At 37.4% G+C, this 71,624-nt stretch overlaps 1 protein-coding gene and 2 pseudogenes across 1 annotated transcript; 1 reads left to right on the top strand and 2 right to left on the bottom strand.

The window, feature by feature from the left end:
• Positions 1 to 16,684: 16,684 nt before the first annotated feature.
• On the top strand, positions 16,685 to 17,578 carry Cavporv1r620 (vomeronasal 1 receptor cavPorV1R620). The gene has a single exon (NM_001167404.1). It carries the CDS (start codon positions 16,685 to 16,687, stop codon positions 17,576 to 17,578), a length of 894 nt encoding a protein of 297 aa, NP_001160876.1.
• A 13,907-nt stretch (positions 17,579 to 31,485) lies between these two features.
• Positions 31,486 to 32,384, bottom strand: Cavporv1r-ps660 (vomeronasal 1 receptor cavPorV1R-ps660 pseudogene; annotated as a pseudogene).
• Positions 32,385 to 64,194: 31,810 nt separating this feature from the next.
• On the bottom strand, positions 64,195 to 64,946 carry Cavporv1r-ps661 (vomeronasal 1 receptor cavPorV1R-ps661 pseudogene; annotated as a pseudogene).
• Between the last annotated feature and the right edge of the window lie 6,678 nt (positions 64,947 to 71,624).

Below are 71,624 nucleotides of genomic sequence, written 5' to 3'. Positions count from 1 at the left end.
GGAGATAAATGGTGGAGTGCGTGGTGATCCATAGGTGAGACAGAGGTGAGAAGAGCTGGGTCTGGATTAGAGGCTGGGGGAATCACGAGCCCAGGGTAGTGTTTCAGGTGCAAGGCTATGAGGGGAGTTTGATTATTGAACGAGAACTGGTCCAGGCTGTGGAGAAAAGATAGCGATTGTATAATTGGGTTTATGCATGGTGATTGTGGGGAAATGTATACACCTGATGACTTAAGGAAAGTGTGTTTGATGGTGACAGACACAGAAGTCATTGGAAACAGAGATTAGAGAACAGCAGGCTATTTTAGGTGAGTCCAAAGAGAGGAGAAGATGAATTGTGAGGGGGACAATGACAGGCCATTGGCCTAACTGATAGTTCTAAAGTGGGCAGATAAGGTGAAGCAGAAGGCAGGCATTAAACTGGGTATAGGAAGGATGTAGAGGCCAACACTGAGGTCTTTAGGTGCCAGAAGATTCAGGGGGAAGGACTTGAGGAGGGGAGGATTCACAGGTGTGTAAGATGGAGGTCAGTAGGAGAGAAAAAAGATGATGGCAACCAGAACAGAGAAGGGATGGTGAGCAATTAGGACTTACTGGGGCTGATAAAATGTGCAGTCCCCTGTCATGCAATTCTATCTAACCACTCGGGTAATCTTTCTTAATATTCTTGTGACTTCCCTTGAACTTTTGTTCCCCTGTATAAATTTGAAAATCAAGTCAAGCATGGTGGTGCATGTCTTTAATTCAACTATGAGGAGGCAGAGACAAAAGAGTCACTGCAAGTTCAATGGCAAAGTGGCTAAACAGCCAAAACTGTCTCAAAAGAATGTAAAGAAAAGAGATAAAGACAGAAATTTAAACAACAGTTTGTGAATATTCATGATATAATTCGATGGAATTTTAAGAAAGTTGTAAAAGATTCTGTATGTCAGTCTGGGAAGAACTCTTTTGAAAATATGGAGTTTTCCTATCATTAAATTCTGAATATATCTGAAATTTTTAGATTTTCTTTGATTTCTCTAGTCATAATTTTGTAGTGTTCCTTGTTTTGACCTTGTGTGCTATGCTAGATTTATATGTGTGTATTTTATTTTTTCTAAAAATATTCTGAGTAATGGTTTCTGCATATTTAATGCTACACATTTTTTTTAATTGTGGGAGTCATTTTTCTCTAAATATTGATGTTCCTTTTCTCTTGGCTACCTTGTGACTTGAAGTCTGTTCTATCTTATTTAAACGCAAGCCCCTCTCTTTTTTTATTGTTTGCATGCAGCATCTTCTTCCACATCTCTAATTGCAATTAATGAGTGTTCTTAAGATAGATAAGAGCCAGGGATATAGCTCAGGGGCACAATGTCACCCAGGTAAGTATAAGTTCTGAGTTTGATTACTGGTGCAGAAAAAATGAGCCTTTAAACAGACACACATATCTGAATGCTATTTTTAATTTCCATTCAAGTAGTTTGTCTTTTGACTATTGATTTTATTCATTGATCAGGCAGTCACTCATAGGAAAGGAGTTACTCCTGTCATTTTGTTGAATTATTCTGATTATTTTGTGATCCTTTATTCTTTTCTTACTTTTTAAACTTTGAGACTTAATAACTTCTTTTCTGCTAAAATTGTATTTTTTCTCTATATTTGTGTACCTCATGATTATTTGATTTTTGAATACCATGTTGTTTATATTTCACATTTTATGCTAGGCTACTTTGCATGGATACGTATTTGTTATACACAAAGAATGGACACATTTCCCTCTCACCAATTTTTAAATCACTAACTTGAGCACCGTAAAGCCTTATTCAACCCAGAATGGCTCCAAAGACAATGCCTAGCAAGCATAGTGGTAAGAGAAAGTGCAGAGTGATAATGAAGGTGACAAGAATGTTCAGAACAATGATATAAAGCATAAACTTTTGAAGAAAATAATCAATGGAATGAACAAGGTTGTAGAAAAGCATATGTGTGGTATCCATGTGCCTTTTCAGATCTCAGAGTAGAAGGTGGCAAAACAACAATGTCAATTCTTTTGAAGAATAAAGGTAACTGAAGTGGCACAAGGAGTAATGATTCTGACTGAGCAGAGGACACAAGAGCTGGGGGAGGTGGAAAAGCTTTGGTTAGTGTGGTCAGGTGAGAAACAGCTGGCAGGTGATAGCAATAGTGAAGCCATGATCTGTGAAAGAGGCAGGCAATGCACCATGATTTGCTGAAAGGAAACAAAGTTCAACAAGTGTTGAATTAGAAGCCAGCAAAGATTTATTTGATGAATTCCACAAGAGAAGCAGGACTACAGTGTGATAAGACATGGTAAGGCTCCCTGTTCTCACAAAACTCTTCAAGAAGGTACTCATGGAATTACTAAAGACTGAAAGATAAATCATTCAGCAACTGTTTAACTGTGACAAAGCAGGGCTTTTCTGGAAGAAGATGCTGAGCATAACCTATATAACACAGGAGGAAATGGCAATACAGTGGTTCAAGCCAAAGAAAAACAGATTGACCCTTAGATTTTCCATGCAAGAAAAAGCTGATTTGAAGATTAAGAAACTACTGCCAGATTGCTCGTGGAATCAAGGTACAGAATGTGAACAAGGCCAGACTGCATGACATATGGAGGACCAGTGTGAAAGTACGAGTCACAAGTGGTTCATGGAATGGTTGTAAGAGGTGTCTGTCTCCACCATTAAGGCATGTCTTTCGGACAGCCAATTGCCTGAAAGGTATTTTTTGTGATAAACAATGCTCCAGCATTCACCCTAGCCTTAGTGGATGATATGGATGCAGAGTATCTGTTGACAAATGTTAATCCTTCTGTTTGCATAACAGGATATCTATTCTGCAATCCACCAACCAAGAAATGCCACTTCAAAAATCTATACACAAAGGCACAATACATCAGGCATTTGAACGTCATTGAATAGATGTCCTTCACTCTTAAAAAGTTCTGGGAGGAATATTTCAAGCATCAATCTCATTGACAAAGCCTGAATCTTTAATTCATCATGGTGGAAACTGTGGGAGAGATGTGTAGCTGCAGGTAACTTTAAAGGATGTGATGTACAGGTAATGGAATGGACGTGAGTCTCTGAAATAAAAGATCCTGCTGATTATAAGGACTTTAACACTTGGTTTATGCATTGAGAGGTTGAATAATGAAGGTTAAGGAACTAGCAATTAATTGTAGTGAAATAAAAATTTGACATGAGGTCATATATTATATTTATTAAATGATTATTGAAGAAACCAGTGTGAGTTATAAATTACTGAGAAAAACACAAGTGTCCACTACAGTGGCAAGCAGCAGGCAAGGCTCCTGAATTGAGCAAGGCCTCCACTCTGAAGAACTTACTCTGAAGATGATGAGTCCTATTGCTTTTATGTTTGCACATCTCATACCACCCAACCTAAGGTCACCTTTTCTACTTATACATCTTGTCTTCACTGATGTACAAAATAAAGAAATTACATGTTCCTTCAACTTTATTTCCTTTTCTTTTTTATTTTAAAGATATTAAAACAAAAGAAAACAGAACAAAGCAGATTAAAACACAACATAGCACTTCAAACATGACAATGAGATATTAACAATAGCTATGATAATGTCTCTTTCTTTGAAATGGTTGAGCATAGATTCACATACAATAGTATCAAACATAAATAAATAGTTTAAAACATTTCAGGAGAATCAAAGTAATACAGGGCATTCAGAAACAAGTAACAGCAAATAAACAATGGCTACTATATTATCTCATTTTCCATAGAAAATTTGTTTCTACTACCAATCATATTAAAATCCAATAAGACACAACATGATAGAACCAGTAGAAACAGAAGAACAAAAGCCTGGTAGGACTTCAAAGCAAGTTGCTTATTAAATCAGCAATGGCTGCCATAATGCCTTATTTTCTTTAAAATAGCTGTTGATACCATCATACTTAATAAAATCAAATAAAACAATAAAACCATTCCAACTCATGAATTAAAACATTATAAGTCTTCAAAGCAATGTAATGTGGAATCTTAATTACCATAAAATCTTATGTACACTTACCATTCCTTACACTAGGGAAATTATACAGTACTTATATATGTGAGTTTGATTTATTTTGCTTATGAGGATGGCCTCAAGTTGCATCCTTTTATTTATAAATATCGCAAAATGAATATTCTTTATATCTGAGTAGTAATCCATGGCATAAAAATGCCAAAAATTTTTCATCCATTCCTCAGTTGATGGACACTTAGGTTGTTTCCAAGGTCTGGCTATTACAAATTGTGCTGCTATAAACATGCATGCACATATATCACTGTGGTATGATGTTTTCAGTTCTTCTGGGAATATGCCTAGAAGTGGAATAGCTGGAACAAATGAAACTTCCAATCCCAGCTTTTTGAGGAATCTCTAGACTGACCTCCACAGTGGTTGCACCAGGCTACCCTCCAAGCAACAGTGTAGAAGAGTTCAATTTTCCCCACAGCCTCTCCAGCATTTGCTGTTGGTAGTTTTCTTGATCTTACATATTCATTCGGGAGTGAGATGGAATGTCAGTGTTGTTTTAATTTGCATTTCTCTAATGACTAATGATGATGAACATTTATTTATTCGCCATTTGTATTGCTTCATCTGAGAACTGTGTATTCATCTCAGATGCCCATTTTTGGATTTGGTCTTTGAATGCTGGAGGTTTAATTTTTCTAATTATTTATATGTTTTAGGCAGAAATCCTTTGTCTGAGGGACAGTTCACTAAGATTCTTTAACAATTTGTGAATTTTCTTTTCACTATGCTGGAGATTTCTTTTTTTTTAAATTTTATTTAAAAGGAAAAAGAAAAAACAAAACAAAACAAAGCAGTGTAAGGGTACAAGTAATACAGAACTACAAAAAAAAAAAAAAAACAGTAAGAAATCACCAGTTAATAGATTACATATTATCATCTTAGAGATAGTTGCTCAAATCACAGTATCAAAGCATACAAAGTGCACATTCAAACAGTGAGATTGCAAACACTTGTGTTCAATGATCCAATCAAAAACATTAATATGGTCAGCTATTTAACACCCCTAAACACACTTGCTGTTGTAGCCTTTAGAGCTCTTTTTTTCCCTCCATTTTTTACAACAAAATTTACACATTTTGGGTTTTATTACTTCTTAGTTCTTATTACTTTTTTTGGGGGGTGAGAATAAAGTCAAATATGGCAAAACAAAGCTGTCAGTCAAAACCAAGGATAGACATAGCACATGATGTAAAACAGAGTACAAGGTTATCAACAATGGTTATCAACGATGTCTCTTGTTTCCTTAAAAAGAATTGTCTATCTCATCAGATATTGTAAAGTTGAACAAAACAGTAGAGAACAAGACTGATAAAACTTAAGCACTGTAAACATTGCAGGACTTCCAAAGGAGACAATAGTCAAACCAGAATGGGCATCTTAGTGAATCTTATTGCCTTCAAAGTAGTTGCCAATACCCTCAAACTTGATACTATCATACAGAATGGAACAGAGTCTAATCAGTCAAAACAAGATCGTGGGAGTATTACAGGACTTCAAAACAAGTTAATAGGAAATCAAAAAGAGTTACTATTATATATCCTGCTAATTTTTTAAATTTTTCCCCTTAATTAAAACAAACATAAGGCATAACTAAATAATATTTTAAAGAATAAGGGAGAGATTGAGATAAAACAGGACATAACAATATAACAATACAGGTCAAAGCATGACGGTTTCAGCAACCTAGTGCTTCACCACCAAATAACCCGACTTAATAGTAGTTACCATAGTGTCTGTCTTTTTCCTTGAAATATTTGGATAAAACTTCATATACTATAGCTTCAAATATTTCCATATCAAGAAGCCCAGGATAAAGCCTTTCCAATTAATAAGTGAAAACTTTATAAGGCTTCAAGGCAACATAATGGGGAATCATGATTACCACATATTTTTATATATTTGAATTATTACTTAGATTAGGGAAACTATTCGGTATTCACACATGCGACATTGATTTATTTCAATTATGAGTATGGTCTCAAGCTGCACCCATTTATTGATAAATATCTCAATGTGATCCCTCTTTATAGTTGAATAATACTCCATTGTATAGAAATACCACAACTTTTTTATCCATTCCTCAGTTGATGGACACTTGGGTTGTTTCCAAGATCTGGCGATTACAAATTGTGCTGCTATAAACATAGGTGCACATATATCACTGTGGTATGATGCTTTCAATACTTCTGGGAATATTCCTAGAAGTCGAATAGCTGGAATAAATGGGATTTCCAATCCCAACTTTTTGAGAAATCTCCAGACAGACCTCCACAAAGGCTGCACCATTCTACACTCCCACCAACAGTGCAGGAGAGTTCCTTTTTCCCCACAGCCTCTCCAGCATTTGTTGTTGTTGGTTTTCTTGATCCTGGCCATTCTTTCAGGAGTGAGATAGTATCTCAGTGTGGTTTTAATTTGCATTTCTCTAATGACCAATGATGATGATCATTTTTTCATGTATTTATTTGCCATTTGCATTTCTTCATTTGAGAAGTGTATATTCATCGCAGATGCCCATTTTTGGATTGGATCTTTGAATTTTGGAGGTCTGAGTTTTTTTAATTCTTTATATGTTTTAGACAAGAGTCCCTTGTCTGAGAGAGAGTTCACTAAAATCTTTTCCCAGTTTGTGGGTTTTCTTTTCACTACTCTGGAGATTTCTTTTGACATGCAGAAACTTTGTAATAAGAAGTGGTCCCAGTTATTGATTCTGGGAAGTATTTCCTGTACGGTTTGAGTCCTGTTCATGAATTCTCTACCTACTCCTATGTCTTCAAGGTTTCTACCCAATTTGTCTTCCAATAGATTTAGTGTTTCTGTTTTAAGATTCAGATCTTTGACCCATTTAGATTTTAATTTACTACATGGTGATAGACATGGGTCTAGCTTTAGTTTTCGGCAAATGGAGAGCCAGTTTTTCCAGCACCATTTATTAAAGAGACTGTCGTTCTTCCAGTGAACCTGCTTGGCTCCTTTATCAAAGAGAAGGTGATTGAGTGTGTTTGTAGTTGTGGTTGTATCTTCTAATCTATTGCATTGATCTTCGGCTCTGTTTTGATTCCAATACCATGTTGATTTTACTACTGTTGCTTTGCAGTATAACTTCAAGTCAGGGATTGTGATGCCTCCTGCTTTGTCTTTGCTGCTTAGAATTGCCTTTGCTATTCTAGGCCTCTTCTGGTTCCAGATGAAATTTAGGAGTGATTTCTCTAGATCTATAAGGTATGTTGACGGTATTTTTATTGGGATTGCATTGAATCTGTATAACAGTTTTGGGAGAATGGCCATTTTCACAATGTTTGTTCTTCCTATCCATGAGCAAGGGATGTCTTTCCATTTTCTGAGATCATCTTCAATTTCTGTTTTCAGTGTATTATAATTTTCACTGTATAAGTCTTTCATTTCCTTCGTAAGAGTAATTCCTAAATATTTCATTTTTTTTGCTTGCTAATGTGAATAGTCCAGTTTCCCTTATTTCCCTCTCTGTGATTTTGTTGTTCGTGTATAGGAATGCTATTGATTTCTGAGTACTGATTTTGTATCCAGCCACATTACTGAATTTATTGTATGGAAGAATCTTTCAATGGAGTTTAGGTGGTCTTCTATATAGAGTATTATGTCATCTGCAAACAATGATAATTTAACTTCTTCTTTTCCTATCTTTACCCCTTTTATTTCTCTCTCTTGCCTAATTGCTCTGGCTAGTACTTCCAGTACTATATTAAATAGGAGTGGTGATAAAGGACATCCCTGTCTTGTGCCTGATTTTAAAGTAAAGGCTTTCAATTTTTGGCCATTTAATATGATGCTGGCTGTTGGTTTGTCATAAATGTCCTTTATTAGATCGAGGCTTGTTAATTTCAGTATCTATTGTGTCCTATATTTGAGGTGAATGGCATATATTTTCTTCTATATAGATTGTTCCTAGGGTTTCTTGAGATGGGCTGGAGGTTTGAGGTTGTAATTTGGTCTTTCGTTTTGTCATTTTCCTATATTTCTGTGTTTCAAGTGTTATTTGAAAGCTTCCTCAGGATCTGTTGGAAATCCCCTTCTATGTTTGCAGCTAATGAGACTCTGGCACCCTGTTACCCCAAGCCACTGGGCCTGCAGAACTAATGGCCCTCTTCTGCCTGCTCAGAACTCTGCAGTTCCAGACAAGCTGGGCCTCAGGGACACTGTGTACCCACCTGCCCGTTGGAAGCTCCACAGCTCTCCAATCGCAGCTGGGATGGGGAGGCGGATGTAGAGGCCTCAAACCCACTTCTCCACTTCACTGCACCCGGAAGCCTGTCGGGTCCCCAACAGTCTGGGATTTGGGCAGAGTGTGCTGAGCACTCACTGCAGGCCACGATGCCTCTGGAACCTGCGATCCCTCCCTGCTTGCTGAGATATCCACAGTCCTCCAGACACACAGGGAGGCCGATGCAGGTGCCCCAGATCCGCCCAGCCCCTCCTCTGCACACTGATGGCTAGGTGTGGCAGTCCCAAACAGGTTGGGCTCCTGGGATAGCGTGGGCCTGCCCACCCATTAAAAGCTCAGCAGTTCTTCAAGTGCAGCCGGGATGGGGAGTTGGATGTAAAGGCCTCAAATCCACTTCTCCACTTCACTGCACCCAGAAGCCTAGAGGTGCCCCAACAGTCTGGGATTTGGGCAGAGTGCACTGAGCACTCACTGCAGGCCGTGGTGCCTCCAGAATCTGCGATCCCTCCCTGCTTACTGAGATATCCACAGTCCTCCAGACACACGGGGAGGCTGATGCAGGCACCCCAAATCTGCCCACGTATTATGTTTCTTATATTGTTCATCCAGGGATTCTATCCTTTTGTCTAGTTCCTCCAAGTTTTAAACTGAGTCATCTTAGATATGTTCAGCATCTCGTTCATTTCTTTTATCATTTCTTCTTTTACCTGAGAGATTATTTCTAGTTTAAATTCTTTTTAGGCTTCCCAGAGTTGCTTGTTTATTTCAGTTACTATTATTTTAGGTATTTCAGTTATGTGGCATGTGTTTTCTTCTATGCCCAGGGCTCCTAGGCTTTCTTTGGATGGGCTGGATGTTTGAGATTGCATTTTGTTCTTTCGTTTTGTCATTTTCCTCTATTTTCGAGCTTCAGGTGTTGTTTCAAGTGGGGAGAGAGTTCCCCCAATCTAGGATGGGGAACCCTGCAGCAGCCCCCACTCACTAGACCTAGCAGGGAACCGGTCTGGTCCCCAGGCCACGAAGAGAGTTCCCCCAGGCTGGGCCGGGATTCTGCGCCACTGCTGCTCCACTCACTGTTCAGTCAGAGCCACATTTGTTTTCTTCCTCAATTGATGGCCATCTTAGTTGTTTCCAAGATTTAGCTATTACAAATTGTGCTGCTATGAACATGGGTGCATTGAAATAACTTTCTATGTACACTGTTGCATTAGTCAATGTAATCTTCCTGCACTCCACAGATACTTACCCACTAATCTCTCTCCGCATATGCCCAAATACCTGTGCAGGACAATCCAGCTTATCCACTCCTTACTTAACTGTTCCAACCCTTCCTGACTAAGGACTGTTGTCCCTGTGTGTATTAGTCAGGGTTTTACTAGATAGAACAGATATAATGCGAGATATACAGATGTATAAGAAACAACAAGAATGGCTTACAATCATCAGCCACAGATTCAGATGAGGATGCATGCAGAAGGTGCCCATGCACTGGAGGTCAAATGATTTAATCTATGGTCTGAAGTTTACCCTTGTTTCTTGTGCAATTCTACACTACTAGGGTGATGGGTCTGTGACAGAAGGTAGAAGGCTCTAAGATGACAGGCTGAAGTGTCTATGCCAGATAGCCAAAGAGTCTGCACTGGAAGGCAGGAGATAAACCGAAGGTGAAGATTGGAGCTACTCCCAAGATTGAAATGCATTTTTCCTTTCTACTTTCCTTTTATACCTTCAGGTGAATTTCACCTTAGGTTGGATCTTCTTCTACATCCTTTGTAGAAGGTTGTAGAGTTGCTAAACCCCTTTATTTAAGCTTCTAAATGTCTCAAGTTGACACAATTGATCAACCACTACACTGTTTCCATAAATGCTTCCACCTATAATACCACACACATTCTGGCACAATATGGACTCACAATAATCTTACTTATCATGCATATGTATAAGAGGAATGCAATAGCCTCCAGTAACCATGGTCATCCTATTCTCCTTGGGATTTTCCCTTCCCTGCTGTTATTCAAAAAGATAATGCACCAAACTAAACAGTTCAGGAATTACAACTTACCAGAAAAGTCTCCCTCATTACAAGGTTTCAATTATGTCTCTGGATGGCCCAATAACTATCACCTCTAAAACCTAACTTTTCATCCCCTTTGTGTAGAGCAAAATATATCCTCTGTGTCACTACTTGGGTACCTCCTTTCTTCCCAATGTAATTTCACACTAGTCATCCTAGCCTCCAGAGGTCATGTTAATCTTTGAATAACACAAACGCTCCCACTCAGTCAGCCCATTGGCTTCTAAGTCCTTCCACACATGGTCAGTGCTCCATTGCTTAACAAATACTCTGATCTCTGCATTGACCTTCATCTCCCATGCACGGATATGCATCCATGGATTGTCTGCTCTCAGACTCCTACCATCACTCAGTGTTTCCTTGTGCACACTTTCAATCATTCCTGAGCGGGGCTGATAATAGTCACCACGAGGTTTTTCTTCCACTAGAAAAGCCTAGCTTAGCAACTCCTCAAATTCCTCAAACCGGAGGGTCTTTTCACAGTCTAATGGAAGCTGTCTGTTGGGGCACATTAAACCTCTGAGACAAAACAGAAAACTTAAATATCTTTTTAGCATTCCTATTCAAAGAACCCAACCCAACCAACTTCTGTGGAACCTGAAACTGTGCCTTCTTATCAACTCAACCAGTACCTGTACACTAGGACTTCTTTGCCAAATCTAGAGGTAATCCCAGGAAACCAGAGCCTGCCCGTCATAATAAACCCTGTTCTGACAGTGCATAGTGATTCAGTTAATCCCTCTCTTTGCAGGCCTGGGAATCACTGCTGCAAGGGAAATAGGAATAACTGGCTTGTCTTACTCCAACTCCTGTGTCAAGACCTATGTCAAAATCTTAAAGAGATAACCAATTACAAATCCCAAGTTAACACTCTGGCACAGTAATTCTCCAAAAACAAAGAGGCTTAAACCCCTGAAGGTCTGATAAATGTGACCTCTGTCTTCCTAGCAGAAGAGTACTGCTCCAACAAAAACCATGTGGGCATATTATGGGTGTGGGAAGTATTCCAGGAACTCACATTAGCATACAAAGTGTGATCATGTGTAGACAAGGGGAAAGTTGAGATATGAGGAAAGGGCAATATTGTTATGTGCATAGGAGAAAGACAGACAAGTGAATCTGGCATCTCAGAAGGAGGCAGAATGGGTGTGAGAGAAGAGGCAGAATCAAAGTCAGGACCCAAAACTGCCATTGATGTAATAATTTCTATGAAAAGTGCAAAGAACTAAGATTCCAGGAGGGGATAGAAGATGAGAGAGATGTGATGAGGATATGAGACCCGCAGGTTATGGGAGGAGTATATCATGAGCATAACAGTAACCACTGCTACAACCACTCATAGGAAGACTGGCAAACTTAAGACAGTGGGATCGAGTCATGCAGGTAGGAGAGTAACTGGGCATAGACTTGGCTGTGTGGTACATAGAAATGCTGCAGAGAGTGCAGTAAATCAGACATAGAAACGTTTTTAGAGATTTTCGAAAAGTTGGAAAGAAGAGTGAAGAAATTTCTTACAATATAAAGTTTGTATCAAGTCCCATTTTGTATCAATATATGAGTTTTCTAAGAAACGTGTGATGTTTGATACATTGTGTCAATCTGGGATGTTTAGAACTTTAAATGTAGCATCTCAGCAGGGGCCAGGCTCCTCATTTTGTAAACATCCTGATCTTTTTTTTTGTTTGTCTTTTTTTTTCGTTTTTATCGGTACCAGGGATCGAACTCACGACTGCCTGCTTGCAAGGCAGGCGCTTATGCCACTGAGCTAAATCCCCAGCCCCTAAACATCCTGATCTTGTGAAAGAAGATGGATGAAATGCAGAACATGTGAGTGCTACAGATGGTAACATGCTTACAGGATGAGGGAGGAAAAAAGGTTTGGTCTCCCACCCAATTTGTGCTCTTCCTGCATTTTCTGTCTCCTGCCTTCTTAAGTATTGCCCCTGTGCCCTACCACCCTGCCTTGCAGCCAGCTGATTACGGACTGAAATTTCAAATACTGAGAACTACGTGAATCATTCCATCCTTCATTTTCGACATTGAGTATTTTGCGTCAGCAATGAGAGAAAAGTAGCTAAGACAGAGGGCAAAGCCAGGAACCCAGAGTTGGAGAGAACAACACTGAGAGAGGAGAGAAATTGTTGTGCTGTGCAGAGGATGGAAATTTGAGAAATTAAATACACAAGATCTGGAATGTGTTTGTATAGAATAAAACCCAGACAGGTGACAGATGGGGAGGAGAATTTAACCTTGAATGTAGAGCCATGGCAGTGATTCATGGCAAAATGTTGAAGGAGTAGAAGAGTATTCCTTCTAGTGGATTCATAAGAGGTGTCACAGAGCAGGAGATCATCCATATTCTGTATGAGGTGGGAATCAGACAGGTGAAAGGAGAGCAAATCACGGGCAAGGGCCTGACCAAAATAGCGAAGAATGAGCCATCCCAGGTTAACAGTAGGGATTGGCAAGTGTCAGAGTCCATTAGGGTAAAGGCGAAGAATGACAATGAGGAAGAATTGTTACTTTACACAGTGACCTAAAAAAGATCTCCTCATATCACCAGACACAAACATGCAAAACTGATCCAATCTTATTAATGTTAACTATTTTGTTCCAAGAACGATTAGAATTTGTATTAAATCATTTTAGCTATCTTAAATGTGTTTACACAAATTTAGATATTTTTCTATTCCTTCTTTTCCCCTTTGTTTTCCCTGAAATATTATTTTCCCCTTTGAGTGGATTCTTACTCTTTGACAGTATTTAGAGGTACTTATGTCTTATGTATGATTACCATTTCTTACACTTGGGAGACAATATGGTATTTACACATATGAGTTTGATTTATTTCCCTTATGAGTATGGTCTCAAGTAGCATCCAATTACCTATAAAAATCTCAATGTGTTCATTTTTTAGGAGATTAGTACTCCATTATATAAAAGTATAGCATCTTTTTTTTATCCATTCCTCAGCTGATGGGCATTCTGTTTATTTCCAAGATCTGCTTTTACAACTTGTGCTGCTATAAACATGTTTGCCCATACATCACTGTGGTATGAGGTTTTCGATGCTTCTGGGAATATTCCCAGAAGTGGAATAGTTGGGTCAAATGGAACTATGAATCCCAGCATTTTGATGAACATCCAGACTGACCTCCACAGTGGTTGCACTAGTTGACACTCCCATCCAAAGTGTAGAAGCATTCCTTTTTCTCCACGACCTCTCCAGAATTTGTTGTTGGTGTTTTTTTTTTTTATCCTGGCCATTCTTTCTAACCTCAACATACATGAAGGTATGGCCAGCTCTTTTGAAGAGAACAAGAGACTTTATGGTAGGCATTGTTGATTTTTCTATTGTCTGGATTTGGAGGTCTACAATGGTTTCATTATTTTGTTTTGATCAGTTTTATGCTATTCACTTTTGGATAAATTGATTGTGTGTGAAGATACAGACAACTATTTAGAAGAAAACAAAATACATTTTGGTAGCAAGTGTATATCTCTTTTCTTACTTTGAAATCTGTGTCATGTTGTTTTCTTCTGATCTTATCATGGTCTGCAGAATAATCAATACTGATAATAAACAAACTAACAGTGATGTCAGGAGATTTAAATGCTTTTGTGGGCACCTAATTAAAAGACAAATTTTATGGCATTTCACTAAAGATTGTGTTTTAGACCATGCCTGAATCACAGTGGGAAAGATATGCTCCTAGTGTTTCATGTGGCAATTTACACAGATACTGCATGCATAGCTGAATGTATGTGCTTAATAAGTTTCAGAATTCTTACATTCATTCAGTAATTTGGATTGAGCTCATTTATGGAGGAATGGGTAAATAAGAGCTCAGCCTACAGTAGGAAATTACATAAAGCTTTATCACACCCTTGGAAGGGCAGCATACATGGGAGCATCAATATTTATTTCAGTGCTGGGCATCCCCACATTCCTCTTAACTTTGGTTCTATCTCTATTGCTGTTCTTAATAATAAAATGGACTCATTCTGCTATGTATATTCATTTCATGTTTTCCTTTTCTTTTCATCCAGCAACAGCCACCCAATTTCGTTTTTTATCCTAGACATTGTGAAAAATGTGACAAGAATCATGGATGTGTGTTTATCATATTTCCACACTGACTTTATTTCCTGTAGTTGTACACTCAGAAGGCTTGAGTCTGTGAAGTACTCCTGGCTTTAATTTATTCAGGAGAATGTGATAGAATGATGAGTCAGGAGGGAAGGAAATTCCTGATGAAATTCTTTGTAATTATATAATTCCATCTGTATGTATTTTAAAGCAATATGCTATGAAAGTACTCACATATTTATATATATTTATGTATCAATATGAGCTGGGGAAAGCACACAGGCATCACTAAAGTTTATTCATCTTTCAGACACTGAAGTTTTCTCTTCTCCTCCATGAGACCACTGCACTGTGGCTTCTGGGGAAGGGCTCTCCAGAGCATTCAACTTCTTTCTGTGTGGAGATTCCCACAGAAACTTCTAATTGTGTCTGAGAATTGGGATGTGGAAAACTTAGTTGTTTCTTTACTTGTTCCTTACATTCAGTTCTCCTGCCTGAACATGCACTGTCATGCTAAGTACAGGTGCAGTGGTAATTGCATTTCAGGAGGAGTTGTGATCACATAACCAGGACCCATATTATGGATCCTGACATCTTCTCTTGTACACAAGCAGGAGGTTTCACCTCATCTGGCTGCTGCAAAAGCAGGTATGTGCTGTTTGCGTATTTTCTTTATTTTTTTTTGCTAGTCTGTGACATAGAGGCTGTGAGGTAAAGAGCTACCCAATGTCTGTGTTTTTGTGAGGGGTCATGTATGAAAAAGCAGTGCATCTGGGGTGACAGAGTCACACAGGGCAGGAGGATGATTCACAAGGCACAAGCTGAGATCTGGACAGAGACTGAAGTTATGAGACCCTTCCCCAGCTTCTAACTTCTCCCCACATGCTTTTAAATATCTAGCAGGAAAAATGGTTGTGGCAAATATTCCAAGAGAAATGTTACCTAGTATCACAGATTGATAAGATTTCAATCTTCAAATCCATCAGCTGTTCAGAGTGCTATGTAGAAATCATAGAGAAACTTGTATCATTTGCCATCTTGTTTCAGTAAAAGGTTTTGTTTGTCGTAATGGGTGTGCTGGAGAGACTCTGTATAAGTGATGTGCTCAAATGACAATTTTCTTGGTTTCATAGTGCTTTTTCTCTCATTTGGTTGAGGTAATAATTGGAGATGGCTTCTGAATCTCTGAAAACATTGTTAGTGTTGACTGTATTGAACAATTTTTTCCTTTCTTCTTTTGAGGTGATCTTCATGAAAAAGTTAACGTAATTCTTTGGTGATTTAAACTGGAGAGAAATTAAATATGTAAAACATGTTTTGTCATATTTGTCAGGTTTAAAAACTTCAGTGTCATTCTGTGACTCCATGTAATCATGAGGCATTATGATGTGTGTGGTCTGAAGACTCAAATTTCCATTTGTCACTCATAATGTACTTTAGCATTGTTCTCTAAAGACATTTTACTGTTTTGTCTTTCTCAATTCAGAAAAAATAACAAACTATCTAGTGATGGTTAATTCAGTTTCTAGGACTGAAATTTGACATCTACAGTATTACTTAAGAATAAAATCAAAATAATATGTGATTTCTACTTTAAGTGAACCAAAAATCTCTTGTTGCTATCAAAACATTGAAGATGTTTTTTGAACCCACATAGGTTATAGGAGGTTATTTAGTCTAACATTAATTTTAAGAAAAGTGCATGTTCTGTTAAAAGTGATTTTGTGGTATAAGTAAAACTTGCACACCAAATGGAGATTATCACTGTCAAATATTTCTACAGAAATATCTCAAATATAATAAATTTTATATGGAGAATCTAAAATCACCAGCATTCTGACTCTTTGAAAATGCAGCATAGAAATAAGCACAATGTCACTGAAGCCTGAGTCATAGGTCCAAATACCTTTTGCCATTTAGATGAGTCACATACCTACCCCCTGAAAACGTGTTATTCCTTAATGGTAGGTATTACTAGGTCTAAATCATTATGTCCTACATACACTGAATTTGCTAATGCCAGCATCAGAGATCCATGTATTTAAAATGATATATAATTAATAGGAGCATTTAAGGTTTAAAAACATTTTCAATACACAACATATAGAGGGGATATAAAATTTTAAGAAATATAAATGTGAAACATTTTGAATATATTTATATGAAATTTTCTCTGCACAATGTATGTTTCTCTGCAGAATTCTGTAATTTGGAATTTTGCTATGAATCCTGCACAGCTGTGGATTGACATACATGGATCTGAAATTAGTAATCCTCTTCCTTTTCCCAGTTGTGATTGGAAGCCTGGGGAATCTCTCACTTCTATGTCATTCTGTCTTCCTTTACTGCAGTGGACACAGGTCAAGATCCATAGATGTGATTGTCAGGCATCTGACTGTGGCTAACACCCTGTTCCTTCTCTCCAGAGGAATCCCACAGATCATGGCAGCATTTGGGAAGCAAGACTTCCTAAATAACGTTGGATGCAAACTAGTTTTCTATCTTCAGGTAACAGCAAAGGGTGTATCTGTCAGCACCACCTGCATGCTGAGTGTCTTCCAAGCCATCACCATTAGCCCGAGGAGTTGTGGGTGGGCAGAGCTGAAATTGAAAGCTGCAAAGCACATTGGGCGAAGTGTCATCATGTTCTGGGTCCTGCACATGCTGCTAAACATCAGAGTTCCTATTATTGTGAGTGACAAAAGGAACAATACAAACATTATGAACATCATAGATTTTCAGTATTGTTCTGTTATGATATCTAGCAAAGAAAAAACGACTACCTTTGTGGCACTGACTTTATCCCATGACATTTTGTGTTTGAAACTTATGATCTGGAGCAGCAGCTCCATGATTTTCATTCTGTACAGGCACAAGAAGCGAACACAGCATATTCATCATTCTAGCATCTCATCAAGAGCTTCCCCTGAGACCAGAGCCTCTCAAAGCATCCTCATCCTGGTCTGTACTTTTGTATCTTTCTATGCCCTGTCTTCCCTCATGTACGTTTGGTTTTCTCTTTATATCAAAGCTGCTTGGTGGCTGGTTAAAACTTCTGCCTTAACCAATGCTGGTTTCCCTACTGTTAGTCCATTCATTCTCATGACTCGTGAACAGTTTGTTTGTGAGTCCACGAGGAAGAAGTGAGCACATATATGACATCATCTGACATGGGAATCAGTCTGCTTTCCATGTCTTCAGTACTTCATGCACTCATCCATCATAATACCCAAAGCACAATTATGAGACAGGATTACTTTAGAGGTAAGAGTAAATATGAAAGCTAGAGATGTTTTCATACATGACAGCAATGTTCTAATAGAAAAACCTTTTAATAGTTACCATTAATATAATTTAATTGTGTAATTGAAAGTTTTTGACCTCAATATTCAATACCTTTCTTTCTGCCCTGTTTCTCCTTTTTATCCATCCATGGTTTTCTGAATGGAATAAATTTTGTTGCCAGTCTCAATTAACTATAAATTTTAATTTCCTTTTTCAAGTGTAGTACATGTTTATATAGATACGAACACAGACACATATACATCATTTTATATATTTAAGTAACTTTTAAATCTTAAATTCTTTTGCTCTTACCTCATTTCAATTTTATAATCCTACCATTTATTCTTGAATGTGAGATCTTGTATTTCAGCTTGATTTTATAATATAATGTCATTATTTTAGTGAGATGAATTTTAAAAAATGCATCATTTGCTTGGATATTTATTGACAGTTGTTTAATAACAAAATGTGGATTTTATGTAAATTTTTGGTCCACAATTTGGAGACATAAAAAAGTGATAGATTTTGGAATATCTAATGTTTTGATATCAAGTGTTGATATGAGAGAAATTCAAGGGCTCAGAAACAGAGTTGTTAACTTTTAAGCTACTAGACTGTTACATGATTAACATTCAAATTTGTATACATCATGATTTGCATCACTGAATATACTTGGAAATAAGTACATAGGGCACCATCTTGAAGTTAAGTGCCATTAAAATAGGAAACTATTTGCAATCTCTGTAATTTGGCAACTGGAGCACAATTTAGACTTATAGACAGAAGAGATATGCAATAAATTTCTACTTTAATAACAAATGTCTCCTGCAGTGTGTGTCTATTTAGTTTTCACAGTTCCAATCTATGAAAACCTGAAATTTTTTTGAAGTGTGTTATAAAAGATTATTGCCACATTCAGACATGGACTATCCTTACTGCTTCTATGTCTGCTCCCTCCACCTTCTATATGAAGATCTCATCTAAGTGTGTAATCCTCACATTGTTGGTAACAAAGAGCTTCTAAAACAGCAAAAGCTATGCTGAAAATTCCAAATCAACTCCAGTAGCACTTTCTTGAAATGTGTTCATCTTTTTTTTCTTGGCTTCACCTTTTTTTCTTCCTCTTGTGGCAATGTCATGTAGGATCTAGCATCATGTCAAACTTTACCTTACACAATGTGATGGTTCTGATCATATGTCACACAATATCCTACAGGAAGTATATAGGGTATCCTTCTCATCTTCAGTCCGTGACTCCTGTTTTTGTGACCTTTCATCTCCTAAAAACCAGTATTCTCTCCACACCTGTAGGTTTGATCACTATGTAATCTGCATATATAGGAAGTCAAACAATATTTAAAAAAATTTCCTGCTCTATTTTGCTCAACCTACTCATTTTGAACTATATTATGCCTTTGTCTGTAACAGCATTTGCTTGACATTTAAGGCTGGTTATTACTCAGGTCTACATGTCCAACACATTTTCCTTCTAATCTCTCCTAGATAGAACCCAAAGATGTCTTTTTTTGTATTCCTTACTGTGTATTATGTTGTTGATGAAATTAGAATAAGTGTATCTCTTTGAGACCCAAATTTTCATTACTTTATGTGTATATACACGAAGAGCTTGGAATGCGGGTCACATGGCTGCAGTCCTACTTTATTTTAGAGAAAATTGGTGGCTTGGAATTTAGCTCAGCCGAATAAGTGCCTTCTTGGAAAGCTCAATGTCATGAGTTTGATACATGCTACAAAAAGAAAGGAAGAAAGAAAAGACAGAAAGGAAGAAACAAACAAAGAAAGAAAGAAAGGAAAAGAAAAGAAAAGAGGGGGAAAAGAAAAGAGAAAAGAGAAAAGTCTCTGCAGTTTTTCATAGCTGCAAAACATCACATTGTCATTGTTTCTCTGCATGTGACTGGCTAAGAAAAGAACCAAAACTTCATGAAGACTATGGGTCCTGATCAACTGTTCACCATAGAAAGGCTGGGGAATCCCTGTTAGGGTGACTGTTGTCACTCTTCAGTGTTCTATGTGGTGCTCATGGCCTGCAACAGGGATTTTATTTTTTACTGATTCAAGAGCAGATTATGCATCCATGGGAGCAATCTGAGCCACAAATCCTCCCCTTAGTCCAAAGCCACCAAATCCCTCTTTACCTGCACACTTTGAAGTCCTTTTCCACTTTAAAATTCATCCTGTATGTCTTTTGAGTCACTTTAGTCAGCTAATTCAGGTAATCATTGGTGTCTCAGGAGGAAGTCTGCAGGTTCCTCATCCTTTTTGGCCCTCAAGTGTGGTGTCTCCTGTGTACAGATGTACACTGCCTGGGTCAGGGGAAGAACACCTCTAATTTTTGTCAGAAGGATGTGTATTGTATGTACATGTACAATAATTAGTTTTGTATTCACTTAACTCCACAAAACTATATGCACAATCAGAAAAGCTGCATTACACAAAAGTGTATCAGTTAATGTTTTGATTCATCTTTGGATATTTCACTGAATATATTCAAATATGGGTATTGAATAAGAAAAATTGGTCATTTTTCTCAAAATATTGTTAGATATTTTAAAACTAGAGTCACCAAAATATTAATTGTACTTCATAATACCTGCTTTATGTTTTTTATATAGGTTAACATCTTTTATAGCAATTTTCACATGATTCTTCATTTTGTTTTTCTGGAGAGTTGCACATTCCCTGTCTAATAGTTCCTCACACAGAACTCACAGCTCGTTTTTAACAGTATTTTCATAGGAAGAAATATAACACTTGTAACCTGTGAATTCCATTACATAAATCTATTTATCTTCTTTCCATGTAAAGAATTCTAACAAGGGGATAATGCTCGTGACTCAGCTGGAGATGACTTGGTAGCAGAATACACATCTTGGGTTTGATCCACAATGCCAAAAAAATTGTCCTGGATTGAATATACTTTTTAAAGTGTGAGGCAGTGTTTGTGACATGTGGATAGAATACCATTTACTCAGGATGTTGACGCAGTAGTGTGTAAATTTCAAGGCCAGTCTGAGTAATGTAGGTGGACCTCATCTCAACAAACAACAAGCAAACTATTTAAAGACACATGCACAGAACTTTACTAGATATCATCATTGTTAGGGCTTGGATATAAATGTCCACTAAGTCCTCATGTGGTCATAAATATGGGTTTTTTCAGATCTGACTGGATCTAGAGTGTGTGATACTGGGATTAAGTCTGTGATGCTGGCCTCAAGGGTGTGTTATTACTACCTTAGTCCACTATTTGGCATAGTTCTGTATGTGGGTAATGCGAAGCTGCATCCTGTGTGTGAATGTTACCTGCCCTATGTGTGTGTAGCGTGAGTAGACTAGAAGGGACAGAAAGAGAGTCACTGCATTGCTTTCTGCTGCATTCTTCCCGTGTTGCTGCCCTTATGCCTCCCGCCCACCATGAACACTTTATTCTCTGCAGTGACTCTGCCATCACCATCTGCCTTGGACCCAAGAGACAATGACCTCAAACTACTGCAGATGTTTAGTTAATAAAGCTTTCCTCCTTTAGCATTGAGAATCAAGCATCTTGATTCAGGAAGGAAAAAGCAACTAAGACAGCCATGAAAGCAAAACAAAAATATACATATTATTTACATGAAGTCTAACAAACCCTGGTCATTTTCAGCTCACTGGTGTCTCCTCATGCCCCTTCCCAGTCCCACTCCTAAGTGGGGATTGCTTTGCTGACCTCAGAGAACAGACAGAATTTCTTCCTCTTGTGTACTTTACTCAGCTATGAGCCACTAGGCAGATTTTATGTGACTTTCTATTTCTGTATGTTATTTTAAATTTGTCTGTTTTTGTGCATATTGTTTCAGATCCTATATAGCACTGAATTATGTTTTTCTCTTGTTTCTGCTATTCATTTACTAAAACAGTTTTAGGGGTGTATTGCACTGTTAGTACACCAGACAGATGGTCATTCTCCTGTTGATGCACTCAAGTTTTTGTACTGGTCATGTGGGTTACAAAATTTTAAAAATGTGTTAATGACCCATGTTCAATTTGCCTTGCGTGTGTAAATAGTGATGTGTTCTCTCCATTAGTCTTTGTATCTCTTCAACTTCAGGTGATACATCAAATAATTTTATAAAATATTTGTAAAAGTTTTACACTTTCTAGTAAATTACAAGATTTTAGTATATGTACATCCCTCTCAAGAATGTATTTTTACTTATTCTTGTTGTTGCTGTACATGGTTAAATGGTTTCATTTATCTGATTAATAAGGAAGTTGAGTTCATATTTACATGTATCTATCACATGTATCTACTGTGTTCTAGGAGGACTTTTATTTTCCCAATCAAGCCATGGTTATGTCTCATTTTTTCTTACTAGAATGATTACTGTGGGAGTAATTATTACTTAAGGAGGTTTTTTAATATAGCAGAAAAAATTCTTTCCTGCTTCATTAGTTGCCTTTGTCTTTTTTCCTTCTCTGTCTTTTAATCAGTAAACATTATTAATTAGTATTTCTTAACACTTCACTTTGTATTTTGAATGCATCTTGTTCCATTTCAAGAACATTTTCTGATTTCAAGGAAACAGAGATGTTTTTCTATGTATTTCTCCATGATTTTATGATATATATTTAAATTCTAGATGATCATCTCGTTCAGAAACAATTTGTGATATGGCTAGTGATTTAAAGTTTTTAAAACAAGAAAGTCAATTCAGTTTTTTCACAAAATATCTTACAGCTTATTCACATTGCCTGCCAATCATTATTTCCTTATCTGAATTAACCTGATCCAAATTCTAAAGTTGACTTTTCTATGAATAAATTATGTAATCTCATATCATCTTTTTGTTTCATTCAGTTTATTTCCATGTCATATAAGGAAATATTCAAATTTACACTATCATAAATGTTCCTCATCTTTCAAATGAAATGACAGTAACTCTTGTCCTAGAAGCTTGTGGAAGTTTAAGTTCAACTTTCATTCTCTTTTTCTTAAAATTTTATTTAAGGAGGAAAAAAAAGCAGAGAAAGGGTACAAGTTATACAGATTTACAGAAAAAAATTAACCAGTAGGAAATCACTAGTTAATGGATTACATATTGTCATCTTAGAAATAATTGTTCAAGTCACAAAATTAAAGCTTGTAAAGTGGACATTCCAACAATGATACTGCAAACAGTTCTGTTCAATGATCCAATAAAACTCAGTGATATCATTTTCTGTCTTATACACTTAAATATACATGGAGTTATATCATTTAGAGCACTTTCTTTTCCTCTCTTTTGTAGAATGACTATTACACATTTTGGGTTTTATTGCTCCCACGATTCTTATTACTTTTTTGGAAGAGAGTAAAACCAAATGTGACATAACAGAACAGAATCGGTCAAATAAAAAAGGTGGACATAATAGATAATGTAAAAGCATAATACAAGGTGATCAACAATGGTTACCATAATGCCTCCCGCTATCTCTAATAGAATTGCCTATATCATCAGTTGTAATAAAATTGAACAAAACAGTAAAGAACAAAACCGACAAAACCAAAACATTGGAGACATTGTAGGTCTTCAAAAGTAGGTAAAAGTCAACGAGAATGGGCATCATAATGAATCTCACTATCTTCACAGCTGTTGCCTAAACTTTTGAACCTGGTACTATCTAGCAAAACAGAATAGGGGAACATCAGTCAAAAACAAGATGGTGAGAGTAGTACAGGGCCTTAAATCAAGATAATGGAAAGTCAAAGTGGGTTACTATAATATATCCTGCTATTTTTAAATTTATTTTTCCCTTATTTAAAAGGATAAAAATAAAAAAGTAAATAATGGAGTGGAGATTGGGATAAAAAAGGGCATAAGAGCAAATCAGCGCAGATCAAAACATAACCAGTTAAGCAGAATAGTGTTTCACCACAAGATAATCCTGACATAAAAGTAGTTACCATATTGTCTCTTTCCTTGAAATCCTTGAGTACAACTTCATATACTGTAGCATTAAATATATCAAAACAATGTAAAACCATTTAAGAGAATGACAGCATTACAGGGTATTTAGAATCGACTAACAGAAAATGAACAATGGTTTCTGTATAATCTCCTTGTCTTTAAAAGTTTTTGCTTATACTATCGTACATAATAAAATCCAATAAGATACAACCTGTTTAGACCAATGGAGACAGAAGAACAAAAGTTTGATGAGACTTCAAAATAAGATGATACTAAATGAGTATTACCTATTAAGACATCATTTTCTCCAAAATAGCTGTTCCTATCATCCAATCTTCTCTGCCTCATTTCTGTTGAGCTCTTTTTCTGTCATTAGCTGTCAGTTTGTCTTCTTCATTTTGTTCTCTGCTCCATTCGTTGTGGCCTCCCTGCCACTATTTCTGGATTCTTTGTATTTTTTTTTTTTTTAGAATATCCTGCAATACTCTCTGTAGAGTTGAGTTGGTGGTTGCAAATTCCCGCAGTTCCTCTTTATCCTGGAAGCACCTTGTTTTTCCATCAATTTCCAGGGATAGTTGTGCAGGATATCTCAATCTTGGCTGGAGATTATTATCTTTCAAAGCTTGAATTATTTCCCCCCATGCTCTTTGTGATTTGATGGTTCGTGCAGAGAAATCTGCTGTAATTCTGATGGGTGTTCCCTTGTAAGTGGTCTGTTTCTTGTCTCTGACTGCTTTTAATATTCTGTTCTTGTATTGAATTTCTGGAATTTTTATTATTATATGCCTGGGTGTTGCTCTGTTTGGGTTATAGGTGGCTGGGGTCCTGTATGCTTCATACAACTGAGTATCTTTACCTTTTGATAAATTAGGAAAATTCTCCTGGATTATTTCTGTGAGTAGCTTTTGTAGTTCATTTGATTGTGTCCCTTTCTTCTTTTATGTTCTTAATTCTTAAGTTATGGACCCTCTTATCATCTTCTTGTCTTTGTATTATTGCTGTTTGTTTCTTTGTTATTTTTAAGAAGTTTTTCATTTCATTCTCCCATATTACAAATCTGCCCTCCAGTTCAGATAGTCTGTCTTTAGTTTCTTTCAAGCTGTTATGCCAGTTTTCGATAGACTTTTTAGTTTCCTGGTAGTCCCTTTGAACCTGCTTCATGTATTCTATGCTTTCTCTATTTTCTCCATCAAACAATTCTCCCCTCGTTTTCTGTTCTTCCATTCCACCATCTGTTTTTTCTTGGGTGGTGCTTAGCATTTCTCTAACTATTCTGCTTACTTCTAGCTTCAGGTCATTGATAACTTCATTCCTGAACTGATCTATGAGGCTCTCTATATGGCGCTTTATGTCTATTGGTGCGGTGTCCGCTATTACCTGTTTCTCAGGATCGGGGGCCGAGAAGCCTTTGTTGTTGCTGCCTCTCCCCATGTTCTTTGTTCCTTATATATGCAAGCGTATATAGGAGGCCCAGCTTCCTTCCCTGTCAGCCACAGTCTGATTGAATTGCGCCGGTTAGGTGTTCCCGCCCACCGCAGCGCACCAGGAAGTTCCAGACCGGGCAGCCTACGCGGGGCTGCCCCTCAAGGCCACCGTCAGGCTCTGGGATCTGGGTTGGGCCAGCCTACTAGGTCCACCAGCAGCGTCACGTAGGCTAGGCACTTCTCACCAATCCCGCCTGAGAGGGGCATTTGTGGCTGAAGTCGCCACCGCGCCCTGCTCCCGCAAGTCTGTCCAGTTCCAGAATGTCCTCCACTGGAGTCAAACTGTGGTAGAGTGTCAGTTTCTCTCACTCACCTCACCGCAAGTCAGTGCACGCCTCCTTGCCCGTCCTGTTTTTGACTCTGTTCGCAGAATCCCGTTCTCAGAGCTTCCGCGCGTCTCTCTCCTTGCCGAGCCGATGTAGAGGCAGCCGCCGCATGGCGGGAAACCCAAATCACGGCTTCCAGTGGTGCGGGCTCCAGCTTCAACACTGAGGCTTTTCTGTTCCTGTTCTAGCACCAGGACTGCATTCCAAGTTGGTTTCTCTCAGCCCAGTTCGTTCCTGGGTCAGCAGAGCATATCTCCACCAGCTTATGTCTCCTTACTCCCCACCATTCCTGACTTCTGAGCCGAGTCTTTCAGAGAGCCTCCGTAGCTGCTGTTATCTGTCCGCCATGTTCTCCCGGAACTCAACTTTCATTCTCAATTGCACATGTGATTAAAGAGTTAAATGTGTAGCCCATGGAAGAATACAAAAGCAGGGATATCATCAGGCATTGTCTCTTGTGAGCATCCCAGCAATCAGAATTCTGGAGTAAGTTCTTTCATGTCTGTTTCTGTAGAGTAAGTCTTGGAAGATGAAGACAGCTTTACTGACTAGTCCAAACATTAGATTTGTTTATTGTACAGGAAAAAAAAGATTTCTCAGTCCATGACAGTGTAGCATAGCATTATTTTAAATTTCCCTGAAACATTGGAGATTCCTGTGCTTGGGTTCTATCCAGTTAAAACAAATTGCTGCATGAGTAACCTCCAGGTAGAGATGGAAATAGATAATGTGACATTTAAGTGCATCTATTATCTTAATCTGATGCTTAGGGAAGGCTAACCTGCTCTCTAATGTAAGACAGCCGAGGTGCTCAGAAAAAAGTATACAATAAGGAAACAAATTTACCTGTAATATGAAGGGTAGAAGTGCATACTGGGGAGAAAAGAAGGTAAAAGTCCTTACAGAGGGAGCAAGAAGGACCAAAGTCCTGTGCCACTTGAGTAGTTTCAAAGAGTCTCTGTGCCTCACCTTTAAAATATGTTTAAGAAAATTTGTATGTCCCACTGAAGACTTTTGAAAGTAACTTCTTTTGTAGAGCAATGAACTGTGGTTTTCTCTTATGTCTGTGTTTATATTATGAAGAGTTGGACATGCAGAACAAGGCCTAGTTATGAGCAGACTACGAATAGCTGAGCATGGACCTGCATCAGTTCATAACTCTGTGTGTGCCTCCAGCAGAAAGAGCCAAATGCCTTCAGATTAAAGTACATTGTTGCAAACATAGAAATTGTTATTTCTCATTTCATTTGCAAGAATATCTTTTTTCACACTTTCTCTTTCATCCTATGTAAGTCTTTAAGATACAGTTTTGTAGGAAGTATAAAGTTACTTTATACTTTTGGACATAGCTGATATCTTTTGATGAGAAGATTAGGTCATTTACATTTCAAGTAATTCTGGATGGAGAAGGAATCAGCACTGCTATTAAGTTAATGGCTTTCTGTTGTTTTAATGCACATTGTGTTACTTTCTTTCTCTCTTGCTGTCTCCTTGCAGTTTTATGATTTAGGATGTGATTTCCTTTTCCTTGTATGATTTTTATCTCTAATAGGATTTTATAGAAAATAATCTCTATTTGTACCAGCCTGATTTAAACTTACGGCAGCTGATCTGCAATAACATACCAAAGCACTTCATCTGCATGGTCTTCCTTAATTATAAGTTGTTAATAAAACATACTCTCTTTACATATGTATTGGGTTCAATAGTGTATCTGCACATGCATATAGCATACACTGATAAATTTGATCCATATTTTCAAACCCCACACCATGACATGCCACCATTCCTGATTATTAGATTGACTTTTGTTAGCTGCACGTATGACAGAGAATATATGTTATTTGTTTTTTACATTTTTTATTTTAAGGAGATTAAGACAAAGGAGAATATAACAAACAGATCAGAACAGAATAATGTAAGCAACACAGTATTTCACCACAAGACAACCCGTAATTAACAGTAACTACCACAATGTCTCTTTCTTTGAAATAGTTGAGCATAACTTCATATACAGTAGTATCAAACATAAAAAATAGCATAAAATCATTCAAGAGAATGAAAGTATTACAGAGTATTCAGAACCAAATAATGGAAAACGAATAATGGCTACTATATTATCTCATTTTCCATAGAAATTTTGTTTACACTATCACACATAATAAAGTCCAATGAGATGCAACATGATAGAACCAATATAAAGAGAAGAACAAAAGCACGGTAGAACTTCAGAGCAAGATGATATTTAAAAAGCACTGGCTATTATAATGTATTGTTTTCTTCAATATAGCTATTCATAACATCACAGATAATAAAATCAAACAGACCAGAATAAAATCATTTGAACTATTGAATGAAAACTTTATAAGGCTTAAAAGTGATGTAATGGGGAATCATGATTATCATAAACTCTTATGTACACTAACCATTTCTTACACAAGGAAGACTATACAGTATTTATACATGTGAGTTTGATTTATTTTGCTTATGAGTATGGTCTCAAATTGTGTCTATTTATTTATAAATATCTCAATGTGATCATTCTTTACAGCTTAGTAGTACCCGTTGTATAAAAATGCCATAACTTTTGTATCCATTGCTTAGTTGATGGATGCTTAGGTTGTTTAAAAGATCTGGCTATTACAAATTGTGCTGCTATAAACATGGATGCATATATATATCATTATGGTATTATGTTTTCAGTTCTTCTGAGAACATACCTAGATATGGAAGAGCCGGGTCGAATGGGACTTCCAACCCCAGCTTTTTGAGGAATATTCAGACTGATCTCCACAGTGATTGCACCAGTCTACATGCCCACCAACAACGCAAGAGAGTTCCTTTCTCCCCAAAGCCTCTCCATCATTTGTTGTTGGCAGTTATCTTGATCCTGGCCATTCTTTCTGTAGTGAGATGGAATCTCAGTGTTATTTTAATTTGCATTTCTCTACTGACTAATGATGATAAACATTTTTAATGTATTTTTTTGTCCTTTGTATTTCACTGAGAACTGTGTATTCACCTCAGGTGCCCATTTTTTGATTGGATCTTTGAATTTCGGGGGTCTGATTTTTTTAAACTCTATTTGTTTTATACAGAAGTCCTTTGTTGGAGGGACAGTACAGTAAGATTTTTTTTCCAGTTTCTGGGTTTCCTTTTCACTATGCTGGAGATTTCTTTTGACATGCAGAAACTTTTAATAAGACGTGATTCTAGTTATTGAATCTGGGAAGTATTTCCTGTGCGGTTTGACTCCAGTTCATGAATTCTCTACCTACTCCTAAGTCTACAAGAGTTTTACCTAATTTGTCTTCCAAAATATTTTGTGTTTCTGTTTTAATATTCAGATCTTTTATCCACTTTGATTTTGGTTTAGTACACGCTGATAGGCATGGGTCTAGTTTTAGTTTTCAGCATATGGAGAGCCAGTTTTTCCAGCACCATTTATTAAAGAGACTGTCGTTCTTCCAGTGAACCTGTTTGGACCCTTTATCAAAGATAAGGTGGTTGAGTGTGTTTGTAGTTGTGGTTGTATCTTTCAACCTACCCCATTGACCTTCAGGTCTGTTTTTTATTCCTCTACCATGTTGATTTTATTACAGTATCTTTGTAGTATAAGTTCAAGTCAGGGATTGTGATTCTTCCTGCTTTGCCTTTGCTGCTTAGACTTGCCTTTGCTATCCTTGATCTCTTCTGGTTCCAGATGAATTTTAGGAATGATTTCTCCACATTTATGAGTTAAGTTGATGGTATTTTCATTGAGATTGCATTGAATCTTTATAACAGTTTTGGGAGAATGGCCATTTTTACAATATTTATTCTTCCTATCCATGAAGAACAGATATCATTTCATTTTGTGAGATCCTCTTCAATTTCTTTTTTCAGGGTATAATAACTTTCCCTGTTAGATCTTTCACTTTTTTTATTTAAAGGAAAAAAACCAAAACAGTATAAGGGTACAAGTAATACAGAATTAAAAAAAAACAGTAAGAAATCACTAATTAATAGATTACATATTGTCATCTTAGAAATAGTTGTTCAAGTTACAGGATTAAATCATACAAAGTGGGAATTCAAACAGTGAACCTGCAAACAGTTGTGTTCAGTGTTCCAAAAAAATCAGTAATATAGTTATCTATCTTAACACACCTAACCACACTTGCAGTTGTATCCTTTGGAATACATATTTTTTCCTTTCTTTTTTAAGACAACCTTTACACATTTTTGGTTTTATTACTCCCATAGTTCTTATTACTATTTTGGGAAAAGAATAAAACCAAATATGACAAAACAAAGCAGTCAGTCAAAACAAAGGATAGACATAGCACGTTATTTAAAAACGGGATACCAGGTGATCAACAATGGTTACCATAACGTCTCTTGCTACCTTAAAAAGAATTGCCTACATCATTAGGTGTAATAAAATTGAACAAAACAGTACAGAACAAGACCAATAAACCCTAAACATTGCAAACATTGCAGGACTTCAAAAGAAGACAATAGTCAAACCAGAATGCACATCATAGTGAATCTTATTGCCTTCAAAGTAGTTGCCTATACCGTCAAACTTGATACTATCAAATAGAATGGAACAGAGTAAATTCAATCAAAACAAGATAGTGGGAGTAATACAGGACTTCAAATCAAGTTAATAGGAAATCAAAAAAGTTACTGTAATATATCCTACTAATTTTTTGATTTTTTCCCTTAATTAAAAAGATAATAAAAAATAAATTTTTTAAGAAAAAGGGGAGATTGAGATAAAAGTGTACAAAACAACATAACAATATAGGTCAAAATATAACAATTTCAACAAACTAGTTCTTCACCACAAGATAACCCAACTTAATAGTAGTTACCATAGTGTCTCTTTCCTTGAAATATTTGAATGCAACTTCATATACTATATCATCAAACATATCAAGACAGTGTGAAACCATTCAAGAGGATGAAAATATTACAGGGTATTTAGAATCAGCTAACGGAAAACAAACAATGGTTTCTATATAATCGCTTTGCCTATAAAAATTTTGGCTTATACTATCACATATAATAAAATCCAGTAAGATACAACATGATAAAACCAATGCAGATAGAAGAACAACAGTTTGTTGGGACTTCAAACAAGATGATATTAAATCAGCACTAGCTATTATGATGTCTTGTTTTCTTCAAAATAGCTGTTCATATCATCACATGCAATAATATCAAACAGCCCAGAATAAAGCCATTCCAATTAATGAGAGAAAACTTTATAAGGCTTCAAGGCACATAATGGGGAATCATGATTACCACATACTTTTATGTAATTGAATTATTTGACGTGACGACGTTAGATATTCCAAAGGCCTACCACTGTTATGTCTCCAAATTTTGGAGCAAACATTTACATAAAAACACATTTTGTTATGAAACAATTGTATATAACTATACAAAACAATAATGAATTTTAAAAAAATCATTTAAATAAAACAGTAGTGATATAGTATAAAACAGAAGGTGAAAAACAGTTCAAGATCTGAAATTCACGAATAAATGACAGAAATATAAAACTAAAAAGAAGTAATAACAAAAGAATATTAAGTGTTAGAAGTTTCATAAATATATAATGATAACCTATATTATGTGTACATACCTATACATACATGTACTACACTGAGAAAAGTAAACTAAAATTTAAAAGTAATTGAGACTGACAAAGAAATTTATTCCATTCAGAAAACCAAAGGTGGATAAAAATGAGAAAAAAAGCAGAAAGAAAGACATTGAATAAGGAGGTCAAAAATTTTGAATTATATAACTAAATTATGTTAATAGTAATAATTAAAACATTTTTCTGTTGGAAATTTGCTGTCACATATGAAATCATCTTTAGCTCTCTTCTTTACTCTTACCTCTGTAGTAACATTGGCTCAAAACTGTTCTTTGGGATTTGTGATGGATGAGTGCTTGTAGTACTGAAGACATGAAAATCAGACTGATTCCCATGTCACATGACGTGTGCTCTGTGCTCAATTCTTCCACATGGCCCTGCACACACACTGCTCATGAATCATGAGAATGAATGGACTAACAGTAGGGAAACAAGCACTGGTTAAGGCAGAAGTTTTAACCAACCACCAAGGAGTTTTGTTCTAAACAGAAAACCAAATACACATGATGCAAGACATGGCATAGAAAGATACAAAACACAGACCAGGATGAGGATGCTTTGAGAGGCTCTGGTCTCAGGGGAAGGTCTTGATGAGATGCTAGAATGATGAATATGCTGTGTTTGCTTTTTGTGTCTGTACAAAATGAAAACCATGGAGCTGCTGTTCCAGATCACAAGTTTCAAACACAAAATGTCATGGGATAATCTCAGTGCTGCAAAGATGGAGATTTTTCCTTTGCTAAAAATCATAGCAGAAGAGTACTGAAAATCTATGGTGTTTGTAATGTTGATATTGCTCTTTTTGTCACTGAAAAGCATAGGAACTCTGGTGTTCAACAGCATGTGGAGGACCCAGATCATGATGTTACTTGGCCCAAGGTTCTTTGCAGCTTTCATTTTGAGCTCTGACCATCTGGAGTTCCGAGGGCTGATGGTCATGTCCTGGAACACACTCAGCAGGCAGGTGGTACCTAAAGATACACCCTTTGCTATCCCTTGAAGATAGAAAACTCATTTGCATCCAAAGTTAGTAAGGAAGTCTTCCATATCAAGTGCTACCATGATCTGGGGGATTCCTCTGGAGAGAATGAACAGGGAGTTGGCAAGAGTCAGATGCCTGACAATCACATCTGTGGACCTGGACCTATGTCCACTGCAGCAAAGGAAAACAGAATGACATAGGAGTGAGAGATTCCCCAGGCTTCCAATCACAACTGGGAAAAGGAAGAATATTACTAATTTCAGATCCATGGACATCACTCTCCAGCAGTGCAGGATTCATAGCAACATGCCAAAGTACAGAAATCTGTTGGGAAACATATGTTTTTCTGAGAAGATTTAATACAAATGTATTCAAAAATTCCATATTTATATTTCTTAAACTTTTATTTCCATTATATATTTTGTGTTTTCAAGATGTTTTTAAATCTTTACAGCTATTAATTATATAGTATTTTCAATTTATTGATCTCTGTCATTTTTGGATTAGCAATTCCAGTGTATGTAGGGCTACAACATGATGGTTAGGACCTAAACCTAATAATGTCTGCTATTAAGGAAAAACACGTTTAGTAAAGGGAAGGTATGTGATGTACCTAAATGGCAAAAAGTATTTGTACCTATGAAGCAGGCTTCAGTGATACTGTGCTTATTTCTATGCTGTATTGTTGGTGTCAGAATGCTGGTGAGGGCTGGGGCTTTAGCCTAGTGGCATAAGCACCTGCCTTGCAAGCGCACAATCCTGAGTTTGTTTCCTGGTACCAAAACAAAACAAATCAAAATGAAACAACAACAAAAAATGAGGACTGCTGGCACTTTTAGACTTTCTATATAAAATTTATTATATTTGTGATATCACTGTAGAAATATTTGACTGTGATAATTGTGTAAAAGTTTTACTTATATCACAAGATCACTTCTCACAGGATATGCATAAGTTTTTAAAATTAATGTTAAATAATCTCCTATAAATTATGAGGGTTCAATAAACATGTCCAATGTTTTGATAGCAACTTCCCCAGAAGTCGTAGTGGGGTGGTCTCATAGCAGAAGATGGGAAAACTTCAGTGTCTGAGAGATGAAGAAAATTTAGTGAAGCACATGTATTTTCCCTAATTTATTTTGATACACAAATATACATAAATATATGATTAATTTCATAAGCATATTGCTTTTTAAATGTACAGATGGAATTATCAAATTAAAGAAGAAGTTCTTCAGGAATTTCCTTCCCTCCTGACTCATCCTTTTCTCTTGTTCTCCTGAAGAACTTAAAGACAGAACTACCTCACACTTTCAAGCCTTCTGAGTGTACATCTACAGGAAATAAAATCAGTATGAAAATGTAACAAACACATTCCCATGATTCTTGTCACATTGTTCACAATGCCTAGGATGACAAAATCTAATTCAGTGGCCATCACTGGGTTAAAGGCTAAAGAAAATGTGATATGAATGTACATAGAAGAATGACTCCATCTTAATATTAAGAGCGGCAATAGAGATAGAACCACAGTTAAGGAGAACGTGGAGATGCTTAGCACTGAAGTAAATACTGATGCTCCCATGTGTGTTGCCCTTTCTTTTTTTAAAATTTTATTTAAAAGGAAAAAGAGAAAAAACAAAACAAAACAAAGCGGTGTAAGGGTACAGGTAATACAGAACTACAAAAAAAAAAAAAAAAAAAAAAAAAAAAAAACAGTAAGAAATCACCAGTTAATAGATTACATGTTATCATCTTAGAGATAGTTGCTCAAATCACAGTATCAAAGCATACAAAGTGGACATTCAAACAGTGAGACTGCAAACAGTTGTGTTCAATGATCCAACCAAAAACATTAATATGGTCAGCTATTTAACACCCCTAAACACACTTGCTGTTATATCCGTTAGAGCTCTTTTTTTCACTCTCTTTTTTACAACAAAATTTAAATATTTTGGGATTTATTATTCCTTAGTTCTTATTACTTTTTGGGGGGGGAGAGAATAAAGTCAAATATGGCAAAACAAAGCTGTCAGTCAAAACCAAGTATAGACATAGCACATGATGTAAAACAGAGTACAAGGTTATCAGCAATGGTTATCAACAATGTCTCTTGTTTCCTTAAAAAGAATTGTCTATCTCATCAGATATTATAAAGTTGAACAAAACAGTAGAGAACAAGACCGATAAAACTTAAGCAATTGTAAACATTACAGGACTTCCAAAGGAGACAACAGTCAAACCAGAATGGGCATCTTAGTGAATCTTATTGCCTTCAAAGTAGTTGCCTATACCCTCAAACTTGATACTATCATACAGAATGGAACAGAGTCTAATCAGTCAAAACAAGATCATGGGAGTATTACAGGACTTCAAAACAAGTTAATAGGAAATCAAAAAGAGTTACTATTATATATCCTACTAACTTTTAAAAATTTTCCCCTTAACTAAAAAAACATAAGAAATAACTAAATAATTTTTTTAATGAATAAGGGAGAGATTGAGATAAAACAGGACATAACAATATAACAATACAGGTCAAAGCATGACCGTTTCAGCAACCTAGTGCTTCACACCAAATAACCCGACTTAATAGTAGTTACCATAGTGTCTGTCTTTTTCCTTGAAATATTTGGATAAAACTTCATATACTATAGCTTCAAATATTTCCATATCAAAAAGCCCAGAATAAAGCCTTTCTAATTAATAAGTGAAAACGTTATAAGGCTTCAAGGCCACATAATGGGGAATCATGATTACCACATATTTTTATATATTTGAATCGTTACTTACATTAGGGAAACTATTCGGTATTCACACATGCGAGATTGATTTATTTCACTTATGAGTATGGTCTCAAGCTGCGCCCATTTATTGATAAATATGTCAATGTGATCCTTCTTTATAGCTGAATAATACTCCATTGTATAGAAATACCACAACTTTTTTATCCATTCCTCAGTTGATGGACCCTTGGGTTGTTTCCAAGATCTGGCGATTACAAATTGTGCTGATATACACATAGGTGCACATATATCACTGTGGTATGATGCTTTCAGTTCTTCTGGGAATATGCCTAGAAGTGGAATAGCTGGAATAAATGGGATTTCCAATCCCAACTTTTTGAGAAATCTCCAGACAGACCTCCACAAAGGCTGTACCAGTCTATACTCCCACCAACACTGTAGGAGAGTTCCTTTTTCCCCACAGCCTCTCCAGCGTTTGTTGTTGTTGGTTTTCTTGATCCTGGCCATTCTTTCAGGAGTGAGATGGTATCTCAGTGTGGTTTTTTTTTTTTTTTTTTTTTTTTTTTTTTTTTTTTAATTTAAGAGGAAACAGAGAAAAACACAAAACAAACCAAAGCGGCGTAAGGGTACACGCAATACAGAACTACAAAACAAAACAAAACAAAACAAAACAAAACAAAACAAAACAAAACAAAAAAACCATAACAGTAAGAAATTACCTGCTAGTAGATTACACACTATTTTCTTGAAAATAGTTCCTCAAATCACAGTATCAAAGAACACAAGGTGAACATTCAAACAGGGAGACTGCAAACAGCTGTGTTCAATGTTCCAAAAACATTGATAAAGTCAGCTATTTAACACCCCCAAACACACTTGCTGTTATATCCGTTAGAGCTCTTTTTCTTTTTTTTTTCCCTCTCTTTTTTACAACAAAATTTACACATCTTGGATTTTATTACTCCTTAGTGCTTATTACTTTCTTTGGGGGGGGGGGAAAGAATACAGTCAAATATGGCAAAACAAAGCTGTCAGTCAAAACCAAGGATAGACATAGCACATGGTGTAGAACAGAGTACAAGTTTATCAACAATGGTTATCAATGTTGTCCCTTGTTTCCTTAAAAAGAATTGTCTATCTTATTAGATATTATAAAGTTGGACAAAACAGTAGAGAACAAGACCAATAAAACTTAGGCATTGTAAACATTACAGGACTTCCAAAGAAGACAATAGTCAAACCAGAATGGGTATCTTAGTGAATCTTATTGTCTTCAAAGTAGTTGCCTATGTCTTCAAACTTGATACTATCATATAGAATGGAACAGAGTCTAATCAGTCAAAACAAGATCGTGGGAGTACTACAGGACTTCAAAACAAGTTAATAGGAAATCGAAAAGAGTTACTATTTATATATCCTAATTTTTTTGAATTTTTTCTTTAAATAAGACAAACATAAGAAATGACTAAATAATTTTTTTTGAAACAATAAGGGGGAGATTGAGATAAAACAGGACATAACAATATAACAATAGAGGTCACAGCATGACTGTTTCAACAACCTAGTACTTCACCACCTTATAACCTGACTTAATAGTAGTTACCATAGTGTCTTTTTCCTTGAAATATTTGGATAAAACTTCATATACTCTAGCTTCAAATATTTTCATATCAAGAAGCCCAGAATAAAGCTTTTCTAATTAATGAGTGAAAACTTTATAAGGCTTCAAGGCCACCTAATGGGGAATCATGATTACCACATATTCTTATATATTTGAATCATTATTTACATTAGGGAAACTATTCGGTATTCACACATGCGAGATTGATTTATTTCACTAATGAGTATGGTCTCAAGCTGCGCCCATTTATTGATAAATATCTCAGTGTGATCCTTCTTTATAGCTGAATAATACTCCATTGTATAGAAATACCACAACTTTTTTATCCATTCCTCAGTTGATGGGCACTTGGGTTGTTTCAAAGATCTGGCGATTACAAATTGTGCTGCTATAAACATAGGTGCACATATATCACTGTGGTATGATGTTTTCAGTTCTTCTGGGAATATTCCTAGAAGTGGAATAGCTGGAATAAATGGGATTTCCAGTCCCAACTTTTTGAGAAATCTCCAGACAGATCTCCACAAAGGCTGTACCAGTCTACACTCCCACCAGCAGTGCAGGAGAGTTCCTTTTTCCCCACAGCCTCTCCAGCATTTGTTGTCGGTTTTCTTGATCCTGGCCATTCTTTCAGGAGTGAGATAGTATCTCAGTGTGGTTTTAATTTGCATTTCTCTAATGAACAATGATGATGAGCATTTTTTCATGTATTTATTTGCCATTTGCATTTCTTCATCTGAGAATTGCATATTCATCTCAGATGCCCATTTTTGGATTGGATCTTTGAATTTCGGAGGTCTGAGTTTCTTTAATTCTTTGTATGTTTTAGACAAGAGGCCCTTGTCTGAGAGAGAGTTCACTAAAATCTTTTCCCAGTTTGTGGGTTTTCTTTTCACTATGCTGGAGATTTCTTTTGACATGCAGAAACTTTTTAATAAGAAGTGGTCCCAGTTATTGATTCTGGGAAGTATTTCCCGTGCGGTTTGAGTCCTGTTCATGAATTCTTTACCTACTCCTATGTCTCCAAGGTTTCTACCTATTTTGTCTTCCAATAGATTTAGTGTTTCTGTTTTAATATTCAGATCTTTGACCCATTTAGATTTTAATTTATTACATGGTGATAGACATGGGTCTAGCTTTAGTTTTCGGCAAATGGAGAGCCAGTTTTTCCAGCACCATTTATTAAAGAGACTGTCGTTCTTCCAGTGAACCTGCTTGGCTCCTTTATCAAAAATAAGGTGGTTGAGTGTTTTCGTAGTTGTGGTTGTGTCTTCTAATCTATTCCACTGATCTTCAGCTCTGTTTTGATTCCAATACCATGTTGATTTTACTACTGTTGCTTTGTAGTATAACTTCAAGTCAGGGATTGTGATGCCTCCTGCTTTGTCTTTGCTGCTTAGAATTGCCTTTGCGATTCTAGGTCTCTTCTGGTTCCAGATGAAATTTAGGAGTGATTTCTCTAGATCTATAAGGTATGTTGATGGTATTTCTATTGGGATTGCATTGAATCTGTATAACAGTTTTGGGAGAATGGCCATTTTCACAATGTTTGTTCTTCCTATCCATGAGCAAGGGATGTCTTTCCATTTTCTGAGATCATCTTCAATTTCCTTTTTCAGTGTATTATAATTTTCACTGTATAAGTCTTTCACTTCTTTCGTAAGAGTAATTCCTAAATATTTCATTTTTTTGCTTGCTAATGTGAATAGTCCAGTTTCTCTTATTTCCCTCTCTGTAATTTTGTTGTTCGTGTATAGGAATGCTATTGATTTCTGAGTATTGATTTTGTATCCAGCAACATTACTGAATTTATTTATTGTATCTAAGAGTATTTCAATGGAGTTTAGGGGGTCTTCTATGTAGAGTATCATGTCATCTGCAAACAATGATAATTTAACTTCTTCTTTTCCTATCTTTACCCCTTTTATTTCTCTTTCTTGCCTAATTGCTCTGGCTAGTACTTCCAGTACTATATTAAATAGGAGTGGTGATAAAGGACATCCTTGTCTTGTACCCGACTTTAAAGTAAAGGCTTTCAATTTTTGGCCATTTAGTATGATGCTGGCTGTTGGTTTGTCATAAATGGCCTTTATTATATTGAGGTAAAGACCATTTATTCCAATTTTCTGTAAAGTTCTTATCATGAATAAGTGTTGGACCTTATCGAAGGCTTTTTCTGCATCTATAGAGATGATCATGTGATTCTTATTTTTGGCTTTATTGATATGGTGGATTACATTTATTGATTTGCATATGTTGAACCATTCTTGCATTCCTGGGATGAATCCCACCTGGTCATGGTGTATAATCTTCTTGATGATTTGCTGGATCCTATTTGCCAATATTTTATTGAGGATTTTTGCATCTGTGTTCATTAGGGAGATCGGTCTATAGTTCTCTTTTATAGTTGGGTCTTTCTCAGGTTTTGGTACTAGAGTAATATTTGCTTCCAGGAATGACTTAGGAAGGATTGCTTCCCTTTCAATTTCATTGAATAGTTTGAGGAGTGTCGGCATTAGGTCTTCTTTATATTTCTTGTAGAATTCTGCAGTGAATCCATCTGGGCCTGGGCTCTTCTTGGTGGGCAAGGACCCAATTACATTCTGAATTTCATTAGCAGAGATTGGGTTATTCAACAGTTTTATATCCTCTTGATCTAGCTTTGGTACTTCATATGCTTCTAAGAATCTGTCTATTTCTTCTGTGTTATCAAACTTTTGAGAGTAGAGGTTTTCGAAATAGGTGTTGATGATCCTCTGTATTTCTATTGGGTCTGTAGCGATTTCTCCTTTTTCATTTCTTATTGCATGAATTTGAGCTTTTTCTTTCCTTTTTTAATAAGGTTGGCTAGGGGCTTATCGATTTTATTTATTCTTTCAAAGAACCAACTCTTTGATTCGTTGATTCTTTGGATTGTTTTCTTAGTCTCTATTGCATTGATTTCTGCTCTGATTTTTATAATTTCCTCTCTTCTTTTGGCTTTGGGCTTGACTTGCTCTTCTTTTTCTAGCTGTTTGAGGTGTAGCATCAAGTTATTTATTTGTATTCGTTCTGTTTTCCTGATGTGGGAACTCAGTGCAATAAATTTTCCTCTCAGAACGGCTTTCATTGCATCCCACAGATTCCGGTAAGTTGTATCTGCATTTTCATTTTCTTTTAGGTATTGTTTAATTTCTTCTTTAATTTCTTCTGTGACCCACTGAATACTCAAGAGTGTGTTATTTAGTTTCCATGTGTTTGCGGAATTTTTGCAGTATCCTTTGTCATTAATTTCTAATTTCAGAGCGCTATGATCCGATAACATGCAAGGGATGATTTCAACTCTTTTGCATTTGCTTAAATATGTTCTGTGAGCTAATATATGGTCTATTTTAGAAAATGATCCATGTACTGCTGAGAAGAATGTGTATTCTGATGTTGTTGGGTGGAACATTCTGTATATGTCTATCAAACCCATTTGTTCACAGGTGTGATTCAGTTCTGTTATTTCTTTGCTCATTTTCTGTCTGGTTGATCTGTCCCTTGGTGTCAGTGGTGTATTAAGGTCTCCTGTTACAATTGTGTTACTGATAATTTGAGTTTTCATTTCTGTTAATAATTGTTTTATATGACTAGGCGCTCTGGAGTTTGGTGCGTATATATTTAAGATAGTTATCTCTTCCTCTTGGAGTTTTCCCCTTACGAGTATGTAGTGACCTTCTTTGTCCTTTATGGTCATTGTTGGTTTAAAGTTCACGTTGTCTGCAAACAGAATGGCTACTCCTGCCTTTTTTTGGATTCCTGCTGCATGAAGAATTGTTTTCCATCCTTTGACTTTCAGTCTGTGAGTATCTTTCTGGGTTAGATGGGTTTCCTGTAAACAGCATATGGTTGGATTTTGTTTCTTGATCCATTCTGCTAGTCTGTTTCTTTTGATTGGTGCATTGAGACCATTTACATTAATGGTTACTACTGTTAAATGCTGGTTTATTGTAGGAATGTTATCTCTCTGCTGTTGCATCTTTATCTTTCTGTTCTGTTTAATTATTTGCTTTGCTTAGTGGTTTTTTCCTTTGTGTATCTAAACTGTCTTTCAATATTTTTTGCAGGGTTGGTTTGGTGTTCATGAAGTTCTTCAGCTGTTCTTTGTCATGGAAGTATCGTATTGCACCATCTATTTTGAATGATAGTTTTGCAGGATATATCAGTCTTGGTTGGAAATCATTTTGCTTTAGGATCTGGAATACTTCACTCCATGCTCTTCTTGACTTTATCGTTTGTGCTGAGAAGTCTGCTGTGATTCTGATAGGTTTTCCTTTATAAGTGATTTGTCTTTTCTCTCTGACAGCTTTTAATAATCTATTCTTGTGTTGGATTTCTGGGATGGTGACTATTATATGTCTGGGTGTAGTTTTATTTTGGTTATGACTGTTTGGAATTCTATATGCTTCACTGATCCTGATGTCAGTTTCTGATCTCATGCTTGGGAAATTTTCAGCTATTACTTCTCTAAATATCCTCCTGACATCCTTCATGTTGTCTTCCTCTCTTTCATTAATCCCTATCATTCTTCTTTGCATTATTCTTCTTTGCATCGTCTTGCAGTTGTTGAATTGTTGTTTCCTGGTTCCTTGTTATTTTCAAAAGATCTTTCCTTTCCTGTTCACTAGCTGCAATCCTATCTTCAAGGTCTGAAATTCTATCTTCACTTTCATTAATGCGGTTTTTACAACTTTCAGTGGAGTTTTTTATTTCCTGTATATCTCTGTGCATCTGCATTATGTATTCTGTTTGTTTCTTATATTGCTCGTCTAGGGATTCTATCTTTTGGTTTAGTTCCTCCAATTTTTTATCTGTGTTTTCTTTAGATATATTTAGAATCTCTTTCATTTCTTTTATCATTTCTTCTTTTACCTGGGAGATTATTTCGAGTTTGAATTTCTTTAAAGCTTCCTGGAGTTGCTTGTCAATTTCAGTGGCTATTGTGTCCGATATATGAGGTGAATGGGATATATTTTCTTCTATATACATCACTCCTAGGGTTTCTTGAGATGGGCTGGAGGTTTGAGGTTGTAATTTTGTCTTTCGTTTTGTCATTTTCCTATATTTCTGTGTTTCAAGTGTTATTTGAAAGCTTCCTCAGGATCTGTTGAAAATCCCCTTCTATGTTTGGAGCTACTGGGACTCTGGCGCTGCGCTACTCCAAGCCATTAGGCCTACAGAACCAGTGGCCCTCCTCTGCCTGTTCAGAACTCCGCAGTTCCAGACAAGCTGGGCCTCAGGGACACTGTGCGCCCACCTGCCCCTTGGAAGCTCCACAGTTCTTCAATCGCAGCCGGGTTAGGGTACTCAGCACAGGCCGCAGTGCTTCAGGAACCTGTGGACCCTCCCTGGTTGCAGAGATATCCACAGTCCTCCAGACACGCAGAGAGGCCGGTGAGGGCACCCCAGATCTACCCAGCTTCTCCTCTGCAGACCTATGGCCAGGCGCGGCAGCTAAACAGGCTGGGCTAGGCTGGTAGTGTGGGCCAGCCCACCTATCGGGAGCTCAGCAGGTCTCCAAATGAAGCCGGGAATGGGGAGGCTGATGTGGAAGCCCCAAACCCACCTCTCCCCTTCACTGCACCTGGAAGCCTGAGGGAACTCCAGCAGACTGGGCGCAGATATCCAGAGTCCTCCAGACACGCAGAGAGGCCAGTGAGGGCACCCCAGATCTGCCCAGCTCCTCCTCTGCAGACCTATGGCCAGGCGTGGCAGCTAAACAGGCTGGGCTAGGCTGGTAGTGTGGGCCAGCCCACCTACCGGGAGCTCAGCAGGTCTCCAAATGAAGCCGGGAATGGGGAGGCTGGTGTGGAAGCCTCAAACCCACCTCTCTCCTTCACTGCACCTGGAAGCCTGAGGGAACTCCAGCAGTCTGGGCGCAGAAATCCAGAGTCCTCCAGACACGCAGAGAGGCCAGTGAGGGCAACCCAGATCTGCCCAGCTCCTCCTCTGCAGACCTATGGCCAGGCGCGGCAGCTAAACAGGCTGGGCTAGGCTGGTAGTGTGGGCCAGCCCACCTATTGGGAGCTCAGCAGGTCTCCAAATGAAGCCGGGAATGGGGAGGCTGATGTGGAAGCCTCAAACCCACCTCTCTCCTTCACTGCACCTGGAAGCCTGAGGGAACTCCAGCAGTCTGGGCGCAGAAATCCAGAGTCCTCCAGACACGCAGAGAGGCCAGTGAGGGCACCCCAGATCTGCCCAGCTCCTCCTCTCGAGGTCCCAAGTTTGATTCCTTGAAGGATCCCCAAGCGCTCCTGCCAGCTGCGCCCAGGCCCGGCCGGCGGCCAGCCTCAGTGTGGTTTTAATTTGCATTTCTCTAATGACCAATGATGATGAGCATTTTTTCATGTATTTATTTTCCATTTGCATTTCTTCATCTGAGAATTGCATATTCATCTCAGATACCCATTTTTGGATTGGATCTTTGAATTTTGGAGGTCTGAGTTTTTTTTAATTCTTTATATGTTTTAGACAAGAGTCCCTTGTCTGAGAGAGAGTTCACTAAAATCTTTTCCCAGTTTGTGGGTTTTTTTTCACTATGCTGGAGATTTCTTTTGACATGCAGAAACTTTTTAATAAGAAGTGGTCCCAGTTTTTTTTTTCTTTTTTGGGGGTCTTTTTCCTTTTTATCGGTACCAGGGATTGAACTCATGACTGTGTGCTTGTAAGGCAGGCGCTTATGCCCCTGAGCTAAATCCCCAGCCCCTGCAGTCCCAGATATTGATTCTGGGAAGTATTTCCTGTGTGGTTTGAGTCCTGTTCATGAATTCTCTACCTACGCCTATGTCTCCAAGGTTTCTACCCAATTTGTCTTCCAATAAATTTAGTGTTTCTGTTTTAATATTCAGATCTTTGACCCATTTAGATTTTAATTTAGTACATGGTGATAGACATGGGTCTAGCTTTGGTTTTCAGCAAATGGAGACCCAGTTTTTCCAGCACCATTTATTAAAGAGACTGTCGTTCTTCCAATGAGCCTGCTTGGCTCCTTTATCAAAGATAAGGTGGTTGAGTGTATTTGTAGTTGTGGTTGTATCTTCTAATCTATTCCATTGACCTTTGGCTCTGTTTTGATTCCAATACCATGTTGATTTTACTACTGTTGCTTTGTAGTATAACTTCAAGTCAGGGATTGTGATGTCTCCTGCTTTGTCTTTGCTGCTTAGAATTGCCTTTGCTATTTTAGGTCTCTTCTGGTTCCAGATGAAATTTAGGAGTGATTTCTCTAGATCTATAAGGTATGTTGATGGTATTTTTTTTTATTGGGATTGCATTGAATCTGTATAACAGTTTTTGGAGAATGGCCATTTTCACAATGTTTGTTCTTCCTATCCCTGAGCAAGGGATGTCTTTCCATTTTTTGAGATCATCTTCAATTTCTTTTTTCAGTATATTATAATTTTCATTGTATAAGTCTTTCACTTCTTTCATAAGAGTAATTTCTAAATATTTCATTTTTTTTGCTTTCTAATGTGGAGTGTAGTTTCTCTTATTTCCCTCTCTGTGATTTTGTTGTTCATGTATAGGAATGCTATTGATTTCTGAGTATTGATTTTGTATCCAGCCATATTACTGAATTTATTTATTGTATCTAAGAGTCTTTCAATGGAGTTTAGGGGGTCTTCTATGTAGAGTATCATGCCATCTGCAGACAATGATAATTTAACTTCTTCTTTTCCTATCTTTACCCCTTTTATTTCTCTCTCTTGCCTAATTGCTCTGGCTAGTACTTCCAGTACTATATTAAATAGGAGTGGTGATAAAGGACATCCTTGTCTTGTGCCTGATTTTCAAGTAAAGGCTTTCAATTTTTGGCCATTTAGTATGATGCTGGCTGTTGGTTTGTCATAAATGGCCTTTATTATATTGAGGAAAAGACCATCTATTCCAATTTTCTGTAAAGTTCTTATCATGAATGAATGTTGGACCTTATTGAAGGCTTTTTCTGCATCTACAGAAATGATCATGTGATTCTTACTTTTGGCTTTATTGATATGGTGGATTACATTTATTGATTTGCATATGTTGAACCATCCTCGCATTCCTGGGATGAATCCCACTTGGTCATGGTGTATAATCTTCTTGATGATTTGCTGCATCCTATTTGCCAATATTTTATTGAGGATTTTTGCTTCTGTTTTCATTAGGGAGATTGGTCTATAGTTTTCTTTTTTAGTTGGGTCTTTCTCAGGTTTTGGTACTAGAGTAATATTTGCTTCCAGGAATGACTTAGGAAGGGTTGCTTCCCTTTCAATTTCATTGAATAATTTGAGGAGTGTCGGCATTAGGTCTTCTTTGTATTTCTTGTAGAATTCTGCAGTGAATGCATCTGGGCCTGGGCTCTTCTTTGTAGGTAAGGACTTAATTACACTTTCAATTTCATTAACAGAGATTGTGTTATTCAACAGTTCTACATCCTCTTGATCTAGGTTTGGTACTTCATATGTTTCTAAGAATCTGTCTATTTCTTCTGTGTTATCAAACTTTTGAGAGTAGAGTTTTTCGAAATAGGTGTTGATGAACTTCTGTATTTCTATTGGGTCTGTAGTGATTTCACCTTTTTCATTTGTTATTGCATGAATTTGAGCTTTTTCTTCCCTTTTTAAAATAAGGTTGGCTAGGGGCTTATCGATTTTATTTATTCTTTCAAAGAACCAACTCTTTGATTCGTTGATTCCTTGGATTGTTTTCTTAGTATCCATTGCATTGATTTCTGCACTGATTTTTATAATTTCCTCTCTGCTCTTTGCTTTGGGCTTGACTTGCTCTTCTTTTTCTAGCTGTTTGAGGTGTAGCATCAATTATTTATTTGTATTCGTTCTGTTTTTCTGATGTGGAAACTCGGTGCAATAAATTTTCCTCTGAGGACGGCTTTCATTGCATCCCACAAATTCCGGTATGTTCTATCTTCATTTTCATTTTCTTTTAGGTATTGTTTAATTTCTTCTGTGACCCAATGATTAGTCAAGTGTGTGTTATTCACTTTGCATGTGTTTGCATGATTTTGCAGTATCTTTTATCATTAATTTCTAATTTCAGAGCGCTATGATCCGATAACCTGCAAGAGATGATTTCAACTCTTTTGCATGTTTTAAATATGTTCTGTGAGCTAATATATGGTCTATTTTAGAGAATGATCCATGTACTGCTGAGAAGAATCTGTATTCTGATGTTGTTGGGTTGAACATTCTGTATTTGTCTATCAAATCCATTTGTTCACAGGTGTGATTCAGTTTTGTTATTTCTTTGGTCATTTTCTGTTTGGTTCATCTGTCCCTTGGTGTCAAGGCGTATTAAGGTCTCCTGTTACAATTGTGTTACTGATAATTTGAGTTTTCATTTCTGTTAATAGTTGTTTTATATAACTGTGTGCTCTGGAGTTTGGTGCATATATATTTAAGATAGTTATCTCTTCCTCTTGGAGTTTTCCCCTTACGAGTATGTAGTGACCTTCTTTGTCCTTTATGGTCATTGTTGGTTTAAAGTTCACGTTGTCTGCAAACAGAATGGCTACTCCTGCCTTTTTTTGGATTCCTGCTGCATGAAGAATTGTTTTCCATCCTTTGACTTTCAGTCTGTGAGTATCTTTCTGGGTTAGATGGGTTTCCTGTAAACAGCATATGGTTGGATTTTGTTTCTTGATCCATTCTGCTAGTTTGTTTCTTTTGATTGGTGCATTGAGACCATTTATATTAATGGTTATTACTGTTAAATGCTGGTTTATTGTAGGAATGTTATCTCTCTGCTGTTGCATCTTTATCTTTGTGTTCTGTTTAATTATCTGCTTTGCTTAGTGGTTTTTTCCCTTGTGTATCTAAACTGTCTTTCAATATTTTTTGCAGGGTTGGTTTGGTGTTCATGAAGTTCTTCAGCTGTTCTTTGTCATGGAAGTATCGTATTTCACCATCAATTTTGAATGATAGTTTTGCAGGATACATCAGTCTAGGTTGGAAATCATTTTGCTTTAGGATCTGGAATACTTCACTCCATGCTCTTCTTGACTTTATTGCTTGTGCTGAGAAGTCTGCTGTGATTCTGATAGGTTTTCCTTTATAAGTGATCTGTCTTTTCTCTCTGACCACTTTTAATAATCTATTCTTGTATTGGATTTCTAGGATGGTGATTATTATATGTCTTGGTGTACTTTTATTTTGGTTATGACTATTTGGAATTCTATATGCTTCACTGATCCTGATGTCAGTTTCTGATCTCATGGTTGGGAAATTTTCAACTATTACTTCTCTAAATATCCTCTTGACATTCTTTATGTTGTCTCCTTCTTTTTCATTAATCCCTATCATTCTTATGTTATTTTTCTTTGCATCATCTTGCAGTTGTTGAATTGTTGTTTCCTGATTCCTTGATATTTTTAAAAGATCTTTCCTTTCCTGTTCACTAGCTGCAATCCTGTCTTCAAGGTCTGAAGTTCTATCTTCACTTTCATTAAGGCGCTTTTTACAACTTCCAGCAGAGTTTTGTATTTCCTGTATATCTGTGTGCATCTGCATTATGTATTCTGTTTGTTTCTTATATTGCTCGTGTAGGGATTCTATCTTTTTGTTTAGTTCCTCCAATTTTTTATCTGTGTTTTCTTTAGATATATTCAGAATCTCTTTCATTTCTTTTATCATTTCTTCTTTTACCTGGGAGATTATTTCGAGTTTGAATTTCTTTAAAGCTTCCTGGTGTTGCTTTTTAATTTCAGTAGCTATTGTGTCTGATATTTGAGGTGAATGGCATATATTTTCTTCTATATTCATTGCTCCTAGCTTTTCTTGAGATGGGCCCGAAGTTTGAGGTTGTAATTTGGTCTTTTGTTTTGTCATTTTCCTATATTTCTGTGTTTCAAGTGTTATTTGAAAGCTTCCTCAGGGTCTTTTGGAAATCCCCTTCTATGTTTGCAGCTCCCGAGACTCTGGCACCCCGTTATCCCAAGCCACTGGGCCTGCAGAACCAATGGCCCTCCTCTCCCTGTTCAGAACCCTGCAGTTCAAGATAAGCTCGGCCTTAGGGATACTGTCGGCCCACCGGCTGGTTGGAAGCTCTACAGCTCTCCAAGCACAGCTGGGATGCGGAGGTGGGTGTAGACGCCTCAAACCCACGTCTCCACCTCACTGCACCCAGAAGCCTGGAGGGACCCGAACAGTCTGGGCTTTGGGCAGAGTGCATTGAGCACTCACCACAGGCTGCAGGGTCTCTGGACCCTGCGATTTTCCACTGACTGCTGAGACATTCACAGTCCCCCAGACACACGGGGAGGCTGATGCTGGCGCCCCACATCTGCCTTGCACACCGATGGCGAGGTGCCCGATTCCCAAACAGGCTGGGCTCCAGTTTAGCATGGACCTGCTCACCGGTTGGAAGCTCCACTGTTCTCCAAGTGCAGCTCGGATGGGGAGGCGGATGTAGAGGCCTTCTCCATTTCACTGCACCCAGAAGCCTGGAGGGTCCCGAACGGTCTGGGCTTTGGGCAGAGTGTGTTGAGCACTCACCACAGGCCATGGTGCCTCTGAAACCTGCGACCCTCTCCTGCTTGCTGAGATATCCACAGTCCTCCAGACACACGGGAAGGCTGATGCAGGCGCCTCAGATCTGTCCAGCCCCTCCTCTGCTCACCGATGGTGACGTGCGGGAGTCCCAAACAGGCTGGGCTCTGTGGATAGCATGGGCCTGCCCAATGTTGGAAGCTCCACAGTTCTCCAAGTGCAGCCGGGATGGGGAGGTGGATGTAGAGACCTCAAACTCACTTCTCCACTTCACTGCACCCGGAAGCCTGGAGGGTCCCGAACAGTCTGGGCTTTGTGCAGAGTGCGCTGAGCACTCACCACAGGCCATGGTGCCTCTGGAACCTGTGATCCTCCCCTGCTTGCTGAGATATCCACAGTCCTCTAGACACATGGGGAGGCTGATGCAAGTGCCCCAGATCCGTCCAGCCCCTCCTCTGCACACCAATGGCGAGGTGTGGGAGTCCCAAACAGGCTGGGCTCCAGGGTATGTTGCCCTTTCAAGGGTGTGATAAAGCTTTATGTCATTTCCTTCTGTAGATAGAGCCCCCAATTACCCATCCCTCCATAATCAAGCTCAATCCAAATTTACTGAATGAAAGTAAGGATTTTGAAAAATTTTAAGCATATACATTCAGCTATGCATTCAGTATCTGAGGAAAGAGCCTCGTGAAACACTGGGGCACACTGTTCCTATTGTGATTCAAGCAGGGTCTAAAGCCCCATTATTTAGTGAAACTTCTTAAAATTTGTCTCAGGTGTCCACAAAAATTATTTAAACCTCATGAAGTCACTCTTAGTTTAATCAGTACTGATTGTTCTGCTGACCCTGGTCATTTTCACTCCCAGTATATCCTTACTTTTGGAAAAGATGTCTTTGTTATTGTAGAAGAGTGGTTAGCATTAAGATATTTTGTTCTCTCCTAGTCTACAATGGCGAAGTCCTTTAATGATGCTGGTGTTCCCCTCACAAAACTGTTTCATAAAGTATAGTGGGGGTTTACCTTCTGAAGCCTTAGAGTAAGAGTTCTCCCTGGAAAAACCTCTCCTGCCTTGACATCTTACTCAACCTTTAAGCAGCCTTATCAATAATACCCAAAGCAATATCAGGCATCTCAAAATTATTCACAGTGGACTATGTTTTGCTCCAGACTTTTGGATATGAAACACATAAACTCCTTAAAACTTTTTCAGTTTCATGATGGTGACAATATATCTACATTATAGGCTTAATTATCCAATATCTAGATCTTCACTCTCATTCATTTTATGTTCTACCTTTGCCTCACACATTTAACATACCAGCATTCCTCAATCACACTGCTACTAATAATAAGAAAACTATAGTTATAGTGTTCATCTTCTTGTGAATCATGTGGAACAATCATCTCCTAAGAGGGTTCTGATACTTGAGCAATATATAAGTCTAGAATCAATAGCAGGAATTGAGGCTAAGTTCTGACAATATCATATCAGTTTTTATTAGTAGCTGTGACTAGGAAGTTTATTCCTGTTTCCAAAAACAACACAGAATTTATTTTATCATGCAGAGTTTGAGAAATTAGCAACAATAAATGTGTCCTGTAAAGCACAGGAAAATATTTAATAAAACTAAAGACACTGCAGAAGTTTTGGAGGGCACAAACAGCTTTGTGTACACTGGTAGACACTGAATACTCCCAAAAGAAGTCAGATCCTAAAGGCTGAGGTAGAGATGTTTTTATGGGGTTACAAGCAGAAGTACAGAAGCATGGTGGCTTCTTAATTGATGATTGGTTCATACAATGTGCAGCACAGTGATGAGCCCTGAAGCAGAGCAATCAGTCTTTTCTGGGAAACAGAAGTAACAGGTACTAGTAACATGAACTGATATAATTGGAGATTTCCTGGGAAACAGTAAGTACCATAATTTGTAGTAGACTGATGGGGTGATCATTTGATATTGCATTTCTCCACTCTTTTTCTTTCCCTGACAAATCTTTCCTGGGCAAGGTGCATGTGTTCATCTGACATTTTATTAAATTTTTCACTAAACTGCATTTAGAAAGTAATATGTCTGAGTTCTCTAGAGGAACCAGCTTGATCTGCAGATAAGTGTCAGGGGTGAGTGGTTTTACTGCTAAAGTGTTAGGTTGGGATTTTTGAATAAAAGTGCTTATACTGGGGACCTGTATATTGGAAAGTCAGCAATGTCCATGCTTATTCAGGAATATCCAGTAAAGCATGTGACATCTGGACAGTTAGACCTTAGCATAAATTGAGCATCTCGGTTTTCTTGTTCAGAAGTATGGTGGATATTAGAGCATGGATGCAAAGGGGACAGACTTCAGTCAGTAGATTCAAGTATTTGCACAGGTGGTACACTGGGTGCCACCAGGGGCTGACAGTCTAAGGAGTCATCTTTGAAGCCACTGTAATAATTTATCAATGAGCAAGTTGAATTCCAGTTACTTCTGGAATTCCCAAAGTTGAGACTGTAAAGAGGTCTTCTGTAATGTGACTGAAGGCTATTTATTATTTTGGGTGACAGTAAAATTCTGTCAAACTCTTTTCCAAAAATGGCATCCTGTAGGTGTCTTGCTTTTGTAAACTCAGATTTTGTAGAAGTCAGAAGCTCTAAGTAACTTTCAGGATAGGGATTCGGATGGAACAGATAAGCTCTTTTCTTTCTGGTCTGAAGAAATCACATCCCTGATTTCAAATCTTGCATCAGGCCTTTAGTGTCTACCCAGTTGGATTTTGTGCGGGAAAAATACCAATGGCAGCTGTGAGGATTTATGCAAAGGGGGTAAGCAAGCTTTGGAAGTTGAGTTCAAGTTAGTTAACTTTGGAACCCAGAAGTGGAGTCTTTTTATTCAGCTAAAGAGAGACTGGTGAAAGGAGCCAACACTCAATAGAAAAAGGCGTCTTTTAATTCCAGGCAAATGAACCAGCTGGTGTCTGGAGGAAACAGTGTATTGGTTGGGACTGTAGAGTGCAATGTGACGCACAAAAATGTTGCACTGACCAGTAATCCCCACTAGGATTGTTCATTGGAGGGAGTGGACTGCTCCAAAGTGATTAACAGTCTCTCAGGATCCTGCTAAGATGTGACTGATTGCCTACTTGAGCTTCCTGTACTTTAGGATATTATCTGGGAGCAATGAGCATCATGGAACAGTGGGGTTCATCCAACACGAGAGTACAGTTGATGGACAGATCCAGAGGTAAGTCTCTAGCCCATAACTCTGGGAGGAGAATTTTTAGACTTTCAGGATCATGCTTATTAATCTCATGATGATTCAGGATTCATTCTTCTCCTCAAGAAAAAGAGTTAGGCTTGCTTGATGATGATTACTGTTTCTTTATCATTTTGGGTTTTTAAAATTTTTTTAATCTCTTTTATTTTGTTTTAAAGAGTGTAAAACAAACCATAACAAAATAAAATAAAGAAGATAGGCAGGAAACTGTGTAAGTGACAGATTTCTAAGCAAGACAACAGGAGATCTACAGTGGCTACAATATCCCTTGTTTTCTTCTAAATAATTGTCTATTATCTTCACATACAAAGAATTCATACAAAACTAAATAGTATAAACCTGATCAGGCCAGAATAATGAAAGCATTACAGGTATTCAGTACTAGCCCATAGAAAAATCAACAATTGTTACCATAATGTCTCTTGTTTTCTTCAAAATAGCTGTCCATACCTTCATATATGTTGAAGTTGAAAAGAATGGCAAGGGTAAAGAAAACTACCAACAACAAATGCTGGAGAGGCTGTGGAGAAAAAGGAATGCTTCTGCACTGTTGGTGGAAGTGTAGGCTGGTGCAGCCACTGTGGAGGTTACTCTGGAGGTTCTTTAAAAATCTGAGATTGGTGGTCCCATTTGACCAGCTATTCCACTTCTGGGAATATTCCCAGAAGAACTGAAAAACATCATATCACAATGATATATGCACGCCTATGCTTATACCAGCACAATTTGTAATGTCAAGATCTTGGAAACAATGAAAATGACTGTCAAATGAGAAATGGATAAATAGTATGTGATATTTTTATATAACAGAGTACTATTCAGGTATAAAGAATGACCACATTGAGATTTTTATAGGTAAATGGATGCAACTTGTGACCATACTCATAAGTGAAATAAATTAAAATACTCACATGTAAATACAATCTTATACCCCTAGTGTAAGAAATGGTAAGAAAACATAAGATATAAAATCCTAAGTAAATACTATCAAAGGGCAAGAATCTGCTCAAAGGAGGAAAAAGAATATCTCAGGGAAAATGAGGGGAAAAAGGAATTGAAAAGAAAAAATATCTGAATTTGTATAAACACAAAATATATTTAAGATGATTGTGCTACAAATTCTGTTAGTTCTTGGAACAAAATAGCATTCATAGAATTGGATCAATATTGCATATTTGTATCAGGCAATCTGAGGAATTCTTGAAGATTACTATGTAAAATAACAACCTTAGTTACATCACTCCACCTTGTTCTGAAGGCCTATATTGTCCTTGTTTTGGGCGCCTTGCTATTGTTGTTTATTTTTCTTTTTTTGTTTCTTGATTTTCTAGTAATATGTTTTCTTTTTCTTTCTTTTTACCTCTAATGCAAACAGGATAGGAATATATGTATAGTCTTGTATGTGCTTAGAACTTCTCCTAAACTGATGGTAACTTTTAACTTGGCCAGGAGTTCTCTTCCCAGAAGTGAGAAGGGGGCATTCTGGCATATACAGGAATTTATATTTGGTGAGAGGTCCTCTCAGGTTGTAAGTCTGTGCCTGGTAGAAGCGGTAAGAGTTAGAGCCCCAGTTTCCCTGGTGACTTTTTCTGATAGAGGAAAAATATGTTTCCTGTTGGCCAGGAAAGTTAGTTGTACCTTGATCCCTGACATGGATGTGGACTGCAGGTTGCCACTGATACAGCTGAAGGAATCCTGTTTTGCCTAGTTTGATCCTGTCAGACTGATTATAAGGTTTTATCTAATCTAGGTTGAAGGTGCTGAGAGTCATTGTCTTTAAATTAGAAAGGGGAATATTTTCTAGGATCCTTAGCCTTTCTGTGTTGCATATTGATCATTGGCCAGAGGGTATTGGTGTCTATCAGATTGGAGTCTCTTGTGGATATCAGGTGTTTTGGAGCAATGATGACTGCATCTACCATCTGCAGATTTGCTGCCACCTTAGTGTCAAAGAATTGTGGACAGAGTCTCTAATATCAGGTTTCTGGGTCACAGTACTAAGATTTGATCCATTGATGAGCTTTTGCCCCTTTCTTTGATGCTTTTAAAAATTGCTTGACAGGGTTACTTTATTTATTTATTTATTTTGGATTTTGTGCTCCTACATAGGCTGACATTTGGGAAAGGTCACAGCTACCAACTCATCATGGCTAACAGCTCAGTTTTTTCCCCCAGTCAAAATGCAGTGATGTATCCTGTTATACAGAGTCAGAAGAAATTGCTGACATTCATCTCAGGTGGGCATTAGATGACACCATCTGACCAGGTTAAGCGTGTTAACTTCACAGACTGACACAATATATCAACCATTACACACACCTTAGAAAAATCTTATATATTCTAAATGTACAAAAGGGAACTCAATGAAACTTTATATCACAAGAAATTCCCTCACTTTTCTTTCCAATTCCTTTCCAAAATCTCATTTTAAAAGGATTTCTATCCCTAGTTTGCCACACTGTGCACATTTCTGTCTATGTACTACAGAGCCAAGTTCAAGCCCAGTTGCTCTGCTATCTAAATGACTCAATCCCATATTCTTAAGTTTCCCAGCCTTCTTATGAGTGTTTGTAGCAGTGGCTTTTCTTACGCCCATGCTATATTCCACCCATAACCTCAGGGTCTCATATCCTCATCACCTCTCTCTCATCTTCTATTCAGTCCTAACATCTTACTTCTTTGCATTTTTCATAGAAATCATGACAGTAACTATAGTTTTGGGTCCTGACTTTGATTCTGCCCCTTCTTCCTCATACCAACACTGCTTTTTTCTGAGATGCCAGATTAACTTGTCTGTCTATCTCTTACCCATGTAACAAATCTGTCCTTTGTTCATATTTCAACTTTACCCTTCCCTACTCCTGATAATACTTTGTATATTGATGCTAGTTCCTGTAAGCTTTCCCATACATTGTCAGTTAAGGCAGGATAGGCAGCTGTCTTGCATGACATTGTTATACAAACTGCAGATTTTCCCTCATGAACCACATCTAGATATGCTGAAGAGACTGCTATAACCTGTGCCACTGTGCTGGCCTAAGCCTTAGAATTTGACAGGTATTGATTCCAATAGGCATTTCACATACTTCACAATCACCCTGTCATATGAGCAGAGACAGGTTTTCTCACCTCTCAGGAGTCCTCAATCATGAAAGCCCCTTGCATTAAGACCTATCTCCAGGCAGCTTTTCTACCAACACAGGTGGCTGTACTTCATTGTAGGGGACACCAAAGACTCTCAGATCTTACAGCCATTGGAAATTCCTCTGCAGATAAAACCACACAGGATTCAGCTAATCTCTGCCACCATAATATAAGATGCTAGTACTTTGTCCTTTCCCGCTTTACCCCCTATCTACACCCCTTCAATGTCAACAATACCAGAACTACCCCACAAAAGATCAATGGTTCTTAGATGAAGGAAGATTCATTTCTAATTCCTCACAAGCTCACACTATCCTTTCATCTCTTCATGATAGTTTTCAGATAGGTTTCTCTATCAGTATCTTAATCTATCTATTTGAGCCATCTTATCTGTTTTCCTCCCTGCAACAGCTTCTTTAAGACCATTACAGTTCAGGGTCCTGTCTTCCAGGTAACTATAGTCCAGGGTTTTCTAAAGGTTTTCCTTTACTCATACCCGAGGCATGAGCCTTCTCCCCAGCCTGTGACAGGAAGATTTGTGTTACACAAATGTCACAGGTATGAACATTAAAATATATTTCAATCTAGATTGCTTACTGGGTAGAATGTGTATAGGCTTTTCTACACGTTTAGAAAAAATTACAGCAGTCACCCATTTTCTTCTAACTGACATAATCTGTAGTAAATTGAAAATTGATCATCAACATAAACACCAACTGAACTGAATCAGCATGTTACAGAGTGCAGGTGGCCCACCTGAGGATTGTGGCCAGCATAAAAAGGAGACCTGGACGTGCAGAGTAATGTTGCTTGGAGATGTTGGTTCTTTGGTAGCTGTTGGTTCTCCTGGAGGAGTTGCAATGCTGAATTCCCTGAGATGAACTTAGCTATTGTGATCAGAGGAGCTCAAGATCTTGGCCCTAGCATGGGTGCAGTTCAATTTGAGGGAGCTCTCGCACCTTACTTTGAGCATGGCTTCCTGACTCCATAAGGAGAAATGCATGCTGCTCATTCTCCAGGAGAAGGTTGTCATGCTGACTTCCTAATTTGAACTAGGTTTTTCTCACCATTGGAGGAGTTTGGGACCTCATTGTCACTGAGGACGGTGGTACTAATTTGGGGGCGGAGGGGATTTCCTGGTTCTTATTTTGAGCAAGTCTTCTTGGCTCCATTGCAGAATTTTCATCCTACTGGCACAGAACCTTCATCCCACTGGCATAGACTTTCTAGCTTCCAAAGTTGACATTTGGGCCTTCTCAGTGAAGATCTGTGAAATAGAATTGCGTGATTCATTGTTATGTGTGTTAGGCCTCTAGGTGGACTAATTGGGGGCATTATCATGGGCTCTCATTCTTTAGTTGGACTCATGTAGGTCACTCCAATGGGATACAGTAACTCACTGGATTCTCTAGGTCTTTATTGTGTAGACAGATTTTCTGACTTCATTGTATTTGCCTCATTGGGTGACCATTATAAGTAACACTGTAAGTTATGTGCTTTGTACGTAGTCATTTTCCTTGAAAACCCTGACCACAATATAATTTCTCAGTTAGGCTTCCCCACCTCCATTCAATCAGATAATTTCCAAACATTTCTAACTTCGGTTTTGTAAGAAGTATCAAAGATGATAGGGATCCAGTGGAGTTTACATACTCTTTATTACCCTCAGTCCTTACGCAAAGTAGAAAAAACTGACACTTTACTTTATAACCATCTTAGTAAGCTAACACACAAGCTAACTCAAAGACTGGGTCTCCTTTCAATTGGTCTTCTAAGAATTCTTTTTATTCCTAGAGATCCTATTGGATATTGTCCTTTGAACATTTATTTTGGAAAATCTTCCTGCTTGGAGGAAATTTTGGCCCAGAGACAAGCCCTATTGAATATTATCTGCCAGATTTACTACAAGTCTGAAAACAAATACAACATACCCCTAACCTGCTCCTGCTTTCTCCTGACACCTTCCCATATTATTGATGATAACCTGTCTAATAAATTGGTTTTGATTAAAATTTGAATCCCAAACCACTGCAGGAAAACTTGGAGGAATTTTCAGTGTTATTGATGGCACTCGTCCAGCTTTCTGTTTTCAAGAATCCGCAGTGAATTCATTAGTTTCAAATTAAGGTATCCCTGGATGAAAACTCCCCTTCATGAAAGTCATAGGTAATCACTATTGCATCTATCAGACTCTCCAAAAATCCCAGTAACAGATGAATGCCTTTGTGAGACTCAGAGCTAGTTTATTAAGTCCTAAAATAAAATAAAAATTAAAATATGAGACAAGAAGCAAGAAATTTTAGGTTACAATTTTATAAAACAATAGGTTTAATGTTTTATTTATCCATATAATTTTTTTTAAAGTTTTGTCGAAATGGATGTTTTGGCCACAGAGTTAAAAATAAATTATGAAGGGAATGTTTAGACATCGTCTTTTAGCACTTGTCTCTTGTTTTGCTGACCCAAATGAACCAGTCTTGTAGCTTTTCATCTCATCATCTCTTTTCTGGTCCAAAATACTCTGGTATACTTTTGAATCTAAACATGTAGGAGGATTTTTGTGTTCACAGGATCAATGATTTTCAAAATATAGAAAAAAAGTCATTTCTTTTGAGATAAAAATATCACGATGTTTCTCAGATATCTTTATAAAACATGTCAGTTTTGATCCACAATATCATTTTAAGTATAGTTGGAAAAGAAAAAGCCTTGGACTTTGATTATCATTTCTCTGTGAGTCTGTGTCTGTGTCTGTCTCTGTTTGTCTGTCTCTCACTGTCTGTTTCTCCTCTATCTCTCTCTGTCTTTTCATCTCCCTCTGGCAAAGAACAGATAATATCCCTAGTAGTATCATGATGAAAATCCTCTTGAGGCAGATTTGGAGTAGAGTTGCTTAAACTACAGTGAAAGGCTATGTCTTCCTCTCTTGAGTTTCTTATCTGTCACACAAATCAGTGGATGCATCTCATTCTTTCCTCTTTCCTTGTCCTTGCATGTTTTGGGCAAAGGAAAGGCCTGGAGAAACACATGAAACTTATATGCTTTTGTTATCAGGAATGGAATAAACTTTCTTAATGAACACATGCATTCAGTGCCTTAGCTAAGGATCTTTGAAAGTGGCTATTTTGCATTGCAGATAGTGTGTCATCTGAGATTCTTCACATTTCCTTGTGGTATTCAGATCAGCAAGGAATGAAGGGGCAAAAATCAATTTCTGACAAAAGGAATAGAGAAGAACTTTTCCTGATCTTTATTAGTAGTGGGGAAAGATCCCCAAAGACAGCAGAAAATTCTCAATTCCACTTAGTGCTTTAGGATGTAGTGTGAGTCTTTCAATCTGTAAATAAAGTTGCATGTGAGGCACAGGACTGAAGATAGCTATCTCAGTGCACTTTGTGTTTACAGCTTCTCATCCCAGAAAGAGGATGTGTGAAGGAGTTCCATACTGATCTAATGTTTAAGATTAAATAGTGACCAGTTCTGTTTATGTCCAAGAGTTCCAAGTATAAAGGAAACCATTTGATTCTGAAAAGAAATGCCCCCTGCTAGTGAGTTGTTCATTCATATGAGTCTCTCCCTATGTACTGCTGAATTCTCTGTGTTCCTTCAGCAGCTTCAGTAAAATACAGAATAATTAGGATTTTGGAGAAAGATTACATGCAGGCATTCTAGGGCTTTGAGCACAGTCACCTGTGACATACTGAGGTCTTCCAGTCAATTAGGAGGTATGTGATACACACTGTTGTTGTTTGCACTCTGAGTAGTGTAAATATTTCAGAAAATATATCTGGATTCTCTAGTTCTAAACATACCTCATTGGAAGTTTTGACCCTTCCCATGTTTGCAACCTGTCATCACTTCCTGGTCACATGTTCTCATTACTTCCACTCTGAGCACCTCAGTCGATAATGAGACTGGCCCTACCTGTTACACAAACAACTTGGCATCTCTCCCTTCCAGATTCTTTTCATTTAATCTATATCTTGGTCCACAGTTTGATTATGGATGGAAACTTTTGGGCTCATCATTGCTGCTTCAGTGGTTTTCAGTATGAATGAGTGCTGCTGTGGTCCAAGTCAGTGTCAGAGCATGGCTTTCTCACCTAGAGATAGTCAGCAGATTGTGGATCATTCACCCTAGAGAGGTGGTGAAGTGCCTATGTCAAAGAGCTCGCAAGCAGTCTGCTTGAATCATTGAAAGCTCTAAGAAGTTCACCACCACTACTCTAGAGCTTTCCAGTCTGTGAGACCTGGATTGAAACTAAAAGTCTGAGATACAACTATACCTAGGATGCCACTGAGAGTGGTGGAGAAATCAAATCTCAAGCTTTTTACTAGGGCTAGCATTGGGAATCATTTGCCATCTCCAGCCCAAGTGTGTATAAGTTTGGGCCTCATATGAAAGAATTCAAGGACAGTGCTGTTTCTCAGAACAGTGGATGAGATCACCCAACCCTGTGCCTGCTGCATCTTTCATCATCATTGTGTGAGCCTCCCTAACATAAACCTCTCAGTGGATAAGTGTCAGACACTCCCACAGCTGCCTGCTACCTAAAACTGTGCATGACCAAGAATCCTGAATTATGACTATTCAGAGCTTTTGTATCACTGGAGAAATTTAGTTCCCAACAGTTAAATCTTTGTCAAGACACCTACTGGTTCAAGCTCTCTGAGGACTTGCTGAGTGATGCAATGAATCACCTCTCCAAAGCCACCTAGGTAATACATAGCAGAAAATGCTGCCCTTAATCAGTGTACTTGAGTTTCTGTTCATTGCCCAGGTAACAGCCGCTGTTATAGTTTGTATTAGTTTTGTTACTTAGAAAATGGTTGGTCACTATGATGCATACTGTAAAAACCAATGAAAGTGAAATATTTACCTTTGCACTTCCCATTTTCAATCACATGAAAGCCTCCCTCCCGGCACCTTCAGGGCTTAACATTGTTTCTAGAAGTCAGTGCTCACTGCTGTAAATAAATGTGCCTCCCAATCGTGGGTGATGCTTCAGTGTTTCTGTTTGTGCTACTCCTGGTGTGGTATCTTGGAAGATGAAGAATTCTGACCTCTCTGGTCATTGCTTGTAGCACTTGAGGATGTAACAAGGATCTCTCTATGTATCTATGGGAAGGTACACACTTGAGATTTCTTGAGTCCTCTTGGATTTGAGGAAGATTCATGGTTTCTGGTTCAAACAGTTCACACTGGATCCAAAAAGGAGAAAGATGCAGTGTGCTCATCTGTCTGCTTGTTAGATTACCATAAGACCTGCAGGGGCACTCCAGGTAGTCTGTCTGTCAGTCCTGCTCAACTTGTATTAAAAGAGGACCTGGGCATCTTCTGTAAGCCAGATACCCTCCATGGAAGTGGGCTGGAATATTAGTCTCTGAAAGCTTATTGAATGCATGAGTGAGTGAGTGGAAAGGGTAGCATAAGTTATGGACTGGTTCATCTTTGCACTAAGCAGAGAAGCACTGGTTGAGGTGGCTAATAGGGTCCTCTCTCGTGGTTCTGGGGTGATCAAAATATGGCAAAAACACTTCAATCCAGTCACTAAAGTCTGCCTCACTCCTTTGCTTTTGCACTGTACTAGCCACTGTCCTGATTAATAAAATTGAAAAGCTCACATTCGGCTGTCCTAACTGTATATGTGCCACTTGCTGTACTGGATCCCTTGACCTGTTTGTCATACCTGTCCACCAAACTGGCCCTACCAGACCATGACTGATGAACTGTCCTTGAGTACACCAGACATATAATAGCTTCCCTAAAAGATTCTGAGTTAACTATGTTTATGGATGGAAGTAGGTCTGTCAGAAATGTAGTCCAACAGGCTAGATATACACTGTTCACCTTGTGACAACGTTATCTTGGCCTTTTATCTAAAGCTTTCCCAAGACCCTCAATTGGTTTGAGAATGAAAGAATGTACTGTTTCCTTCTGTTGTCTGGAAATCTACCAAAACAATAAAACATCCTGAACCACAAAACAAAAACCTCCATAGTCTGCCAACAATGTGAAACTTGTGCTTTGGATTCACAAGGTCTAAGTCTGCTCCAGGAATCCAATTGACTGAAACATAGCCCCTTATAAAACTAAAGTAAATCCTTATAAAAGTTACAGATAACTTGTTGCTTACATGCACTTACTCAGGCAGGTCTAAGAGATTCCCTGCCAAGCTGAGAAGATATCAAAAGACTGTAGCACTTTGCTCTGAGAAATCACCCCTACATTTGGCCTGCTCTAGATGATGAACAGTGACAATAGGTTGATATTTGTAGTTAATATAACTAAATAGAAACTACACAGAATGTACATGTCACAAATATCTAAAATAGCTAAAGAAATAAATGACCCTAAATGAACAGCATGTAACCAGCTCCATAAACATTTAATGAAAGCATCAGATATATCTGTGGGCACCTCTGCCCACACATATTACCTAGGTGTACATAAACTTACCTCTAGAACTCTTATAATTTCAGAAATTCAGCCTTAGGTCTACCATTCCATAGTTTAAAAAAATCCCACTTAGATATTTGCTGTAGAGTTTACCTAGATTTGACGTCTCCTCCGAAGCTCCAAATATATTTTCTGGTCTTTTCAAATGCTGCACCAATCAATTCACTGCTGGAACCTGAGGATACCATTAACAGTATTGCACCACACCTCAATATACTGCTCCCCTTAATTTCTTTGCCTTGTCAGGCTTCTTAACCCAATCATGGCTTCAGATTTCTTTCATGTTTGGTATTGTATTGTTTGCTCCCCGTTATACTTGAGCTGTGGTTTACACTTTAGCTGTATGCACCACCATCCTGAGAGACTAGAAAACAATGGCCAAGGCCCTTTCCCTTATTCTACAATAGACCAAGATTTAGTGATCACCCACAGCACACTGCCCACACTCCAGGATCAAACTGACTCCTTTGCCAGAGTAGCATTAAATCACATCTCTTACTAAAAGTTATGTATGGAGAGATGCTATAATAAGGGAAAAATGTCAAATTTGTGGTGGACATTTGCAATCTTGGGAACTTTGTTTAGGGCCCATTCAAGACCACTGAAAATCTAATGTTACTGCATCTCGTTGAACCTTGTATAATTACTTTGCTTATAGGATTTATCTCAGATCACATAACATGCCTAGCAAAGATTTGCCAGGAAATAAAAAAGAGAGAAAGGTAGCACAAAATTTTCCCTACCCAGCCACCAAACTTCATGTTCTGCTAGTTGCTCTAAAACAGTTATTGTCACAGTTTTTGTTACTTATATTTCTTACAGTTGGTCACTGTTACATAGCTGGCTGCTATGATGTGTATGGTAAGACAAATAAAAGGCAGCCATGTACTTTACTTCCGTTTTGTAGCTCCATAAAAACCTCACTCCATACAACTCAGAACTCAAGATTTTTCTAGAAGTCAAAGTCCATGAACATAAATAAATCTATCTTTAAATCTTGGGTGATTTTTAACAATCTTCACATTGCATCCCTCAGAAAAACAGAAAATGTCACATAGATCAGCCAAAATATTTCTTGTTGAGAAGTTGTAGAAGTCACTGTCAAAACCTGAATGTGCTTTTTAAAAAAGTATGTATGGAAAAAACACTTTTGAGAATCTGCTAGTGTCATTAGATTTTAAAACGTATATATTTCTTTTGAAAAGATATTTTGTAAACACTTGAAGTTTTCAAAACTAAGAAATTTTCACATGCACAGCACTTTGAACTGATGCTGATAAACAATACTGAACAGAAACCTTGATACATGAAATAAGATAATATTCCATCAATTTCACATTACTCTTACATGTGGAACTGTTTAGAAGCATTGCTCCATGAACATGAAATTTCCAGTAAAAGCTTCTTTTCTAGAACTGTATTAGGGTGTGGGGAATTATGCTGGGAAGGTAAGATGGCTCTATTCAATCTAGAAAAAAACATATCCCCATTGCTGCCTATAATGTGATCTTGGTGCCAGGTCCTACTGGTCAACTTGTTCATCATGGTGCATGGAGTCTACACTATTCATTCAAGCAGCCCCATTCAGATAGCTGCTCAGCCATTCACAGCCATGATTTTGGCTTACTGACTTAGCTCCTAGCAACAGCCTCTTCAAGACTCCCAGTCCTGACTGCAGCTCTCTGGCTATTGTTTCAGCACCTCCCACATTCTGTCACTCATATTATTCTACAAGGTACTGACACAAGCCACTTTTAGTTTAGTTTGGCTGCATTAATTCAAGATACACATAAGGTGATTTTTCAGGAAAAAGTGAAATAATTGTGGTTTTATGAAGAGATCAAGGGGATTCTGACTCTTTCTCTATCAATAGTTACTTGAAATATAAATGACCTAATCAACCCTTCAGAAGATATCAGCTAAGTCCACAGAAGTAAAACAACAGGAGACAACTTTTTGCTTCCTATAAAACTTTAAATTAAAAGAAGCACATAAGTGGAAAGTGAAAACATGAAAGAAAATATTCATGAAAATGAAATAAGAAAAATTTTATGTATGCAATAGTATAATTTAATCTTAGACATTTGTTTCTACTGGATGCACACACAGATCCACAAGGTATGCAGAACCCTGCCACATATGCACTGCTGTACAGAGTTTCTCATAACTCAGCCATTTTCATAAAGTCCAACACTGCTGATAAAGGCACAGGTATGAAAGGATGCTACAGTTCAGTGTCTACAAAAGAATTCCTGTTCACAAAAGTCTTTATAAGGATATGTGAACTTTCTTAAAAATATTTTAAGCTAAAGCACAGAGATCCCTTGGTGCCACTCATTTGGTGTAGGACCTTGATCCTTCTTGTTGCCTCTGTGAGGTTCTTCACCTGCTTGTCTCTTCCCATCCCTCCAATTTACACTTTCCTCACTGTGTTTCAGGTATTTTGCTTCATTATTGTATATCCAATAAGCACCCTGTCTGTCTTAGGTTAGAGAGTCTGTTATAGTTTGTTTAGCATCAGATTAAGAGAATAGGTACATTTAAATGCCACAATATCTATTTCCATCTCTATCTAGATGTCATGAAGTCAATTTGTGTCACGTGTAAATAACTCAACATAAAAATCTCTACTCCTTCAGAAAATTTCTACTACTTTTGTCTGCAACTGCCATGGACTCAAACCTATTTATTTTGTTCTACAATAAGCAAATGTGAACTTTGAGCCAGTAATGGAGCAGTCTCTATCTTCCAAGACTCACTCTACACAAATAAACTTGAACGAATGTTGGTCTAACATCCTGAGTCTCAGGACCACTGCCCATAATACTTGCTGATACATGACAACCTACAAATAGATCTTCCTTGGAATATTCTGATGTCTTATACGCCACTTGTCATCCATCAAGAGTTTCTCTAAGTGCATAACTCTCATCAGACTCCAATGATCCAGTGTTTGTTGCTAAGTCTATTTTGTTTCCTTTCCTGAAAATTTTTAGATCAGTTTTCCACAGGATGCTCTGTAGAAGGTGTCACTCAACTCTACCCCACTGATAAGAGTTCTATATTGACAGCTTGAGAAATCCACATGGGCCCATGTTAGAGGTTGAGATTTTCTTCTTAAATGTCTTCTTGCTAAATTTTAAATGATATTTATTTCATCCATTTTTTTCTGTCCTGAAAACTAAACCTAACTCCTCCTGCAGCCTTGACAAGAACCCTACAATTACTAGCACCCAACATTTCCAACAATTATTCTATCTGTCTCTCTACAGAATGCTCTCTGTTTACACCATTTGTCTTTGTGCAAAATTGGGCTCTTACATGCTTCTGAAAAAACCTGATAACCTGATTCAGAGTTTGGGTGCAGCAGTGTTGCAGCTCATTAGAACTAATGGGCTGACAGTGGGGAAGCAGGTGGAAAACAGTGCAGAGGTGTTCATGAGCCACCAACTAGGAATATTGAAATTTGCAATGTGTGCATAAAAGAATGAGGAGGATGTGTAAAAAGAAACAAAGGTGCATACAAGTATGAAGATACTGTGGGTGGCCCTTATCTCAGAGGAAGTATTGTAGAAATACTTCATATTCATACTTGTATGAATATATTGCATCCCCGGCTTGTGCTGGTGCCAAAAGAATATCATTGAGCCACTGGACCAAATCATGAGCCCAGAACATAAACTTTTGGGCAATAACACAAATGCTTTATACAATGCTTATATTAATTTGTCTCTAAAAATACAAGAACAATATCCAAAATCATCTAACTCTGTGATATTTATGCTGGTATATTTGGTGACACTATAAAATAAAAATGCAATTTATCAATATATAGAGAATCCAACTGAAAAAAGTCGGCAAGCCAATGTTCTTGGGAAGTTTAGCTTTAAGCTCCTTCCAAATGGAGTGCATTGGGCTGATCTTAATGGTCTGGAAGACACTCAGCAGGCAGGTTGTGCTAAGTCACACAGCCTTGGTCATTCTGTAGACATACAAAAGAAGTATGCATCTACTAATTTGAGAGAAATATTTTAATCCAAAGGCTTGCATTGTCTGTGGGATTCCCTTTGAGAGTGATCAGTGTGTTTGCTATAGTCAAGTGATCACCTATTTTTTTTTTTATTTAAGGAGAAAAAGAAAAAAAAAAAACAGAAAAAGGGTACAAGTAATACAAAATTTAAAGAATAAACAGTAATAAATCACTAGTTAATAGATTACATATTCTCATCTTAGAAACAGTTGTTCAAGTTACAAAATTGAAGCATATAAAGTGGACTTTCAAACAGTGAGAGTGCAAACAGTTTTGTCCAATGATCCAAAAAACTCAGTAATATGATTATCTATATTATACACTTAAACATATATGCAGTTATAACCTTTAGAGCACTTTCTTTTCTTTTCTTTTGTACAATGACAATTAAACATTTTGGGTTTTATTACTCCCACAGTTATTACTTTTTTTTGAAGAGAGTAAAACCAAACGCGACATATCAGAACAGAGTCAATCAAATCAAAAGGATGGACATAATAGATAATGTAAAAACAAAATACAAGGTGAGTGATCACCTATTATATTTGTAGGCCTTAAGTTATATCCAGTGAAGCAGAGAGATAGATAGTGGAACAGAAGGGCAATATTAGCTAGGATTCTAGTTACTATCTGGGTCAGAAAAGCCATTCTAATGACCAAGCTCCTAGGTGTCATCCTGCTGTGAGAATGTAGATATCATTGGCTCATGGGTGATTTGGGATTGTAAAATTTGTTGTTGACTCTGTGGTTGTGTGGGAATACTCAGTACAACATAGGCAAAAAAAAAAAAAGAAAAGAAAAGAAAAAAGGGAATTGAATTAGGTAAGGGAGCCACACCAAGGCTGAGCTGGTGTAAACTGTGTGAAACAATGGTATGAAATGAAAGGAATGCAGAAGTGAACAGCTGACTGGTACCTGGAGGATATCAATAATAGTGGATCATGGGGGGAGGAGCAAAGATGGCGGATAGATAACAACTGGCTACAACTGAGATAGTCAACTTAGAATTCAACATAATATAGAGTGGGGAGCCCCAAATAGAGTGGGGAAATGAATTCTCTCGTTCCAAGAAGAAATTAACCAGGCAACTGGCTGACCATCCAAGGTCCTGCTGCGACTTGCTGAGGTCCCGCCATGACTTGCCGAGGTGCCACAGTGAATTGCCAAGCTGTCTGAGGTCCCACAACTTTGACTCACTGGAGGCATAGTTACATTGAGTTCGGGGGTTGGTGAACTGAATGGAGAGATGAGTTGGCAGGGTGTCTACATTGACCTGTGGTGAGTGACAGGAGTGGAGCCATTCCATAGAAAGGGGGGCTCTGGTGAGGACATTCTGGGACCAGGTAAGTCTGACAAGTACAAGGGCAGCAGTGACTTCAGTCAATTTTTCCCTTCACAAACAGGATTGGTGGAGTGAGCTAGGCCTGGGTCACGTGACCTGGCTGAGGCCCAATAGGTTATCTGAAATCAAGTCCTACAGTGGTGATGCACACTAACCACACTAACCCAGTGCAGCCTCAGATGTTTGACTGATCTGGAGGGGAGGCAGCACAAAGTAATACAGTGCAGGCCAAAGCAGCTTGACTGATCCAGAGAGAAGGTGGTGCAAAGAAATACAGTGCAGACCACAGCAGCTTGACTGACCTGGAAAGGAGGTGGCACAAAGTAATACAGTGCAGGCCACAGCAGCTTGACTGACCCGGGGTGGGGGAGGGGCCAGCATATGCTCTTTCTGTCTGCAACTCACTAGCACATGGCATTGGGAATGGTCATCCACCCAGTGCACTTCAGAAGATTTGTAACCAACAAAGAAAGAAACTGGAACTCCGTGGAAGAAGCAAAATAATGGGAAGAGGAAGCAACAACAAAAAGTCCCCAGGTCCCAACCCTGAGAATATTGACCCAGGTCAGGTAAATACAAAGGAGAAAGAGAACAACAAACATGCAATATCAGACACAGTGCGGACATAAAGAGATATATTCGGGACCTCATAGATGAGTTCAAAAGTGAAACAGCCAAATAAAGCAAGATATAAAAAGATTAATAAAAGAGATACTAAGCATCCCTGAAGCAGACACAGATGGAAGAAGGGAGGAACTCAAACAAAGGAGAGAACCATTTGATGAAGAATATAAAAAATATAGAATACATGAAGCAGATTCAAAGAGATCACCAGGAAATTAAAAACTCTATGGAAAGATGGCAAATCAGCATGAAAGAAACTAAGGATAGATTTTCAAAACTGGAGGACAGTTTTGCAATGTGGGATTATGAAAGGGAAAACTTTTTAAAAATAACAAGGAAACAAGCAGTAACAATACAAAGGCTAGAAGATGACAAAAGGATCTATAACATGAGAATAAAGAATGTGAATGAAGAAGCTGGGGTACAAACAAAGGAACTACAAAGTTTATTCACAAAAATAATTAAGGAAAACTTCCCACATAAGAAAAGGAAATGATATTCTGATTTATGAGATATACAGAACTCCAGTCACCTACAACTAAAACAGAGCTACACTCAGACATATAATAATCAAGATCCCAGAAATTCAATATAAGAACAGAATATTAAAAGCCATTAGAGACAAGGTACAGATCACCTATAAAGCAAGGCCCATCAGAATAATGGCAGACTTCTCGACACAAACCATCAAGTCAAGAAGAGCCTGGAGTGAACTATTCCAAGCCCTGAAAGAAAATAACCTCCATCCCAGGTTGACATACCCTGCTGAACTGTCTCTAGAAATTAATGGAGAAACAAGATGCTTCAAGAGGAACTTGGTTTGCAACCACCAATCCAACTCTACAGAGAATACTGCAGGGCATTCTAGAGAGAGAGAAAAGTACTAGGATTCCAGGAACCATGGCAGAGAGGCCTTAATGAATTGAGCAGAAAACAGAATGAAGAAGATAAGCAGACAACTGATGACAAAAAAAGAGCATAGCAGAAATGAGTCAGAGAAGATTTTATTCAAAACTGATATGATTGATAGTATCAATTCTGAGAGTATAGGCAACTACACTGAAGAGACAAGACACTATGATACACATTCTGGTTTGATAACTACTGGTTTTTGAAGTTCTATACTACATACAAAGTTGTGTTTTTATTGATACTCTTATGTACTGATATATTCAATTATACTATGTCTGATGATATAGCCAATTCTATTGGAGATAAAAAGAGACAACACAGGATCCATGGTAGAATTCTTTGTACAACAGTCTTATATGTTTATTTTATTTCATGTAATTATAGAAATATGTTTTGTTTTGCCTTGCTTTGTTTTGTTTCTCCCTCTAATATAGAAATGATACAAATACATGTTAAGACTCATGAATGTGTAGAATCTATAAACAGTTTATGAGAACTGATCTTATGACACATGATGAAATGAACAGATACTTTGAAGAAAAAGCGACACTAAAATACTCAGTGCTGAACCTGGAATGCCATAATGTGAAAACCAGCAATAGTATTATTTTTCAGAGTGTTATTAGCCTGCTAGGGTTTATCCAATCTCAATATTGAAGATATGGATAACTGCATGTATGTTTAAGTGTATAGGATTGATAACTGTATTTATAAGTTTTCGTTGGATAGTTGAACAGAACTGGTTGCAATGTCACTGTTTGAATCCCCTCTTTATATGCTCTACTTTAGGATCTTGAATAACTATTTGTAAGAAGACAATCTGTAATCATAAACTAGTGATTTCTTGCTGTTTATTTTTTCTTTGAAATTATGTATTATTTCTAGCCATTTTCTGTTTTGTTTAGTCTTTCTTTAAATTAAATTAAAAGAAGATACTACAATACCCAGTGCTGATCAAGGAGTGTCATGATGTGAAATCCAGCAATACTATTATTCTTTGTTCAGAATGATTTTAAGCTGCTTTAGTTTGTTTAATCTAAACATAAATGAAGATATGGATAACTGCATGCATGTTTAAGTGTATAGGATTGACAACCATGTTACTAAGTTTTTGTTGGACAGTTGAACAGAACTGTTTGCAGTCTCACTGTTTGAATTCCCACTTTACATATTCCATTTTTGTATCTGGAACAAGTATTTGTAAAACAATATGTAAACATCAACTAGTGATTTCTTACTGTACATTTTTTTCTGAATATATGTATTATTTCGATATATTTTCTGTTTTGTTTAGTCTTTCTTTAAATAAAATTTAAAAAAGAGTGGATCACGTAACTACAGAAAGCAAAACATAAAGAATGCTCAGAAGGAATTTGAATTTATAACCAGGAGAACATATTCCCTATCAAAGTCCATAGGAAAAAGAAAATCATGCTACTGAATTTTAGCTTTCAGCACTGTGTAACAACTGGAATGCTAAAATGAAATTAGCAGAAAAAAATCAGCTTTACAAAATGATGTTGATATGCCATGACTCTCATAACTTCTGGTAGACTTGTTGATTAGTACAAAGACTCTGGGAAATTGTTAGTGTCTAATCAACCTGGAAACATCATAACACAGCTAATTTTTTTACTCTTATATAAAGGATAAACAGAAATAATTTATGTGTTTAAAAAGTGCAATTTTTAATAACCCTACTCTAAAATAGACACACATGTGTGTTTTACACAAATTCAATGTCACTTGTCAGTTATTCACTCAATTTAATAATGTACAGAGATTCTAATCAATGATACATGATAAAGTGTAACAAAACAGTCATATCATTAATACCCTATGAGATGATATTATGTAATTGCATTTATATAAACCACAACAAAATGTAAGTGATATGCTTTCCTTGAGGTCTGGATAGTGCTGCATTGATCTGAGATGGAAACCAGGGGCTGGAATGGTCACATTGGAACTCAGGGAGGGTGAAGAATAATCTGCCCTTGAACTTGAAAGTGCAAACAAAGAAGTACCCAGATCATGAAATCTCACTGAGGCATTTGCTGGGAACCTCTGTATATACATTTGCAATGAAAAAAAATCTTGAGAAACTACTACAAGAATTAAAACAATTATGCCTTATATATATTTCCTAAGATCATTTAAGAATGCTAAGTGACATCACAATATGCTTTGTTTCCATTGTGTGATGAAACTTCTACATGACAAAATAATATTCCAAGTATACACGATACAACATAAAAGGTTAAAACTGTGAAACTATGAAAATACCAAGGGAAATTTTAAAACAGGTTAAAAAAATGAAAAATGTATGATGAAAAGCATAAAACAGGATCAATATGGGATACCATTTCAGGTATTTGTGTTCCATTTATTTTCTTTTTGTTAATGATTACAGTTTTCCATGTGAAGATTGTTCTTATATTAAGTTGATCTTTTATATTTATCTTACCATTGAAACTAGTAAGACAACAGTGATTTCTTGATGTCCTTCTCATCAAGTCCATTGCTAAAGTTCAGAAACTCTACTGATTTATTCCTGCATAGCTAGATGGAAGGAAGATGAAATATAAAGTAGCCTGGGAATTCTTTACAGCGTAAAAGTTATGAGGCCAATGAAAGGGGACCAAAAGATTCTAAATGACTAATTGTTTTGAACTTCTGCATGCTGGTTCCCTGGAGCTCTGGAAACAATCAGGAATTTTTGATGGTATGGAGTATGGAAGATCATGTGTCTCTGTCTCACTGAGGTCATGTCCATGTGAAGGTGAAAGAATATTTGGATATAATATTACTTGTGGACATGTAGAATGGAGCCATCTTTTCCCTTCTCATCCTTTGAGGTTGAAAACAACAGAGCTGCATTATTTGAAACACAATGTCTGACATGCCAGATTGCATGGCCCTGAGGGGCAACTGCTCAGATGTGCAAGCATTTTCTGGTCTAGAGGAGCTGCCCCTGGCTGATAGAGGTGTTCACTGAGCACAGTTCAAGGTATACATAGAGTGGAAGTTTTATGGCTCATTAAATAAGTGGATCTTTCTGATATTCAGCTGAAACACTTCCAGATTCAGCCATCTGTGATAACACAAACCTGCAATCCCAGTTACTCAAGATGCTGATACTGGGAATGATACTTTGAGGTCCATGTGAACAACTTACACAGTCTAAAAAGAATCAGAAGTATTTGGAATGTATAGGGTGGGAGACAACTTCTGGTTTTCAAGTCCAATACTGTCCCCTGAGAAATTTCCAAATTGATCTTTAGATACTTATTCACACTGAAACATAAAATTGTGAGTAAATAAGGAAAAAAAGTTGTTTAAATCAACAGAAATATACCAAAGGAAAAAATGGATAATGTACATTTGCTGCCAAATTTCAACCTTTGCTATACAAGTATTCTTTCTGCACTATCATTGGGAAGACAAATTTGCACAGTTAGTGTAGAAAAGAATGTGAGACTTTTCAAAACATTAAAGTAAAACTAATGTAGAGCCTCACATTTAGCATTCTGGGAGTGTATGTACATAAAATGTTTCTGTATTCACAAGATTTTTCCATGGCCAGATCTATTGCACATTATTCATTATATATATTAGGCAAATTTCAGGAAAAACCTCTGTTCAATAACAGGTACATGCAAGATGAATGTGGGAGAAAAATATGTATATGAGATATGAATATTATTTACCTTTTGTAAAAAGATTTATGTTAACATTGATGAAACTTGGACACATATCTGGAAGCAATAAAACAAATATTGTTTAACCTCCAGAACTTGTACAATGTTTAAAAGTTTAATAAATAAAAGCAATAGGTAGGTACCAAAGCCTAGAGTATAGCAAAGCATGTA

This window comes from Cavia porcellus, unplaced genomic scaffold (assembly GCF_034190915.1).
Source record: "Cavia porcellus strain 051 isolate PalLab524CR breed Dunkin Hartley unplaced genomic scaffold, mCavPor4.1 scaffold_7, whole genome shotgun sequence".
Taxonomy (NCBI): domain Eukaryota; kingdom Metazoa; phylum Chordata; class Mammalia; order Rodentia; family Caviidae; genus Cavia; species Cavia porcellus.
This window is presented reverse-complemented; position numbering and strand designations above follow the sequence as displayed.

Excerpts from the sequence above, each read along its gene's own strand:
- Cavporv1r620 (NM_001167404.1), top strand. The coding sequence starts at position 16,685 with ATGGATCTGAAATTAGTAATCCTCTTCCTTTTCCCAGTTGTGATTGGA.